The sequence below is a fragment of the Coregonus clupeaformis genome, chromosome 27 (genome assembly GCF_020615455.1).
Source record: "Coregonus clupeaformis isolate EN_2021a chromosome 27, ASM2061545v1, whole genome shotgun sequence".
Taxonomy (NCBI): domain Eukaryota; kingdom Metazoa; phylum Chordata; class Actinopteri; order Salmoniformes; family Salmonidae; genus Coregonus; species Coregonus clupeaformis.
This window is the reverse complement of record NC_059218.1, coordinates 23,318,734-23,390,822: the sequence shown is the minus strand read 5'-3', so window position 1 is coordinate 23,390,822 and position 72,089 is coordinate 23,318,734. Positions and strand designations below refer to the sequence as shown.

General features: G+C 44.4%; 1 protein-coding gene across 2 annotated transcripts; it reads left to right on the top strand.

Annotated features, from left to right (window-relative positions):
- The first annotated feature begins 17,649 nt into the window (after window positions 1-17,649).
- Window positions 17,650-68,323, top strand: LOC121541639 (ephrin-A5). 2 transcript variants are annotated; one of them, XM_041850803.2, is made up of 5 exons: window positions 17,650-18,694; window positions 61,731-62,023; window positions 65,853-65,918; window positions 66,054-66,134; window positions 66,414-68,323. In XM_041850803.2, exons 1-5 carry the CDS (start codon window positions 18,570-18,572, stop codon window positions 66,536-66,538), a joined length of 690 nt encoding a protein of 229 aa, XP_041706737.1. In that variant the 5' UTR covers window positions 17,650-18,569; the 3' UTR covers window positions 66,539-68,323. The 2 variants fall into 2 exon arrangements, with proteins under 2 accessions (XP_041706737.1, XP_041706736.1); XM_041850802.2 differs by having other exon boundaries at window positions 65,853-65,924.
- The last annotated feature ends 3,766 nt before the right edge of the window (window positions 68,324-72,089 follow it).

Below are 72,089 nucleotides of genomic sequence, written 5' to 3'. Positions count from 1 at the left end.
ACCGCAAGCGATGTGTTTTAACATTCAGAATGAGCATCGGGGCTCTTAACAAAACTCCCCGGGCCAGAAGATACTATCGTCAATAGGCACTAAAGGTAGTTAGCGTATATGAATGGGTTATCCACAGACATACACTGGATGAAATCAGTTGATGATAAGACTTAGAAAAGTTTTAAATACAACAAGTACTGATATTGTATCATATAAAAGCATTTACAGTTTTCCAAGAAAACAAAAATTGAGACATTTATGGTCTGTTTACATATATTTTAGAGGCTATTTATATAGAATATTTGTATAAAATCTGTATAAACTGTATTTATAATTATTTGACAATATTTTAGATTGACAAAAATTATATCACACAATTTCTGATACATCACATGGCTTACTTTTATTTTCCTACATAAGTAAAATCAGGATTATGCCTCAACTGCCATTAATTCCAATTAGACTGGTTTGGATTTCTCCCTGACCAATATGGCTGCCATTTTCGCTCCATTCTGGAACTCTGAGGGTTAATGACATAGCCCCTCTAGTAATTTAATAAGATCTCGATGGTCTCACCTAGCTATGTTAAGATCAATGCACTACTATCCTTTTCATACGAAGACATATTTCCACCAACTTTACCATACTGGCAACTTTTTTCCCGCCTTTTCTTTATATTTGAAAGGTATTGCCGGCATCAAAGCCGAAACGTTTATTTCAGCCAAACGACCTACTAATCATGGCCGTAAAGTTATATCTACAGCTTAGTATAAATGTAGCCATAATGCTGAGGCGGCATTTGCACGCACTACGCGCTGCATCCATTAAAAAATGTATTTAGGATATATCAATTTAGCAAGCCAACTAAAAACAACTTTCTAGACAACAATGTTTTGGTTTGTTGCTAACATTAGCTAGCTTGTTAGCTATCTAGCTGGCTAGCCAGCTCATATAATTTCTAAACATATCTGACAACGTTTTGAGTTGAACTGTAGCCAGCTTTTTATTGACCATAATAGGAAAATGAACACATTACAAGGTCATTATTTACAACTGATTTACAAGTATGGCAAGCGGCTCACGAGCTTGCTGTCACTCAGGTTATCATGACAACGATCACAACAACAGGGTCAAAGTTGAATGTCTCTAGCTCCTTCCCGGCAAAAGCAATGGCGATATAAAAGGCAAATGCTGACAAGAATGTGGTAAATATTTGGCTATTTGAAAGGGTTCATATATATATTTTTTCAAACAAATACATAACTGTCATTGAACAACCCCATGCGATTATTAGATAGTGAAAAAACACACCAATCTCTTTCATTAGTTCTTTAAACAATAAAAGCTAATTTCCCAACATTTCTGGAAATGAATACAGTGCCTTCAGAAAGTGTTACAGCCGGAATTTAAAATGGATTAAATGTTGATGTTTTGTCACTGACCTACAGACAATACCCCATAAGTGGAATTATGTTTTACGACATTTTTACAAATCAATTACAAATTAAAATCTGAAATGTCTTGAGACAATAAGTAATCAACCATTTTGTTATGGCAAGCCTATAAAAGTTCAGGAGTAAAAATGTGCTTAACAAGTCACATAATACGTTGCATGGACTCTGTGTGCAATAATAGTATTTAACATGATTTTTGAATGACTACCTCATCTCTGTACCCCACACATGCAATTATCTGTAAGGTCTCTCAGTCGAGCAGTGAATTTCAAACACAGATTAAACCACAAAAACCAGGGTGGTTTTCCAATGCCTCGCAAAGAAGGGCACCTATTGGTAAAAATAAAAAAGCAGACATTGACTATCCCTTTGAGCATGGTGAAGTTATTAATTGCACTTTGGATGGTGTATCAATACACACAGTCACTACAAAGATACAGTAATCCTTCCTAACTCAATTACCGGAGAGGAAGGAAACCGCTCAGGGATTTCACCATGAGGCCAATGGTGACTTTAAAACAGTTACAGAGTTTAATGGCTGTGATGGACTGAGGGATGGAATAACAACTCTGTAGTTACTCCACAATACTAACCTAACTGACAGAGTGAAAAGAAGGAAGCCTGTACATTTACATTATTTAGCAGACGCTCTTATCCAGAGCGACTTACAGTTAGTGAGTGCATACATTTTCCACACTGGCCCCCCATGGGAATCGAACCAACAACCCTGCCGTTGCAAGTACCATGCTCTACCAACTGAGCTACAGGAGGCCCACAAATATACAAATATTTCAAAACATGCATATTACAAAGAAAATTGGCAAAGCAATTAACTTTTTGTCCTGAATACAAAGTGTTATGTTTGGGGCAAATCCAATACAACACATTACTGAGTACCACTCTCCATATTTTCAAGCATAATGGTGGCTGCATCATGTTAGGGTATGCTTGTAATCGGACTGAGGAATTTTTCAGGATAAAAAAGAAACGGAATGGAGCTGTATACTGAGTATATCATGTACAATTATAATTAATATGCTTTGTTTAACTGATTGAACAAACTTTTTTTTGTACTTATATTTGTGGTGTGGTTTTCATATAAGCCCTTTTGCGATTCCAACCTCACTTGCACACCGTTTTTACCCATTTTTTTAAATCTGTACTGTTTAGTCTTTCATTTATTTTCTGTGGTGTGAATAAATAAAACCTAAGCAAAATCTTAGAGAAACATCTGGTTCAGTCTGCTTTCCACCAGACACTGGGAGATGAATTCACACTGGAGTTTCTTACCAAGAAGACAGTGAATGTTCCTGAGTTACAGTTTCAAATTTTTGTAATTTAGCAGACGCTCTTATCCAGAGCGACTTACAGTTAGCGAGTGCATACATTTTCATACTGGCCCCCCTGTAGGAAACAAACCCATAACCCTGGCATTGCAAGCGCCATGCTCTACCAACTGAGCTACAGGGGAACTAAATGCTGAGGAGTATTTCTAATAATCTGTAATAAAGCCCGTTTGTGGGGAAAAACTCATTCTGATTGGCTGGGCCTGGCTCCACACTGGGTAGGCCTGGCTGCCAAGTGGGTGGGCCTATGCCCTCCCAGGCCCACCCATGGCTGCACCCCTGCCCAGTCATGTGAAATAGATTAGGGCTTAATTTACTTAATTCAATTTACTGATTTCCTTATATGTACTGTAACTCAGTCAAATCTTTGAAATTGTTGCATGTTGCGTTAATACTTTTGTTCTGTATATATGTTTCTGTTTTCTGAACCAATTTCAATGTGTGTAGCATATCCACAAAGTATATAATATCATTTTCTATCATAATATAGAATATACAGTCGTGGCTAAAAATATTGGCATCCTTGCACTTTTTTCAAATAATGCACAATTTCTTCCAGAAAACTGTTGAAATTAAAACAGATTTTGGTATCCATATATGTAGGTCTTTGGTTTGCAGTTGAACAAAATACAAAAATCAGAATAATTTACTAAATGTTACTTTATTAGCGCAAAGAAATCCTAAAATGAATCCTAAAATGCAACTCACCTGTGATGAGTTGCAGGTGCCTGTAATATAAAAATCACTAATTCAACCAGTTTGAATAGAGTAAAGGACTCATTCTTCTGTTTTGTGTCACTGTGTGTACTGCAATGAGCATGGAGAAGAGAAAGACAACCAGAGAATTATCTGAGGAGGTCAGACACAAGATTGTAGCCAAGCATGGACAATCTCAAGGTTACAAGTCCATCTCCAGAGACCTTGATGTTCCTGTTTCCACCGTACGTAATGTTATCAAGAAGTTTAAGGCCCATGCCACTGTAGCCAACCTCCCTGGACGTGGCTGCAAGAGAAAACTTGATGGAAGATTGCAGCGAAGGATTGTTTGAATGGTGGAGAAAGCACCTTGATCAACTGCCACACAGATTCAAGCTGACCTTCAGACACAAGGTACGACAGTTTCAACTCACACCATCCGTCGCCAACTCAATGAAAGGGGGTTATATGGTAGGAAACCCAGGAGGACTTCACTGCTGAGAGAGAGAGACATAAGAAAGCCTGACTGCAATTTTCCAAAACACACCTGAACATGCTAAAATCCTTCTGGGAGAATGTCCTGTGGACAGATTAGACCAAATTAGAGCTTTTTGGTAAAGAAAACAAAATTAAGCCATCAAAGAAAATAACACCTTCCCTACAGTCAAACATGGAGGAGGTTCAGTGATGTTTTGGGGTTGCTTTGCTGCCTCTGTTACTGGGTGCCTTGAATGTTTGCATGGCATCATGAAATCAGGAGAATACCAAGGCATTTTGGAGCGCAATGTCAGACCCAGTGTCAGAAAGCTGGGTTTCCGTCGAAGGTCATGGGTCTTCCAGCAGGATAATGACCCCATGCACACTTCATCAAGTACCCAGGAATGGTTCAAGACAAAACGCTGGACTGTTCTGAAGTGGCCAGCAATGAGTCCAGATCTAAATCCCATTGAAAACTTGTGGAGAGATCTGAAAACAGCAGTTGGGAGAAGGCACCCTTAAAATCTGGGAGAAATGGAGCAGTTTGCACCAGAGGAGTGGGCCAAACTGCCAGTACAGAGGTGCAGGAAGCTCATCGATGGCTATAGGAAGCGCTTAATTGCAGTTATTTTGACCAAAGGCTGTGCTTCCAAATATTAAGTCTAGGGTGTCAATAATTTTGTCAATGCCATTTCAGTTTATGTTCTGATTTTAAATTGATTTATTAAGTTCTGAATCAAAAACAAAGGTTTTGTAATATTAACAGTGAAATAAATAATTGTGGAGACCAAATACTTTGGTCAATTTCAACTTATTTTTAGGGAAAATTGCAAGGGTGGCAATATTTTTGGCCACGACTGTCATTTAATATTATCATTAGCATATCTACATTTCTACCTACAGATGTACAAATGATGAACTGTAACACTGTGACCTCCAGGGTTAGAGCATTGTCAAATGGAAGTCAAATTTAGAACAGAAAATAACATAGTATGATTTCAGAGCTGTTATATGTATTTAACAGTGATGAAAGCTGCCGCCGAAACGCAGCCGTTTGTTCTGACCTCTGCTGCTAAAAAAATACATTAAAACTTAAAGAATATTTCAGTGACTGAAGGTTTTTCCTTTCTTCAAGTATATGTCTTTTGAATCCAGCACCCAAATACTTTTTGTTACTACAAACATTTAGGCTGAGCATGCCAATTTTCTATGATTTTTCTCAGTTCTCCCACCACAGAACTGAAATGGTTGTTGAGGAGGAACCGTGCCGAGCTGGGCCAGAGTGACTAGTCACTGTGACCCGGCTCTCACCCTACCCTCATTAAAGTCTCTCTCTAACCCAGGGGAGCAGGTTTCACAGTCTCCTGTGAAAGGAAAACACAGCCCTGTAAAAGCACCTTCTCCTGTGTGTGTGTGTGTGGAGGCCTGTGGGGAGCACAGCTGGAGGAGGAGAGGTGAACCACAGCTCCACTCAGACTGTTGCTGACCCACAGGTCATAAAATGTGTTTACAGTGACACAGTGAGGGTCATGTGTGTTCTGTGTCACTCTCTCACAATGTGTGTGTGTGTGTGTGTGTGTGTGTGTGTGTGTGTGTGTGTGTGTGTGTGTGTGTGTGTGAGTGAGTATATGAAAATGACTGTATGCATCTGCTGGAATTGTTCAAAGGATGGATATGTGCTCCATTGCCACAGTTGAACCCTTCTATTATTTCTCATCATAATGCCCAATGAACTCTCCATGCAACACTGCTATGCCAATGTATAGCAACCTAGTCTGACCCATTTACCTCACACACAGGCACACTGTTTTCTCTGAGATATGGGGGTGTAGGAGAGAAACCTGCACTATGTAACTAGCTAACGAAGCCCACTATGGGAATTCCTTCATAGCATGTTACACTCCCCAGGCCCTCCCTTTCCCCATGACTGGGGTCCTATTGCTGCCTACAGTCATGTGGTGAGTTTCCCCCTACTATGTAAAGCGCTTTGAGTACCTCAGTTGGTAGAAAAGTGCTATATAAATCCAATCTATTATTATTATTATTATTATTAACTTTGTGGGACACAAACCAGGGGTGAAATGGAATTTGTTCACTGTGCGTATGTTAAGTATGAGTTCTCCTCCCAAAAACTGCCCCTTGTGTATACTTTATGCAGCTCCTCTCGGATTGCCCCTTAATCCCCATTGACTGTTCACCATAGTGAGCGGCTTTAGGATTCCCTGGGAGATTAACTAAACAAATACACCATCTTTGGGGGACTAAAGCTGTGTTTAAAGAGAGTTAAAGACTCATAAAGGATGTACCTTTAAAGACATCCAATTCCAAACAACCATTCCCAATTATCGGATGTGCAAAACAAACTAAAACAAGCATGGGGTTGTACCTCGTTAGTGAATGGGAAAGTATGTCAGTTTTGTACCTTACAACGATCAAATAAGCTCATGAATAAGATAAATAAGATTAGTATTGACTTCCAAATGGCTAGTCTGACCTTTCCATATGGATTATTCAGTGTTTCATCTGGCAGGATGCTCCATCTCAAGGCTTTAATGAAACTATCCTAAGGCCATAGCAGAAAACTCAATCCACTCAGTCCTATGAGGTCTTTCTCAGTACTGCTGGACTGCCTAGACTAGAGCACATGATCCTACACTACCCAGTGCAGTTGTATCAACCATATGCCTCTACATAGTTCTAAGAACTTTGTAGCATACTTGTTCAACTCTTACACCAAACCATGTAACACATGTGCAGCAATGCTGTATCATATCCTTACATCAACATATCTTATGTTTTTGCAGTGTACCCTTATATAGGCATTCTTATTAGATGTTTCAATACCAATTTCAGGCTGTCACGGTTTCGGCCGAGGCTGCTCCTCCTCCTTGTTCGGGCAGGCTTCGGCGGTCGTCGTCCCCGGAGTACTAGCTGCCACCGTTGTATGTGTTCGATGTTTGCTTGGTTTTGTCTTATTGGTACACCTGTTTCCGTTTAGTGTTTATTATGTGTCCTATAAGTTCTCGTTGTTTTAGTCATGTGTTGTGTGTAATTGTTCACCGGTCAGCAGGTGCTGTGCTAGTTTCCTCCATTGTTTTGGAGAGAGTTTCCGCACTTGTGTGCGCGCTATTTTTGGTACTTTGTGTTTTACGCAGTGTGTGCGTAATTTCACTTGCCTCTGGGCTCTTTTTGAGGCCCGTTTGTTTTCGTGTATTTACTAAAGTCTGTTGGACGAAGCCTCTGTGTCCTGCGCCTGATTCCTGCACCACATCCACATTCAGCACTGACAGAATTACACACCACTACGATGGAATCAGCAGGAGCAGCAGCAGCACCCGAGTCGTTCGAGACGCGTCCGCAGGACAGGACGACAGGATCAACCAACTCGGGACCGCCCTGCGAGTGATAAATACTCTGCACCGATGGGAGACCAGTGGGTACCCACACCTCCACCTACTTCACCACCACCATCGGTCAGTCCGCCCGTCCCAAGCTCCGGAACCCAGTGGGATTCGGCTCTGCGCTCCCGAGGGTGTGTGATGGCACCGCTGCCGGGTGTCAGGGTTTCCTCCTGCAGGTAGAACTCTACCTAGCCACCGTACACCCGGCGCCCTCGGGACACGAGGCGTTTCCGCCCTCATCTCCTGTCTCACCGGCAAGGCGTTGGAGTGGGCCAACGCCGAATGGAGGAGGATAGACGCCGCTACGATCACCTACGCGGAGTTCTCCCGCCGCTTCAGGGCTGTGTTCGACCATCCACCTGAGGGGAAGCGGCGGGAGCGTCTATTCTACCTCCGGCAGGGGAAGAGGAGCGCCCAGGAGTTTGCCTTGAGTTCGGACTCTAGCGGCAGATGCAGGGTGGAATGAGCGGGCCCTCATCGACCACTTTCGGTGCAGCCTCGGGAGGGCGTCCGCCGAGAGCTGGCTTTCAGGGACACCAACCTCTCGTTCGACCAGTTGGTGGACACGGCCATCCGTCTCGACACCCTGCTAGCCACCCGCGGACGGTCCCGAGTGGGGGCCGTCCATTCCACCCTCCAGCACCTCCGAGCCGAGTCCTGTGGAGCTCGGGGTGCTGGCGCTAGAGAAAGGAGGAGAAGGAGTCCGAGGGGGGCCGTCCCTGCACCAACTGTGGCCGTGGAGGACACACTGCGGCTAGGTGCTGGGGAGGGTCTCCAGGGGAGGAGACAACAGGCCACGCACTGGGGAGTCCTTCCAGGTGAGTAGGCTCCCACTTACCCAGAGCTCTCTGTTGTGCACCTAACTATACCTGTCAGTTTTCCACAGGTTGCACCTCGTTCCCAGCATAAGGCGCTAGTAGATTCAGGCGCAGCTGGGAATTTTGTTGATCGAAAGTTTTGTGTAGAGTTAGGGATTCCTCTCCTTCCTGTCAATGCTCCCTTCCCTGTACATGCTCTAGATAGCCGCCCGTTGGGATCGGGGTTGATTAGGGAGGTCACAGCGCCACTTAGGATGAGGACGCAGAAGGGTCATGAGGAGAGTATTCAGCTATATCTGATCGACTCTCCTGCGTATCCGGTGGTGCTGGGGCTTCACTGGTTGACTACCCATAATCCCTCTATTTCGTGGCAACAGAGGGCTCTTAAGGAGTGGTCTGCCCAGTGTGTGGGGCGATGTCTGGGTGTTTCTGTGGGGGCGACCTCGGTGGAGAGTCCAAACCAAGTGCCCGCAATGCACGTTCCCAGTTGAGGATTTAGCACTCGTGTTTAGCAAGGCGAGGCGACGCGATTGCCACCTCATAGACAGGGGGATTGTGCGATAGACCTCCAGGCAGGAGCTGCGCTTTTCGCGGAGCCATGTGTATCCTTTGTCTCAAGAGGAGAAGGGGGCTATGGAGACATACATAGCTGAGTCTCTGAGACAGGGATACATACGCCCTCCACTTCCCCCTGCGTCCTCAAGCTTATTTTTGTGAAGAAAAAGGATGGAGGTTTGCGCCGTGTATTGATTACCGTAGTCTCAATCAGATTACTGTGAAATACAGTTATCCACTCCCTCTGATTGCGACTATGACGGAGTCATTACACGGAGCGCGGTTCTTCACAAAATTGGACCTCAGGAGCGCCTACAACTTGGTGCGCATTAGGGAGAGGCGATGAATGGAAGACAGCATTTAGTACCACCTCGGGTCATTACGAGTTTCTCGTCATGCCATACGGGTTAATGAATGCTCCTTCAGTCTTCCAATCCTTTGTGGATGAGATCTTCCGGGACATGCAGGGGCAAGGAGTGGTCGTGTACATAGACGACATTCTGGTGTACTCTTCTACCCGAGCCGAGCATGTAGCCCTGGTGCGCCGAGTGTTGAGGAGGCTGTTGGAGCACGACCTGTATCTCAAGGCAGAGAAATATCTGTTCTTCCAGGAGTCTATCTCCTTTTTGGGTTATCAGTTGTCCGCGTCAGGGGTGAAGATGGGGGTTGACCGTGTGTCAGCCGTGCGTAATTGGCAAACCCCAACCACAGTTAAAGAGGTGCAGCAGTTCTTGGGCTTTGCGAATTACTACCGGAGGTTTATCCGGGGTTTTGGACAGGTGGCAGCTCCCATAACGTCCCTTCTGAAGGGGGTCGGTGCGCTTGCAGTGGTCAGCTGAGGCGGACAGGGCTTTTCGGGAAACTGAAGGACCTGTTTACTTGGCTCCGGTGCTGGCGCATCCGGATCCCGCTTTACCATTCCAGGTAGAGGTGGACGCGTCAGAGGCCGGTATAGGGGCCGTTCTATCGCAACGGTCCGGCACGCCACCTAAACTCCGCCCCTGTGCTTTTTACTCTAAGAAGCTCAGCCCGGCGGAGCGGAAATTATGACGTAGGGGACAGGGAGCTGTTAGCCGTGGTACAGGCCCTAAAGGTGTGGAGGCATTGGCTTGAGGGGGCTCAACACCCTTTCCTCATCTTTTGACTGACCACCATAACCTGGAGTACATCCGGGCAGCTAGGAGACTGAACCCTCGCCAGGCTCGGTGGAACATGTTTCTAGCCCGGTTCGTATTTAAGATCACGTACATCCCTGGGTCCCAGAACGGTAAGGCAGACGCCCTGTCCCGGCGGTATGACACAGAGGAGAGGTCCGTTGAGCCCACTCCCATACTACCGAAGTCTTGTCTGGTGGCACCGGTGGTGTGGGAGGTCGATGCTGAAATCGAGCGGGCGTTGCGTACCGATCCTAGCCCTCCACAGTGTCCTGTGGGTCGGACGTACGTTCCGCTCAAGGTTCGGGATCGACTTATTTATTGGGCTCACACGTCACCCTCCTCTGTACATCCAGGTATTGGCCGGACAGTGCACTAAGTACTGGTGGCCAACGTTAGCCAGGGATGTGAGGGTTTATGTCTCCTCCTGCTCGGTGTGTGCCCAGTGTAAGGCGCACAGACACCTTCCCAGGGGGAAGTTACAACCCCTGCCCGTTCCACAACGACCCTGGTCTCACCTCTCGGTGGATTTTGTTACAGACCTTCCCCCCTCACAGGGGAATACCACCATCCTGGTCGTTGTGGATCGGTTCTCGAAGGCCTGTCGTCTCCTTCCCATGCCGGGTCTCCCTACTGCCCTACAGACCGCTGAGGCACTATTCACCCACGTCTTCCGGCATTACGGGGTACCCGAGGATATAGTGTCTGATCGAGGTCCCCAGTTTACCTCCCGAGTCTGGAGAGCGTTCATGGAGCGCTTGGGGGTCTCGGTGAGCCTTACCTCGGGGTACCACCCGGAGAGCAATGGGCAGGTCGAACGAGTGAACTAGGATGTGGGTAGGTTTCTGAGGTCGTATTGCCAGGGCCGGCCGGAGGAATGGGCGAGGTATGTCCCCTGGGCAGAGATGGCACAGAACTCTCTCCGCCACTCCTCCACCAACCTAACCCCTTTCCAATGTGTGTTAGGGTACCAGCCGTTTCTGGCACCATGGCATCAGAGCCAGATCGAGGCCCCTGCGGTGGATGAGTGGGTGCGGCGCTCGGAGGAGACGTGGAACGCTGCACGCGTCCATCTGCAGCGGACCATCCGTCGACACAAGGCGAGCGCCGATCTCCACCGCAGTGAGGGGCCTGTGTACGCACCTGGAGATCGAGTCTGGCTCTCGACCAGAAACGTACCCCTCCGCCTGCCCTGCCGGAAGCTGGGTTGGCGGTTTGTGGGGCCTTTTAAAGTCCTGAGGAGGTTGAACGAGGTGTGTTACAGGTTACAACTGCCTATTGATTATCATGTTAACCCCTCGTTCCATGTGTCTCTTCTCAGGCCGGTGGTAGCTGGTCCACTCCAGGACTGTGAGATAGGAGAGACTCCTCCGCCCCCACTGGACATCGAGGGGGCTCCGGCGTACACAGTTCGGTCCATCTTGGATTCGAGACGTCGGATGGGGGGTCTCCAATATCTCGTGGAGTGGGAGGGGTACGGTCCGGAGGAACGGTGCTGGGTGCCGAGGAGGGACATATTAGACCTGTCTCTTCTGACTGAGTTCCACCGTGGCTGGAGCCGCGCGTCAAGGGGGGTACTGTCACGGTTTCGGCCGAGGCTGCTCCTCCTCCTTGTTCGGGCAGGCTTCGGCGGTCGTCGTCCCCGGAGTACTAGCTGCCACCGTTATATGTTTTCGATGTTTGCTTGGTTTTGTCTTATTGGTACACCTGTTTCCGTGTTGTGTGTAATTGTTCACCGGTCAGCAGGTGCTGTGCTAGTTTCCTCCATTGTTTTGGAGAGAGTTTCCGCACTTGTGTGCACGCTATTTTTGGTACTTTGTGTGTGCGTAATTTCACTTGCCTCCGGGCTCTTTTTGAGGCCCGTTTGTTTTCGTGTATTTACTAAAGTCTGTTGGACGAAGCCTCTGTGTCCTGCGCCTGATTCCTGCACCACATCCACATTCAGCACTGACACAGGCCCCTTATACATGTGACCGTTTGACAAGGCATTTGTTTTCCGAATGTGTTTTATAGGCCACCTTTGGCTTCTCATCTTTATTGAAAAGGGCCTGTTTCATTCACACACAACCGATCGCCCATCCCCAAGGAGGATCAGGCGTCTGTCGGAAGTGAAGCCAGACATTTATTTTCCTCCATGTATTCCCTCCTGTTCTCCCATAGACCCTGTCACGCCTGGATCACGCCGGCTGATCCCCACTCCTTTCATTTGACGTGAACTGATGTCCCTTCAATACTAGTGGCCTCAGATAAATTTTACACTGCTTTGAGCTTTCTCATTATACACATCCAATTCACGACAACTCCCTTTAGTCCTGTTATGAACACGTACCTACTTCAACTTGAAACTCTTCAGATCAAAGGCCAATGAATAAAAGCAGGCAAAACTCATTTCCAGACCTTTTCATTAAGGGGGTTTAGATGTGTGTTTGAGTATATGATGCATAATTAATCAGCTATTAAAAAGATTAACAAACACAAAAGGTGCTTCTAAGGCTGGACCATTTTGTGCTTTGTTTGGGAACTGGATCAATCTCTATTCAGTCGTAAGAAGCAGACATAAAAACAACCAAAAGGCCAGACATAGTATACTAAACGAGATTGATATGGTTGTGGACCAGTAGCCTCCTAGTGCTTAAGGTGGCCATGTAATACCACTCAATAGAGCACAATTGTAGACTATTTCTTTATCTTAGAACCAAGCTGAGCTTATCTTGTGTCCTTGAACAAAGCTTATTTCACGTAAGAAACTATGTGACTGATGAGAGAACAATGTTATCAGTGGACTGAGAGGGCAATATGAACGGATGGATGAGCTGATGATGACTGGACATTTTCACATTTACATTTTAGTCATTTAGCAGACACTCTTATCCAGAGCGACGTATAAGAGCAATTAGGGTTAAGTGCCTTGCTCAAGGGCACATCCACAGACTTTTCACCTAGTCGGCTACTGACCCAACACTCTTAACTGCTAGGCTACCTGCCGCCCCATTGATTCTGCTATGTGACTGCCTGAGGCTGATTGGCTCTGACCCACTCTGTCTCTCCAACAGCGGACACCCACAGTTGTGACTCTTTTCTCCCCTGTGTCACGACAGTGACTCTGATCCTTGCCCTACGCCTCTGCAAGATACTTTATGTGGAAATGTAGAAATCTGGTGAGAACTTTCCCCACTGAAATAGCTGGCATTCCAATGTCAGGAGTCCTCACTTTCTTTACAATGACTTTAAACAGTGCAGCCTTCATGGGTCACAGACATGACTTACTTTGGACCAGGGAAACATCACTTATGAAAACATGCATGGAGGGAAGTTATTATTCTGGCCATAGATGTGTGTGTGTGTGTGTGTGTGTGTGTGTGCGTGTGTGCGTGCGTGTGTGTATGTTTGTATTCCAGAGGTCATGTATACTCCTCCTACAGCGTTGGTATTTGGTATTTATTAGGAGCCCCGTTAGGTATTGTGAAAGCAGCAGCTACTCTTCCGGGGGGCCATACAAAACATGACATAATACAGAACATTAATAGACAAGAACAGCTCAAGGACGGAACTTCAGCTTGCTGAATCTAAATCACCTTGCCTCCCTGCATCTCATATACTCTCTCTCTCTCTTTAGCTCTCTATCTCTCTATCTCACTCTGAACTTATGTTACTCTACCACTTTTCGGCATCTCTCTTTTATTAGGGGTTATCCGTCGCCTTTGCTCTGTTATAGTCTTGTATGAGCAGGGTGGCCAGCTGGAATGGGTCACAGTTGACTTTTAGACACAGGAGTGATGGGGAGAGACAGAGAAATAAACTGCTCCACCAGGGGAGAGATAAACATTTACTTTTCCATGAGGAGTTAGCATTAGCATGACAAGCAGTCAAAGAGGAGAGAGGGGAGAGAAAGGGGGGGAAGACAAAAAAGTATGAGAGAAGAGAGAGAGAAAGAAAGAAAGAAAGAAAGAAAGAAAGAAAGAAAGAAAGAAAGAAAGAAAGAAAGAAAGAAAGAAAGAAAGAAAGAAAGAAAGAAAGAAAGAAGGAAAGAAAGAAAGAAAGAACGAAAGAAAGAACGAAAGAAAGAAAGAAAAAAATACATTTCCATTCATCATTCAGTTTCTAGCATAGATCATAAGACTGTCCTTTCTAATGACTCTCCAGGTGTTAGCCAGGCAAAAACAACCAGAAGTAAACCAAACTCAGGATAAACCAGCCCTATGATGTGTCTTACACCTTCCATACCAACCAAATGGTGAACAGGGAGTTGACCCTCAGTGAATCCATAACCATTACAGTGGAGATTATCAGAGGATGTGAGATGTGTAGGGTGAATCTGGTTTCACACACAGCTACAATTTGATTTCTGCCTTATTATCCCTTGCTAATGGAATAGGACTCTGGGGACATTATGAGTATGTTACAACACAAACACATAGTGACGGTTTGATGACAACGGGTTATGATAAATATTAATAACCCATAGAAAAAAAGGTAAAAACAAGCAGTTTTCCCATCACTGCTCTTTGTGTGCAATTTCTCGTTCATTTGTGCAAGGCAGATCCAATTTCCTCCTTCTCCTTCTGTATGTGTGTGTGTGATATGTAGCTCATATGTGGAGGCAGATAGAGATTACATTTCTTTATGGCAGCCGCGCAAGGACATGAGAAAGAGAGCACATTAGAATGCGGCGCTGTGTATCGCGCCAACACACGCTGCGGCTCTACTGACCCTAATTCATAATGACTCCATTGTCTCTCGTGACATGGATGTATATGGTGCATGAATGAAGTAGACAGGCGCTTCAGCTGGGGAGATGATGAGGTGATTAAAGGCTCATGGATTAGTCTGCTTGGGTGAGAGACTGGGACTGTTGGTGACCAGCAAACACACATCACACATCACCCATAGCCAGACTGGCCACCCAAACAAACACAGTGTGAGACTGAGTTAAACACAACCAAAGGACCATATTACACTAATTGTCCTGTGTGATTATGCTAATGATTTTATTTTGTACATACAAAACTAGGTTCTCAAATTTCATCAATATTGTTGCCTTTTATATGTGTGTATTTGTGTACAAAGGCTATTTGTTCTGCGAAAATATAGTGTTTACTGTATTACTGAGCAACAGATGTCTTAGGCCCCGTGTAGCTCAGTTGGTAGAGCATGGTGCTTGCAACGCCATGGTTGTGGGTTCATTTCCCACGGGGGGCCAGTATAAAAAAATAAAAAATGTATGCACTAACTGTAAGTCGCTCTGGATAAGAGCGTCTGCTAAAAGACTAAAATGTAAAAATGTCTTTGGAAAGTGTGTGTCCCTATGCGAAGAGCAAAGTTATATTCCAAACCACTGGATGGTTCAACTTTATAAGGTACTCAAGAGTTAGCGACTGTTTTGAGCAAATGTTAGGGTTAGGAATGTTGAGATGTTCTGGATCTTGAATGATTCATGTTCTGGTTGAATATGCAGGCTTTAAGGTGAGGTTCCTCCGTGGTACTGTTTTACTAGGGATTATCTTTGACACACCAGACCCTCCTGTGTCTAGTACTGCCATGCTGTCTGCTGGATGGTATGTTAGCCTATATTTAAGGGATAATGCCCAAGAAGCCAGTGTTTGGAGGATATATCCTCCAAACATCGGCTTCGAGGGCATTATCGCTTTTATACAACGGGTTAATGATTGACATATTTTCATTATAAACTTTATTTTGATGAATTTATTCATACTATTTCATCCTTCCACAAGATATTGTCCCGACTAAAATTTAGGGTTGCTACCCAAGCCGGCTGGTCGTTCGTTCTATCGGTTCGGTTGCCAGAGACGCGACCCAGTCGTTCAGTCTTTTTGTTCTGTATCTGTGGACAGAACAAGTCGTTCGTTCTAAATGTTCCATTGCCATACTGGCTGGCAACATTCTTATCCCTTGCTTGCTGGCTAGCCAACTATGGCTAATTTACAGTAAAGTCAAACAGTGCAGCCAGAATAACAACAGTAGCTGCATTTGCTTAAGCTGTTTTCTAGTGACATTTATTTGGAAACATCCATTGAAAATGTGCTCTCTCGTCAGGACACTGTTGTTCAGAGAGCTAGCCAACAACACAGCTAACACAATCACTTCAAACTGAAGCTGTAAAGACTGCAAACTAGCTGCACTTCATTTCGTTGTACCTTTTTTCAATTGACATTTCTTTGTATATATCCATAAAAATGATGCCAGCTGATTCATGATTTTGACTGGCTGAGAAACGCTGCCTGTCTGTCTCGTCCCGACACGTTCATTACTATGAGACAGCTGGAGATCGAATTTGACTATTGAAACAATGTTGCAAATGTCGGAGAGACAGACAGCAAGGTTTATACAAATCTCCGCTGTTGAAAACTAAATGTTAGTCTAAAAGAAATGTGAGACAATGTCTAGATGCTTTTTTTGTGGAGATCAAGTTTATAAATTGCTTGGCTGTTTATATGATGAGACAGTGGATTACACAGTCAGATGGAACAGAGTAAATAGGCATTTTAAGGTCATAGATTTTGCCGGTGGTAATTTGTGGATTATAAACTGGGTATTCGAGCCCTGAATGCTGATTGGCTGAAAGCCGTGGTATATCAGACCGTATACCATTGGTAGGACAAAACATTTATTTTTCCTGCTATGATTACGTTGGTAACCAGTTTATAATAGCAATAAGGCACCTTGGGGGTTTGTGATATATGACCAATATACCATGGCTAAGGGCTGTGTCCTAGCACTCCGCGTTGCGTCGTGCATAAGAACAGCCCTTAGCTGTGGTATATTTGCCATATACCACATCCCCTCGGGCCTTATTGCTTAAATAGACACTTGTGGAATGTGGATTTAACCAATCAGCATTCAGGATTAGACCCACCCGTTGTATAAAACCACAATAAATACCTTAACAATTCGCCCTACTACAGGCCTATGATGTTATTCCTAAAATAATCATATTGATTAAAAATATAGAAAACATAACACATTACCTGATCTTTAATCAAATTACTTGATTTTAAAGCTTACATTTCTGCCTTCCAATAAGCGATTCTCCTTACCTCCACTGCAGGGCGCCAAGAAACATTGGAAGGCTACTGTGTAAAGCATGGTATGGGCACAAACCGATACCGCGCACCAGTCTCGGTAGCCAAGCCTACAAGTCAGCAAACCCTACAAGACAGGGAAGAACAGTAAGCAAATTCCCTTTGCCCAATGTTTGAATGTTGAATAGTATGCAAACATTAACAAAAACTAGGAAGTAATGCAGAGTGCCACATACATACGTCAGTTTTTCTACACACTGGCATATCTAAATGGAATTGAACACAGGAGCTAAAGTTGTAGTAAATTAACTATTTGAGCTCAATGGATGATAAAAAATACAGTCACGGGCAATACGACTCAGTGGTTAGTTGCAGCATAAGTTGCCACAATGCTGTATAATGCTAAACATGGTTCATTTCAAAATACTTTATGTGTGCGTAAAGACAGAATCGACCTGGGTGAAAATTGTAAACCTGTAACCGACCTGCCGAGCTGATATCAGCTCTTTATGATCTCGTTTAGGATATGGCCCTCATGCCCAGTAGGTCTACCTTGTGAAATACATTATCTGTCGCTTGAGGAAGCGCTGAAGACGATACACCTCCTCATGAGGAGGGAAGTTGTTTTTGTAAGCGAAACGCCCATCATTCAAAATTCAAACCAATGAGACTCACGCACAGTGAGCCTGAAACTGTACCCGCGCTGGCACAGTGGGGGATCGATCATGCATGGAAGTAGCCGAGCGAGCGCTGCCCTGACTTGGTTCATTTCTTCATGCTGAACTACACGACTTTCCACCGCTCCTGCTTATATTTGCCTCGTTTCAGGCGACACAGATACGTATTTGCGTCCATGCTAAGGATTTTAAGAACTCGTTTTTTGCAACGGCACATTTGAACGACTCCGGTTCAAGGAAAGAGCTACTCCTAGTTCTTCAGCCGTGACGATACAGCGACAGCGCGGAAGACACAGACACAGATCCGAGCGACAAGGAAGGCACGGCACTGTCTGTACGCTGGTTCTGTGGAGTTAATTATTATTCAAATGTTATAGAAACATTTCATACCAGATTTATGCATGGACACGCAGTTATTACCTTGAAAATCAACAATGCAATGCTGCGTAGGCCTATAGTTGCAGAAACTATTGGTGCGCAAAGAAGAGTTGATCCGAGAGAATAATTATTCATTTGGGTAGGCTGTGGTAGACCGACTACAGGAGAAAACTATTAGAAAGCTATAAATTCATGTTTATAATATCTGTGACATCCCACATCTTCTGCGGTTGAAGAGGATGCGCTTGTTGCTACGAATACATGATAAGAGCATTAACTGAAATAGTATTTATTTAAAACGGACCCTCAACTAATATTCAAGACATTTACCCACCAATTCCAATAATTTTTTATTGCACAAACTGGCAGTGCTTTTTTTTTTTACTGAATGAAAAAATAACTTTTTCCAAATGTTAATTCATGCCTCAGCACAATAACTGCCTCGTGGAATACTAAGATATAAGGCAATTATCATTTAAAAGCCTTTAGATGTGAATATAATTTCACTCTGTTCATTTGAAGAATTCTACCGCGCCAGAGGCTGCATCGAGAGGGACTTTGGGGTGTCCAAGTTCGGGAGCCATGCCGCAGGTGGAAATGATCCTGTGCGTTTCCCTGGTGTTATGGACGTGTGTCTACGGCCAAGAGCCGGCCTCCAAGGTGGTGTCCGACCGCTATGCCGTCTACTGGAACCGGACCAACCCCAGGTGAGTCTCGTGCGTAACCGCAAGGTGTGTCAGGAACGGGCCAGGGTCACAAACTTCATGCGTGATCAACTTCATTGATGACATTGGTTGGATGTGGATGGCCCGTGGACCATATGATATTTGTTACAATATGAATTTAGAATATTCTGCCCTACTATGCTGACCATGATTAATTGATCAATGGTCACTTGTTTATAGCCTAATTATACATTTTATTGATGCACATTGGAAATCATTTACAAAGACAAACGTGTATGTTGCGTGACATACATCTTATCTACAATAAAATCATCAATAAGTTTGTTATATCCTATACTGTAAATACACCCGAATGATTATTAATATTATCCTGGTTCTGCTGAATGCGTCCACAGATCTGTTGCCGCGAAAGGCTTTCATTATAGGCAGGCTTATAATTTAACTGATGGAAAATGATGTTGCTAATCTCTCGAATGAGGGAAATCGGGTGTTAGTTTGATCATTTAAAATATTATGTGTGTGAGTCGGATTCTTACCGCTTTCACTTTTACTGATTCCGCAGTAGGAAAATTATTCTGTAGCAGCAGTAGCTATTTATTTCTGTTAGAATTGGCTACGACTGTATCCAAGTGTCGGTTAAATACAACTAAAATGTTACCTTGAATAAGATTAAATATTATCTGCCAGTTTGATTTGGGAAAAGGATAAGGCGTTTGTATATGACGCACATCAAAAACCGCAAGCACTTGTGCCTGCTGATAACACGTTAAAGACTTTGCATGTGGTGATACAATAAAATAGGCCTACACGAAATATTCAGTTAGGTTGCCACCTGCCGTTTGTATTTTATTGTAATTTTTCAAAGTTGCCAATTAGTGTGGTTACAAGGGTAAAGTAAAGCAATGGCTGGAATTACCCACTGTAATGGAATGGTCAGATGTGATGCTATTTGACAGAGATGCTAATTGTGCATTTCTATTCTCAAGTAGCCTACAGCTTTGAGTGGACTCCCCAGGTGACTAACTGTTATTCACACTGGATGACTTGCATCTCAGAAAATAGTTTGTAGTATGAGAGTACCACTTTGTTTCGTGTCATGCATAACACATCACCGTTGTACCTTATCAGGTTTTTCCTGACATTTACAGTTTCGGCATGACACCTCAACATTTCTGCTTAGGGAGAAGAAACTGGTCCGTTGGGGTGATTCGCTTGCTGTACTTGTTTGTCTTTTTGTGGTAACCCCTAAGGCAAAGTGTGTGCAATGAGCTAGTTAGGAGAAGAAAGGGACCGGGTGTGATATTAACGCAAATATGGTGGCATCAAAGGCAGGGCTCGCTGCCTCTCTACCTCTATTCCTGGAACACATAACATATTTTATGCACTCCCACAGTGTCATCAGCTCATTCCAACAGCTCCTGCCTAAAAAAAATGCTGGGGCAGACAATGAGGGGAACACAGAGGGGTATTTCAACAGTGGCCCAGGCCCAGCGTGGTGCATGCTCCTGTGAGAGACACACACATGTTGACGTCACACACTCTGCGGTAACCAAGCAGGCCCTGGGTTAACCATCACAGAGCAGCACAGAGGGGACTGTAGTCAGGGTTAAGCCCGGGGCAGAGCCTGTCTCTCCTCTGAGGCTCTGGACGGCCATGCAATGGCACCCTGCCTGGGTTTTGTCTGAGGAGAATAAGGCTCCTCTGGTAAATAAACGACTAACTCTAAATCGACTCTCCTTTTCTCATTCAGGGGCCTAATCCAAACCCGACCCACTGTATAATGTAACCATGCACCATGCTAAGACTCAGGGGCCCCTGGCCCTGCTGTATAATGTAACCATGCTCTGTGTAAGACCTTGGGCCCCAGGCCCCTGCTGGGTAATGTAACTATACTCAGCCATCAGAGCCTCAGCCTGCTGGGGTATAGTCACAACTTCTAGATGAGGCTTTTTTTCTGACCACAGGAGAAAAACGGCACCCAACGCGGCAGTCCTGCAGTCCATACTCAGCCATTCATGAAATCCCCTACAGGGACTCTGAAATTGAAATGGGAAGTGACTCGTGAAAAATTTAAATGGTGAAGACATTTTATATTGTTTCAAACACATGTAGGTTGATGGTGTCATGTTTGTTGCAAGCTTAATAAACATTGCTCCTATTTCCCTCCCAATACCTCTCAAGAAAAACCTCTCAACATTCTGCCGCACTTTGTTGATACACTCAACTAGTGGAAATCAAAAGCACTGGAGCAGGAGTGTAACTATGATAATGATTCAGTCATGCTCGGAGGTACAAATGCCTCAATCAGTGACAGTGAGGCGCTCAAGTCATTATAATCTCCTTAATTAAAATAAAATGAAGTGATAGTTGAGGAGACATAAAACTACTGAGCCACAATGGATATAGGGTCGTTCCATTTGATTTCAATTCACTTTTGACCGCACCCCTTTTGATTTGAATGAAAATTTCCATACTTGCCCATGGTAAAAGTGGTAAGAAAGTGACTTTTTGGAGATACAGGTTCTCAAAGTTGACACATTTTGCATACCCCACCATACCATAAGACATCCATGTCTTCATCACTGGAAAAGATTGACGGTTGAGTTTAATATCATTTAACAGCTTACAAACAGGGTTGTCAAACAACATATAATCATTTATTGAATTAACAATAAATCAATAATAATAATGCCATTTTTTTACATTTAACGTCAGTTATCTTAAAACGTGTAAACTCAGATTATTTACATTTTCACATATGTTGTAGTTTAAAACCTAATATGGATAATATGAGGTGTATGCGTTATGCCTGCCATCAGTTGAGACACAGCATACTCTTGAATACAGGGTGGGTGTCATTTCATTCATAGAAATGGAATTCATAGAATAGACCTATCCCTTGAGACCACTGATGGCGGGCACAACACAAACACCTCAGATTAAGTAAAATAGGGTCTAAACTACAAAATATGCGAAAATGAAAAAAATCATTGTAACGATCCCGGCAGTCTGAGTCGGGTCCTGTCTGTGGACTAGTTTTTCTGTTCGTGATCTCCAGTTTCCCGAGGGTTCGGGAACGCTCCGGGGAGCTCTCTTGATTTCCGCACCTGCATCCCATCAGCAATCTGCACACCTGGTCCTGATCATCACCCTTCTTAGGCTCTGGCCTAACATCCATTCCCTGCCGGATCGTTAGCCATGAACAGTAGGTTTACCAGAGTATCAGTCTTAGAGCCTAGCGTTAGTTTTGTTGTTTTTGCACCTTGTTGGTTTGTTGCTTACTTACCCCCGTTTTGTTCCATCTGCAGTCACCCGTCCGGAACCTTCATCCAACCTCTGCCTGGTGGTCGGCGGCTGCCGACCCAGGATGGGATCAACCACTGCACCCCCAACAACTAATCAACGCCGCCCGCTCTGTTCCCTGGATTATTCAGCATCACTCTTGAATTTGTAATAAACACTCACCTTCGTTTCAACTTACCTTGTCCTGGTCTGCTTCTGGGTTCTGGCTTAGCAACTCGTGACAATCATAGTTGACACGTTTTCAGATAATTGACGTTAAAGGTTAAAAATGAATAGTTATATATATATATATATATATATATATATATATATATATATAATCACGAAATTATTGAATAGTTTGACGACCGTTTTTGTAAGCGTTTAAATGATATCAAACTCAACCGTTTATTTTTTTCAGTGATTAAGACATGGATGTCTCATGGTATTATTATTATTATTATTATGGTATGGTTGGGTATGCAAAATGGGTCAACTTTGGGCACCTACAGTGGGGAAAAAAGTATTTAGTCAGCCACCAATTGTGCAAGTTCTCCCACTTAAAAAGATGAGAGAGGCCTGTAATTTTCATCATAGGTACACGTCAACTATGACAGACAAAATGAGAATTTTTTTCTCCAGAAAATCACATTGTAGGATTTTTAATGAATTTATTTGCAAATTATGGTGGAAAATAAGTATTTGGTCAATAACAAAAGTTTCTCAATACTTTGTTATATACCCTTTGTTGGCAATGACACAGGTCAAACGTTTTCTGTAAGTCTTCACAAGGTTTTCACACACTGTTGCTGGTATTTTGGCCCATTCCTCCATGCAGATCTCCTCTAGAGCAGTGATGTTTTGGGGCTGTCGCTGGGCAACACAGACTTTCAACTCCCTCCAAAGATTTTCTATGGGGTTGAGATCTGGAGACTGGCTAAGCCACTCCAGGACCTTGAAATGCTTCTTACGAAGCCACTCCTTCGTTGCCCGGGCGGTGTGTTTGGGATCATTGTCATGCTGAAAGACCCAGCCACGTTTCATCTTCAATGCCCTTGCTGATGGAAGGAGGTTTTCACTCAAAATCTCACAATACATGGCCCCATTCATTCTTTCCTTTACACGGATCAGTCGTCCTGGTCCCTTTGCAGAAAAACAGCCCCAAAGCATGATGTTTCCACCCCCATGCTTCACAGTAGGTATGGTGTTCTTTGGATGCAACTCAGCATTATTTGTCCTCCAAACACGACGAGTTGAGTTTTTACCAAAAATTTTGGTTTCATCTGACCATATGACATTCTCCCAATCCTCTTCTGGATCATCCAAATGCACTCTAGCAAACTTCAGACGGGCCTGGACATGTACTGGCTTAAGCAGGGGGACACGTCTGGCACTGCAGGATTTGAGTCCCTGGCGGCGTAGTGTGTTACTGATGGTAGGCTTTGTTACTTTGGTCCCAGCTCTCTGCAGGTCATTCACTAGGTCCCCCCGTGTGGTTCTGGGATTTTTGCTCACCGTTCTTGTGATCATTTTGACCCCACGGGGTGAGATCTTGCGTGGCGCCCCAGATCGAGGGAGATTATCAGTGGTCTTGTATGTCTTCCATTTCCTAATAATTGCTCCCACAGTTGATTTCTTCAAACCAAGCTGCTTACCTATTGCAGATTCAGTCTTCCCAGCCTGGTGCAGGTCTACAATTTTGTTTCTGGTGTCCTTTGACAGCTCTTTGGTCTTGGCCATAGTGGAGTTTGGAGTGTGACTGTTTGAGGTTGTGGACAGGTGTCTTTTATACTGATAACAAGTTCAAACAGGTGCCATTAATACAGGTAATGAGTGGAGGACAGAGGAGCCTCTTAAAGAAGAAGTTACAGGTCTGTGAGAGCCAGAAATCTTGCTTGTTTGTAGGTGACCAAATACTTATTTTCCACCATAATTTGCAAATAAATTCATAAAAAATCCTACAATGTGATTTTCTGGATTCTTTTTCCTCAATTTGTCTGTCATAGTTGACGTGTACCTATGATGAAAATTACAGGCCTCTCTCATCTTTTTAAGTGGGAGAACTTGCACAATTGGTGGCTGACTAAATACTTTTTTTCCCCACTGTATATCTCCTGAATGTTTTGGAATTTAGGTCCAAAAAGTAACTTTCTGACCACTTCTACCTTTGGCAAATATGTATGGAAAGTTTCATTCAAATCAAAAGGTGATTGAAATACAATGGAATTACCCTATATGAGTCAGAGTGTTGTTTGACTTGTTATCGATAAATTCTGTGATTTTAAGAGAGCATAATTTTTAAATGCCCGTCTTATAAGAATGTGCTATATTGGTAGTAATTAGCTATAGAAATTGCTCGGCCACATAATAAAATGTATTGTAAGAATTGGAGGAGAAGGGCTGCGGTATATTTGGATGGCTGTTGGTTAACATACATGCGTGAATGTTGTGTAAACACGTAGAGGGGCTAGTCATGCATTTTCTTCAGTAATACTGTGTTAATACATGTGTAATTAAAAACACAATTTGTAAATAAAGTTAACAATTGGATTATTGCCCATTAATAAGTTAGCATTAGAGAAATACCCACCAGCCTGTATTTAGTTTGATAGTTGCTTAATTAAAACCGTCAGGCTCCATATTGGACACATGCAACCATTGCTGTGGCAAGGTGTTTATTTGTTGCTGATAGGTGGGTTCAGTGGAGAATCAGGGCTGAGTTCCGTCCCTAATCTTCATGCTGTTTGTGTCTCCGAAATCATGGAAACTGATACCCTTCCTCATCAAAGAGCCGCATTGGGTGGGACTAACGACCTGACAGCTGGGGAGAGGGATTCCAGCATTCTACAAGAGCACTGTCACCCCAGGGACTGCAGTTTAAGCTTCGTTAATGCCCCTCAAATCATTCTACAACAGATGTGACATATTTATCGAAGATAATCGAAGGACTTTTTCATCTGCCTTGCAGCCCGCTACTTTGGTATACTATGATTTGATTCTGCAGTCCTCGTGAGGACACCTAAGACATTTGAAAATGCCTCAGTGGCTTCTCTTTCCACCTCATAACGTCCTTGCCCTTACAGACACAGATAGTTCTCCACTGAGCGAAATGACCATGGCTGTTTGCTTTCTCTATTCTGGCTTGTTTTTTTTATCTCCACTTAAGAAACAATACACCATTTTCCAGTTTGTGACAAGTTGATGTTGTGATAGTTTCCCAGTGGCATTGTGAGTTGCTCCGTTTGCATTTCTCAGAGTGTTTACCTTTGTTTTCCTCCTCAGCCTTTTCCCGGCTCCCTGCTGCTGGGTTCCGCTTGGATACAAAACGGAAACAAAAAGCAGCCAGGTCCAAATATTGACTGGATCTCAGGACCGTAGCCCTCTCCTAGCCCCAGCCCAGACCGCGTGAAAGGACACTATTGTTCCGATCGTACTCAGCGGCCCCATAGCTGGCTTTTAACTATGCATGCTCTTAAAGAGAGACAGGCATATAGGGAGAGAGGGAGGAGATGGGAGTGGGAGAGAGAGAGGTAGTTGTGGCAGGCTCTTGTGAGGGTGAATACGTAAGGAGGCAAAGGGGAAGGGGCACACAACGGGAGCGAGACACAGTCACAGAGGTAACAGAAGCTTCCGGAGATGGGGCACAGGGTTACCCGGGGAAACAGTGGCCATGCCATGGGTCCCCTGCATGAGGTCAAAACCTGTATTTCCACCCCCGCCCTTACTTAGCCTGTGGATGGAGCCGCATGTTGCAGCCATCTTCTCAGGGAACTCTTGGCGTAAGAGAGTGAGGTGATCTGACCTGGCTCTCTCTGAAGGGGAAAATAGTCCTACTGTGGAGAAAGCAGCCTGTCCCACTGCTCTGTGACTCTGCACACAGAGAAAGGTGCCTTGGCTCTGTCACTCTCATTAAACTAACAAGGCTGCCACTGCTTGACTAACGGGGACTAAAGAGAGGAGGGTGTTTAAAGTGGGTGTCTTGTTAGTGAACATTTATTGTGTTAACTGTGTGTAAGTAGGGATTTCTCTGTCACCTTACAGCAATACTCAATATTCAGAGCACCACACAATTAATCCCTTTTTGGATAGAAAGTGTTTGCCATGCTTTTTCTGTTAAACTTTGTGTAGATGACATTCTCAGCAACTTCCGTAAACTTGTTTTCAGTCAATTTTCCGATCGGTGGTATAGCTCGGCAAGTCGGCGTCCCCCATTTAATATGCACGGGCCAGTCGCTGGATTAGAGCCAACCCTCCAGCCCCTAATCTCCAAGTCTCACTTCAGCGCTCCCAAGGTTCATTTTTCTGCTGTTTCTTAAGGTTTAAGTCTCAGCTGGGCTTTTTGTGTGCTGTTTAAATTTGAGTGGTGAAATGGCGTCCACTGTGTCTTTGTAGGCACCAGTGAGGGTATTAGCAGAGAGGCTCTAAGGGGCTTAAGAGGTCAGTCTCCCTTTGTGTGGAGACACAAAACACTTCCTGTAGGACCCTTCACCTTACTCTGTTCTTCCCCCAGAAAGCCAGGGCCTGCCTGACCATTCACATTAATCAGCCTCAGCCCCTAATGACTGCAGTAAAGCCTCTGGAGCTGCTGCCCTAAAAAGTCCCTAAGTTTCCTGACAGACAATATAGCGGTGTGCTGGGAAGGCTGCTGTATTGACAGCCTCTATGCAGTAGAGTGTGGTGTGGTGAGTGGCTATCTGAGCTTCCTTTTACAGTACACTTTAGCAGAACAAGCCCACAATGAAAGAGGACTATGTACAGTAGGCCAAGGCCAAGGTAATGAAAATGGACTCCACAAAGAAAGTGTAGGGTCTGAACATGTTCTACTGCAGTGAGCTGCAGTAACGTTGGATTATCTACTGCATGCCTCCTATTACAGAACGTTCTCTGAGAGAAAGGAAATGAAGGATGCATTTTGCACTGCAGACTTTTAATGGATAAAATAAATGGATAGAACAAATTGGCTCGATGCAATTCAGGGGAAAGATGGGGAGAGAGAGAGAAAAAGGCAGAAAGAGAATTGGAATGATCTCCTTTCCCTCTGTCGACCATAGCAGAGCTCTCTGCAGCTGGAGTGCCTAGAGCAGGGGAGTCAAGCTCATTTTGCCCAGGGCTGCGTTCGGTCTTCAACGAGGTCCGGAGGGCCGCACTGAAAATGTGTTATATTTCCTCGCCGTCAAAAATAGTCCTCTATTCATTGTTTTTGGAACTTTTGATGCTCCCTGACTGTCTTTCATTCTGGTGATTATTAGCAAGCTGGCAAGAACTGTATGAAACTGTATGAATGTAGGTCCATTATCATTTCTACACTGTTTTGATTTGGTTTTAGTCATTTTAAAGTATATTGAGTTTGTCCCCCCAATTAAAAAAAATATATAACATATATTTTTTAAACCACCCGCGGGCCAGATTGGACCCCCTCGTGGGCTGGATCTGGCCCGCGGGCCGTATGTTTGACACCCCTGGCCTAAAGCCTGGTTACTTAGAGACGACTGGCCCGTCCTCTGTCTTTAGTAATTAGTCATGATTGCTGTTAGTAGTGCTCAGTCTGAGATAGCTCCAGAAGGGTGTGGCAATGACGATTTGGCTGTTTTAGTGTTGCTAGCTGGAATTCCACCAGTGCTACTCTCTGGTCTATGGCACACAGACCTGGCACGCTAGTGGCACTCATCAGGCACATTGGCACAGGGAGCTGTGTTTTACAGACCTTAGTATATACTATTACAAATTAATCCAAATTGGCCGGAAAGTATGCACGATATAAAACAAATGTGATTACAGTAACGATACAGCCAAACATCTGTGTAATGCTTCTGGAACTTTATTTGGGTCAATGTGGCTTTTGAAATGAAAGACAAAGCAAATATCCCTCTCCAAGAGGCAAAGTTTCCCCGTTTCATTGGTGGCTGACTTTCATGGTCTTGTGCTGTTGTTGTTGTTTTTTTTTTTTTTTGGTGGGGGGGATAAGACATTTTTCTTCTACAGAATTTATTCTGTGATTGCATCAGACATTTTGAAAAACAGGGTAGATAAAGTGTGTAGTATAATTTTTTCACCCCATTGTATTTGCTGGTTAGATCAGATGGAATTACTGATACACTCTGAAGACAAAATAGGCCTAAAAATGTTTTATGGATGAATGTACTGTGCTCCTCTCTAATTAGTTTGGTTGAAGTGAAGTAAATATTACTTTTGTCTGATGAAAACTTTAGTTTACCTGATGAAAGCTCATTATTTTTCATAGCATGTTAAGACAAGTCTTATATGTTGGGTGAGCTTAGTGTATGAATGGTCTTTGGCATAGTTGTGGCATTTCAGGCACCCGTGGACAGATTAGGTATAGGGCATTGATAATGTGATTTCTGAGTCAATAAAAAAAGTGACATTTAGATGTGTGGGAAGAACAGTGTTATTTTCATGAACTTGATGTGACTTTGCAGGACCTTTAGTGTGGCTTACTGGCCCATGGAGACAGAGAGCATTTCCTCATGTTGGGTTTGAGCATGCTCGGTGCTTTGGGACCCATGAAATATTAAAAAGCTGTTTGCGATCTCACAGTAGAGCCTGGACAGCAAACCTTCACACGCAACCAGAAGAAATCCAGGTCAGGACCGCCATGACTTTAATGCAGGGATCGACATTTTGTCTCACTCCATCATACATACATGCTTCCTAACCCACTCCTTGTTTTTTTAATGTTAAGCGACTTTGATGAAATCATATGAGTTTATCATCACCACAAGTTTACCACTGTTGATTGAAATCTCAGACGGCTAGGATTTGTTCTGTCTTCATAGGTGTCTCTCTCTCCTCTTTGCCTGACTCCCAGCTGTGTCTTGTGACAGGGAGGGAAGCAGAGACCGCCATTTCCCTCCAAATTCGACTCCATTTTGTTTTCAAGAAATAAAGCCGGTTGAGAATCCTGGGACCCTTACTGAACAGGCTCCGCCCCTTGTTCAATTCAACATAAAGATACTTAGGAGACAACGAAGAGCTTTAGATATGATTAACCAACATTTTTTAATTGCGATTTTAATGCATTTCTCCAAAAACATTTACAACGTTACTTTAGAGTGAAAACAATGGTAGAAGCAACATAGTCACGGCTTGGCTGTGTTTGTGTCATAGATATGTTGTGTTTGTGCCCTAGCCTAGCCTAGCTTAGCCTAGCTGTATATGTGCCGTGGTTACCGGTGCCCTAGCTGAGCTGGTGGCCTGGCACCCGTATCACTCTTCGCGGCAACACAGTGGGAACACGCAGGCAGATGCTCGCAGGGCCCGGACTGATGATCTCCCTTTATGTCTTGGCTCCGCCAGGTCCCTCAGTTATTCTAGTGCATAATTGATGGAGGAGTTAGAATAGCAGAAGTAATGCGATGAGAGGGTGCAGCCAGGCGGAACGACGGATCGCGTGCATGGGGCTGCAAACATTGGAGGGGACGATGAGAGGACATCTGGAGTAACAGGTCCCCGTCCTCTGGCGCGCGGTGTCGACACAGAATGTCATCCTCCAGCCAATCACAGCTCAACATCTTCCCACCAATAAGATGTCTTCACTGAAGCAGAATACTACGTTCCCCATGAATCAGACAACCGAACGCAGTTAGTAGTCCGCAGTATGCAGATTATGTGCTAAGCTTTTGATAGGTTTTATTACCCCTTTCTCATATTAAATTAAACTGAGATAGAGAATGAGTAGCATTACGTTTTTATATTACATTTATTATAATTTAAGTAATTTAGCATTTTACTGGTCATTTGAATGAGCCTGGATTGTGGTGTTTGTGGGTACATTGCGTCACAAGGCATTCTCTCCAACATCTTTGTTCCTTTATCATGTATTAGATGTAGCAGAGATTGGCTGTGCTGGATCTCCAGCGACAGGGTGTATATCACACCTAGACAAGTCACTACAAAGAGACACTAATGAACAAACAACCCTCCATTGTCTATTAAACAAGATGCCAGGTCACAGATAACCCACTTCAAAGCAGGAACCTGGAATAAAAGCTGCAGGACTTCCCCTGAAACCCATCTGAAATACCTGTGTTCCTGGTTATGATGCTGCGGTCAGAGCTTGAATCCACTCAGTATCATTCCCGCTAGTATCACTGTACTATGGGACAGACAAGAGGGACCAGATGTACCGGATAGATGTGAGACAATTACAATTATGTTTGATAAAAAATAAAAAATAAGTAGTATTTCTTCAATGTAAGTCAGCCTAGTCTGCATTAAAATATATAAACGTAAATGCCTTAGTTTTCAATTGATAAATTAACATGTCTTTTACATTTTAAAAGTAATCCTTTAGTTGTTAGAAATAGATAGCAATTTAATTTCCATCAATATATCATTTGAATACGACCAATAGTAATCTAATAAAGTGATAATATTTTAGTTGTATTAATTAAAACCTAACATATATTTTATGGAATCAATCTATCAGACCTTCAAGCAATGCACTGTATATTTATTGCTATATATTTTAAGAATCAAGATTCTCAAGGGATTGTATATTATAGCAGCTTATTAGAGGAGAACATACTTTTTATATTTCAGTTATAAACTTCAGTAATATTTTAGTTATAGTATTCCATAATAACTCAATGGGCAGGTCCGTCTGGAGAAAGAAATATTACTGCTCTGCTATAAAGACTTCCGATGGAAACCTAAGCGGCGAGCACACTCAGGAAACAAATAAAACATCTTTATGAGCAGGACTTTATGATCTTAATGACCAAAGCCCAGGCCATTTAAGTGCACTTCTGGGCAGAGATGTTTTAGAGCTAGACATGGAACAACCCAGGCAGTGCTCATATACAGGCACTACTAGTAATATTTACCAGAATGTATTGTTTTCATATGTTGGTTTTCATATGTTGGTCCTCAGATGGTGACGAAACAGTAGTAAATTGTCACATAAAATATGCTACTGCAATATTGGGGTTTGCACTCGCTAGGGCATTTGTTTGTAGCCTATGTTTAAGAGCATAAACTAAATCAAGGCAAAAAAAAGAAACAAAGAAGTATTGGACTGTGCTAGCTATATTTCAACAATTACATTCCTCCAAAATTGAAGTACAAAATGTTATTATAAAATAACGGATTTAGAAAAAGATAAAGACAACTTTTAAGTAAAAAAAATATATATATAGTCAACTCTTTTTTAGATATAAAAATGTATTTGAATTACAGAATATTAACTAAGAAAGATAGATGTGTAATTTTATAAACATCAGTATTTTCTTCAAAAAAAATGTAACTTTTGTTGGTAACATACATTTTCACAAGAATCTTGTGGTGGATATAAATCAAATAAAATGTACAATGAACTTCAGACAAAATCGATCAAAAGTGGAAAATACAAAAATAATTACATTTGAATTGTTCGAAATACAATTAATGATTTAATTTTGATCCTCGTGCTAAGTTAGTTATTTGTTAAGTTGATAAATTATGTAAAGGAGGCCCTAACCATATTTTGTAGAATGAGTAAATAACACAGTCATGTGGTGCTTTCTAGATATAATGGTTAGTTATCTCTCAGTCTAAGAGAAAAGTGCCGTTTATTTAGGAAGCTGGCATTTCAGTGCTTGGATGGACCTTTGATCCAACCACGGGTGTTTCGTGACGGCTTCCAAATCTGTCACTACTCCTCTGTTTCGCCTATTGGAGCATATCGAATGATTAAAGACGGGGGGGGGGGAAAGAGAATTGATTGAAAAAAAGCCTCTGGTCTGTTAGGTGCTGAAGTCCTGTGATTGCTACTTTGGGCAACGCAGAAGTTCTGTTAGTGAGGTTAGACACGCGATACACAGGGGGCCAAAGAAGTGCACCGGCTAACACATCACACACGTTTAACAACCACCAACCAAACTACCAAAGTATGATGGAGGCAGGCTCATTCTAAATTTTGCCCAGCAACTCAGCGACATGATAGGAAATATGGTAGGCCGACCTAATATTGCTGGTTACAATTCTCCTTTGCTATTGGTTAAAGATTGACCATGTGCAACTGGATTTTGTCCCAATTGTTTTGGGAAAACATGGAAATAACTGATAATTCTGATAAAACCTTTAGGTAAACTCAAGGCTTTATATATAATAGATCTAAATAATTTTGTTAATCATTTTGGTGTTCAGTTTCAGCTGGCAGTGTGGCTTGCAGTGCTTGCCTGTGCTGGTCTAATGGTCTCCTCCATTTGGTAACTTTGTTCCTGTTATTTGAATCCCGAGTATTTGGAATTACAAATCCTCTAGGCTAGTGTAAGGGATAGGAATTATGCAAATTGAAGCCAAGACAATGGAAGCGGGAGGTGTGATCAGTCAGAAACTCACCAATAAGGATTAAGCCAGAACCTGTGGCAACCAATGAGGCGTTGAGCTGTGTTTTCATTGGGAGATCAGCACTGATAACCAAAACTGTGGCAGATACACCGGGTGGAAATCGTACTCCATCTGTACCCATGCCTAAATGGAGGCAGGCCATTAATACACTGTTGGATTTATGCTGCGTGGCAGTACTAGTTTATTTGGGGGCATATAACCACTGAAAAGCACAGAGCAATCATTTTAAATCAGAATCCACAGCATGGTGTCTATGCCACATAGTAACCACACACACACACACACACACACTTTTTACATTTGAGCAGATGCTCTTATCCAGAGCAACTTACAGGAGCAATTAGGGTTAAGTGCCTTACTCAAGGGCATATCGACAGATGTTTCACCTAGTCATCTCAGGGATTCAAACCAACAACCTTTCGGTTATTGGTACAACGCTCTTAACCGCTAGGCTGCACGCACGCACACACACACACACACACACACACACACACACACACACACACACACACACACACACACACACACACACACACACACACACACACACACACACACACACACACACACACACACACACACACACACACACACACACACACACACACACACAAACAAACAAACAAACACACACAGGTGCCTTCCCTTAGCCCTAGAAATCTGGAGTAAATGTGACAAGGTTATAACCACCCCTGCTCTTTTTCTTGATCATTATTTCTCTGTATCCCTGTCTCTCCACATCTCTCTCCCCGCTCTCCTTTTTCTGTCTCTTCCTCTCTACCCCCTCACCCTCCTCTCCCTCGCTCCCTTCCCTGGTGTCCAGACTTCTGTCACATATGCTGACTCCCACTCCTGGGCTGATATCAGATATGAGGAGAGGGATATGGCGTCACAGACTTCACAGCCTTCCACTCCCCTCCTTCCCCCACCCCTCAACCCTCCAACCCCGACCCAGCTGACTCCCCCATACTGTAACGGCTAGAGTTCACCTCTGATGTCATTTCCTCCCGCTCGGCGTGACCCCACCGGACTGATACTATGCATCGTATGGATGTCTCAAATAGGAGTTTTCTCAACTTGTATACCCGTACTCTTTCCTCTGCGTCTTTTAATGGATGTGAATGTGTGATTGGATATGACTGGATATAGCAGATGCTTGTTTTTATCAGAATCCAGGCTGTGTGTACAGCTTGATGTGTGATGCCACAGTGAGCAGCAGGGTGTGATATTCAGTGTTTGTGGGCCTCGTATTGTGCTCAGTGCTCATGGCTGCTACAGATGCTCTTCAGATGATTGTGTGGCACTGCATGATTTTAATTTGAAACCACACTCTGGCCCAGACAGACACTCTCATCTAATCTGGTGTGGAAATGAGTCTGCAGGCTGTGTGGAGACAGAGGTCTTAAAACACACACACACACACACACACACACACACACAGAACCGCCAAACACATCATTCCATACATGACTTTATCCCCCTGTAAATCAGTGTTTTGTGATTAATGAACGTTGATAGCCGTGAATGAAGTGCAGTTTAAATGGTAACAGTGGCCTCATCTGTTTGTATTGCCCCACATGTATTACAGTTCTCAGATCTGCAGTAGCCACATAATCTCCCACCATCACTCACGTTTGAGAAGGAGAAATGAGCTTTAGCGTACCCCGACTCCCGGTCCCTCCCCACCAATGTTTTCCTGCAGCCTTTTGTTACGGTTCAGAATGGAGTTGACACGTGTGAAAGCGAACGTGATATCCCCAGCCCAAAGGTTCATTATCCGCTGCTGTTCTCACGGGGAGAGTGAAAAATCACTTCTTTGTGAAGAGGAAGAAAGAGCTTCCCTCTGACCTCATGGTTGTGGTGTAATGTCAGGGGGCTGAGGTTGGCTGCTGGGGTGTAGCCACACCCACTGGGCTGTAGAACTGTGGAACCCTCCCTGAGCCTGTCTTTCCCACTAGGGGAGAATCTCAATTGCATACTCCTCCGTTGGGTTTTGAGAAGGAGGCGAGGAGAGAGGACGCGAGAAGCATGCAATTGAGATTCTCCCCAGGACTACAGACGATAGCCAGGGCCCCTGCTGGAGAGACTTGGCTATGGAAACTTAGAAAACTGATTATGTGCAAGTGCTGCTTTTCACACTGTATCATTTATCATCCCTCTGCGACTTATGTGTCACAGACTAAGTCTCTGAATACATCCCTTTCCTCTGCAAACTGATCTCAGATCAACCCAGCTCATTATGAGATAACTGCTCGTACCACCAGTACAGCAGAGGACTGTACTGCAGCAGCATGGCTAGCAGAACAGGCATCAGCGAGGCCGTCCGTGCTGAACAGAGGGGGCCTTCCTTCCACAGCGCTCCAATTAGAGAGCTCACAAACAGATGACATAATGGCCCAGAGGAGCCTGCTGTCTTTCAGGTGCAAATTGAAACAGTGTGTGTTTGCCAGAGAGCTCATCCCAACAACGAACGCTAACACTCTCTCTCTCTGGCCACATTCCTTCCTCCCGCCAAGCCCAGGGGCGTCACTCACATCTCACAGCACCGTAATGGTGTTTTAAGAGTAAATATGCTAACTGTGTGATAGACAATAGGCTATCAGATGTAATTATGACACCAGTCTGCTGAAGCAGCACTCCCCTGGGGCTGGTCGGAGCACTGAGCAGTAGTCACCCCCCCATGACAGCCATGTCTCGTTAGCAAGAAATGTGGAAATAGCAGCACTTTACTAAACTAAACCTCCATGGGAAAAGCTGGTTCTGTGGGGAGAGAACTGTTAATGGATTAAGTGGCTGCTCCTTTTCCCAGTGAGGGGCTGTTTTCCCAGTGTAGGCCCATACTGTTCATTCACATAAGGCCCTCCGTACTGGGGACGCTAATAGGCATGGCTAGCGTAGCCACTCAGCTTTAGACCCAGTTCCCTGGCCCTAACATCCAGCTTTCCCCCTCGTTCTATTCATCTCCGCGGCCCGGCATTCTTGTAAAAAAAAAGTGTGTTCACTTTGGCGGCAGATGAAAGGAACCGGAGAACACGGGACTTAAATCACTTAATGAGGGGAGACAAGCAGCGCTTTTGTCCAAGTTGTACTTGAGCTGCATCCAGCCTAAGGCCTCTAACGGGGTCTGACACCTTTTCTCAGTGGCACGGCCTGTATGTTTCAGTACATCGCCAAGGGGCTACAACCCCACTCCACTCCAATGTAAGTACGTTTACACTGTAAAACATCACAGCATTTATTTGGATTTCAAAGTCATATCTGTTTATTTAGCTGGGACATTCCTTAGTTTTAGGAGCAGCAGCAGGAGTGCATTTCTCGGCAGGAAGGAACCCACAGGAAGTCTGCACCACTGTAAGGGCAGGGCAGGGTCGCTCCCTGTGGGCTTGTGGCCTTGCTGGGGATTATGACTGATTGGGATCGGATGCCAGAAAGGGACGTAGCAGAGCCACAACCGCTCCGCCCCAGCCCTGTGTGATCCCCAGTCAGTCCCAATTGTTTCACACACTGAAGAAACCCACTCTCACTCTCTTTTTTCCTCACTTCCTCCTTTTATCACAACTGTCCTGTCCTCTCTTCCTCTTACCCTCATTCCCTAGATTCTCCATCCTCGCCTCTCTCTCTCTCTCTCTCTCTCTCTCTCTCTCTCTCTCTCTCTCTCTCTCTCTCTCTCTCTCTCTCTCTCTCTCTCTCTCTCTCTCTCTCTCTCTCTCTCTCTCTCTCTCTCTCTCTCTCTCTCTCTCTCTCTCTCTCTCTCTCATTCAGTAGTGCTTTCTATCTCTCTTAATCCTCCTCATTCCTCCTTTTATCTTTCTAGTTCAATATTTCACTCCTCTCCATCTCAACCCAATCCCCATCACACTCCTTTCTTCACTCTGAAAGCCCGTCATCCTGCTCTGTTAGTTTGTCTGTATCAGAACTAGGACCGATGCTCACAGATTACATTTGTGCAGAGCTTCAGTCACACACACACACAGGCAAGTGTAAATATCTTCAGCAGGGGGTGTGTAATTGGCAGGGTTCACTTTAATTATGGAATGTCATTCAGGTTTTCACCTGCTGGCCAAATCTGGGCCCAAAGTGTAAATTCATTTCCTGATGAGCAAGGGTTTTTAAAAGGCCAGTTCTGGCACTGGGGGATGGAAGAGCCGGAATGGCATTACACAAACCATTAACATATCAGCTGTAAACAGCGTGTCTGTGTGTGTGTGTCCTGTGTGAACTGTTGACTTTGGCCCCTAAAAAGCCTTCACTAACAGGACACTCTCAACATAACCTCATCCTAGTCATGGTGCTCAGTAAATCCCACATGATGCTGTTTTTACCAGCCCTGGTTTCTTTTGCTTCCTTTTGAAATAACACAAATAGCCACATATTGACAACCAAAACAGGTCAAAAAACCTATTAGGATGCAGAACACCTCCTTAGGTAAATATGGATTTGTCTTTGTGCAAATGTAGAATGAATGAACATTGTGTAGTTTGCTTTGCGACCCTGCTTTGTATGGGTTTGAATGGCCTGCGACATGGCCCAGTAAACCCTGAGAAACCCACAACATGAAAGGCTTCGTCTTTACACCAAGGAAATTCTCGTGACACCTAATCGCAAAAAGAGTGAGGGAAAAAATCCCCCAGGAGCCCACAGCAATCTCCCCGGGTTATCTTGAGGGAGCGTGACCTTTGTGACATTGATAGGATTTCACACACACACACACACACACACACACACACACACACACACACACACACACACACACACACACACACACACACACACACACACACACACACACACACACACACACACACACACACACACACACACACACACACACACACACACACACCCTTTCATTAGCCCTCTCTGTGGTGTGTATCTCTTGTGCTAGGCTTTGAAGAGGTGGGGGAGATGGATCACCGTTTCATCCTTCTCTCAGCCTTCTCTCTCTGTTGTCCTCAGTCCTCCGTAATGGTCCTTTAAGAGAGAAAAACGGATGGGAAACTGACCCTAGATCTGTAGCTAACATAAAGCCATCTCCTTGAGCCAAACTTCTCTTTATTATCACCCAGTATTTTATACACCCAATAAAAAACATATAAAATGTATTTCAAATATTTGCAGACTGGTCAAATTCAGCAAAGCAGCCATTTGAAAAGAGGCATGCCTGTCTGCAGTTGGCTGGATCTGCACTCCTCCACTCTCTCGCTCTGTGTCTCTTTCTCTCCCAGTCTCTCCATTCCTCTTGACAGGCCTTTCTCATGTCAGGCCAAACATGTGCTTTTCCTTAATACTGGCGCACTGATAACCCAGGGTACCTAGCGCTGGAGGCTCACAGACAGCTATTTTCCATGAGCAGTAAATAAAATAAACAGTTGTCTATTTTTATTTTTTTTGGGGGGGGGGGTTAAGGCCAGATGGATGAGGTGTTTTAAATCAGCGGAGCTTCGAGGCTGAGCAGGGCCCCGCTGGATGTTCTCTGCACCCCTAGTGGACTGACGTTACCTCAGGTGGGAGAGGAGGAGAGGAGAGCGGGATAGGAACACAACCCATATTTCTATCTATGCGTATGTGTCTCTTTCTTTCTTTTTCCCAAGATCTTTTCATCTCGATTTTGTCTGCAGAAACAAACACATTCATTATTAGCTGCCTGAATCATCCACAGTGGAAAGAGTCTGAGCTCTCCAAATCCAGACCCCATCCTTTATCAACGTGTCTCTCCATCCAAGCTGTTCACTGTGTGAGTTTCTGATCTAAGATTATCTAAAACTGATGTGTAATCCCAGCCACCTGGGTGTGTGATGGAACAGTATGAGCTTATCACAACCATCAGCCTCGTCTGGTTAACAGATACAGAAATACAGCTGGGAGGGTGTCACTCAACACACACAGTCTTGTATACACAGATGAGCATGATTATCTGTGTGTGTGTGTGTTGGTGTGTGCATGTTTGCTGTACTAGTAGAGCATCAGTTGGAAATGTGTGTCAGAGTGTATCAGTGCCATATTTGTAGGTTAGCAGTGATGCCATCAGGCCGTGATCTGCTGACCTCTCCCCTTTGGCAGTGGGCCAGGTCCTGAACGTCACTCATGTCATTGGACACGGACAACAAAGGCCCCTCTGGCCCCTCTCTTTGAATGAATGTCACTCGCCGAACAAAACCAGCAACGCCTGTTCATAACACGCCTGTCAACCCCCAAACAAAACCCAGCATCAGCCTTTCACACTGTGACAGTCAACTCCTCAAACAAGTCCAGCCACCTCTCTCTTCCCCGTCTCTCTGTAGTGTAGTATTTAGGGGGCAGAGTACCACTCACATTAGATCCAAGGAGTTATCAGATACATGGCAGCGGTCCATGTGTACGAGGTGGCTATGAAAAGCCCATTGTGCCCCTGCAAGCTTGGCGTGGAGGTAATTAGTGTGTACACCACTATGTCAATCCTGGTGTGATCTCCCTGCTTGTCTCTTTGCGCCCAGCCTTTTGTGAGTCGTGTGAGAACTGGAAGAGTCGGGGACTCTGTGTAGTTGTGCTAACAGAGACTGAGATCAGCGTTCCTGTCTGACTCGTCTTCGTCTCATGGCCAGATCAGCGTCTCACAGCCCTCCTGATTTACAGTCTGGTGGGCCGGTGGCTCCAGGATCGGATGGCACTGCCCCTGTGTGTGCCAGTGAATCCTTAGGTGTTAGGTTCACTAATGTTGTTGCTTTATGCCCTTATGCCAGGTTTATTGTTGAACCTCAGCATGGAGGTTGGGGCTGGTAGAGGCAAAGCTGATGTGAGATCAGTTGTTAAGGGCAGGATGTGAGTGTGTGGAGTTTGTCCAACCTCATCTCTTAGAGACAACCGCAAATCTGTAACAGGATCGGAATGGCTTGGGTTGGGTGATACTGTGAGAAGTGGTCTGGCAAAGCATACTGTATCTCAGTGTAGTACCATGAGGAAGAACATTACAATCAGATCATAGAACTGTAATAGCATAAATACAGTGCCTTCAGAAAGTATTCACACCTTTTGACTTTTTCCACATTTTGTTGTGTTACAGCCCAACAAAAAAAAAAGAAGAGATTTTTTGTCACCTACACACAATACTCCATAATGTTAAAGTGGAATTATGTTTTTAAATTTATTTTTACAAATTTATTCAAATGAAAAGCTGAAATGTCTTGAGTGAATAAGTATTCAACAACTTTGCTATGGCAAGCCTAAATATGTTCAGGAGTAAAAATGTGCTTAACAAGTCACATAATAAGTTGCAAGGACTAACTCTGGGTGCAATAATATTGTTTAACATGATTTTTGAATGACTACCTCAACTCTGTACCCCACACATATAATTATCTGTGAGGTCCCTCAGTCAAGCAGTGAATTTCAAACACAGATTCAACCACAAAGGCCAGAGAGGTTTTCCAATGCCTCGCAAAGATTGGTAAGCAGACATTGAATATCCCTTTGAGTATGGTGAAGTATGGTGTATCAATATGCCCAGTCACTACGCCCAGTCACTACAAAGATACAGGCGTCCTTCCTAACTCAGTTGCTGTTGGAGAGGAAGGGCATTTTTTCAGGGATTTCACCTTGAGGCCAATAGTGACTTTAAAACAGTTACAGGTTTTAATGACTGTGATAGGAGAAAACTGAGGATGGACCAACAACATTGTAGTTACTCCACAATACTAACCTAATTGACAGAGTGAAAAGAAGGAAGCCTGTACAGAATACAAATATTCCAAAACATGCATCCTGTTTGCAAGGCACTAAAGTAATGCTGCAAAAAATGTGGATAAGCAATTAACTTTTCTTTCCTGAATACAAAGTGTTATGTTTGGGGCAAATCCAATACAACACATTACTGAGTATCACTCTCCATATTTTCAAGCATAGTGGTGGCTGCATCATGTTAGGGTATGCTTGTAATCGTTAAGGACTGGGGAGTTTTCAGGATAAAAAAGAAACGGTATGGAGCTAAGCACAGGCAAAATCCTAGAGGAAAACCTGGTTCAGTCTGCTTTCCACCAGACACTGCGAGATCAATTCATCTTTCAACAGGACAATAACCTAAAACACAAGGCCAAGTCTACACTGGAGTTGCTTACCAAGAAGACAGTGAATGTTCCTGAGTGGCCGAGTTACAGTTTTGACTTAAATATACTTGAAAATCTATGGCAAGACTTGGAAATGGTTGTCTAGGAATGATCAACAACCAATTTGATAGAGCTTGAAGAATTTTGAAAATAATAATGGGCAAATGTTGCACAATCCAAGTGTGGAAAGCTCCTTGAGACTTACCCAGATAGACTTAAAGCTGTAATCGCTGCCAAAGGTGCTTCTACAAAGTATTGACTCAGGGGTGTGAATACTTACATAAATTAGATATTTCTGTATTTCATTTTTAATAACATGTTTTCAATTTGTCATTATGGGGAATTGTGTGTAGATGAGTGAGATTTGTGATTTTTTAAAAATCCATTATGAATTCAGGCTATAACATAATTTTTTTTCTAATAAGTCAAGGGTTTGAATACTTTCTGAAGGCACTGTATATACTGTATATAGGCCTTAGTTTGTACAAGCCCAGACCAGGGTCCCTTTCCTGCAGTCAAATGACCAAATCGCCCTCCAGTGGCCTCATGGGTGGAATGTTATTAATATATTTAATTAATAAACAACTTTTGTATTTGAAATGCCGAAAAATCCGGTGATTCTATGTCAAACAGTTTTGTTATATTTCAGTCTTCTGTGATGTATATAAAGTGTAATATTGGGATGCAAACTCAAAATGGAATACATTTCAACTCTATAACTGACATAACCATTATGTGAGGTTTATACTTTTGTTTCAAAGTAGATTTATTTAAGACTACCAAGAAACACTGTGTGAACCTGATTTAGCCCACTGCAGTAAAAGGTTAACAGATGAACTTTGACAGATACTGTGCTTTGTTCCTTCAGAATTGTGTTTACCTCAGTTTGGGCTGGATTAGACCAGATTGTCTCCTCATGTAATGAGCTGATTTGAAACGCCTTTCTCGTTTCAAGACACAATTTATTTTGTATTGTATTGTGGTCTTGGACAAAACCACAGGGAGATATATGAGGTGTCTTATCATTGCTTTGATGCCTGGCATGGCTGTGTAGACAGTGTGTGTGGGGGTGTGTGTATTCCCTTTATCAGCACACTGAGATGAGAGGGCTTGACCTTATCATAGGAAGTAACTTTGCCTCCTCCACACACACACACACACACACACACACACACACACACACACACACACACACACACACACAAACTGGGCGGCTCATGTGCCTCTTTTGTTACCTTAGATCATAGGCAACATTCCCAAACAGGTCAATACATCATAGAGTGACGCTCTTTGAGAACACACGATACCTGGCAGTGTGTGGGAAACCAGCCAGACAGCTGATATCGATAACAGCTGGACTTCAATACAATGTGGCCAGAGCAGTGGCTTGATTGTTCTAGGCATTGACCTGTGGGTTCTAAGATTGTGCTGGTGGTGGGTTGTGTTGTGAGGCAGTTAGAGCACTGAATATTAGACCTCTGTCTTTGGTATTCTAGTGCTCTGACGAGAGTTATAGGGCCCTGAGTTTTTCTCATTCAGTTGTTGTGGTCAGGAAAAACTTAGGACCCTATTCTTGGTAAGAACACTGGCTCATCAAACAGAGGTGTGTGCTATTCTGTGCATGTACATCCTGTCTCTAACATGTGAGGCCATGTTTTAACATGTGACCCGTTTAGCAACATCTTCTCCACTATCAAACCTACCTACCTTATATGATTGAGACAGTGCCCAGCAGTCCACTGTCTTCAATCGACACTGAGAACAATGGCCCACGTGAGTCATTGACCACTCTACTCTACTAATCACATTTGGTCACCAGAAGTCCTTGGCATACCTCACAGTGTGTGACATCATGTCATTGCTAGGACGTTCCTTGGTGTTACCTCAGTTTGATCACCCTGAGATTTACTGTGGCCTGACCTGCTGGGGTTATTATGGGCTGTGTGGAATTAATCCGGGTCGATTCTTCAGAGTGCTGTGGTTAGGGTCAGGGTCAGGGCTACTGGTCATTTAGGGCTACTGCTATGTGCATATTATCCATTTAGCTAATGGACCTCCTGCCATAACTACACTCAAACAGTCAGAGAAGAGCTATAGCTCCCATTGTCTTAGTGTATTTTTAAGGGGTGCTATTCAGGTCCTTAAGAGTTGCAGTGTATGCAGGCTTTTGTTTTATCCCAGCACTAAATCACCTGATTCAGCTAATTGTGATTAGGCATGGTCTTCAATCTTGAAAACAATTAGTGTTACTATAAATCTGGGTGTAAAAGCTTTGCACACAGTGTGTCTCCTCAGAACTGAAATTGGACACCCCTGACTTAGTGGCATTTCTTTTTAGCATGCATATTACTCTTCTATCATTTTGCCCATCGAATACAGGCCAACTGTACATCATCAGTCTCACAGGTTTAGGCTAACATCTGTGGTGCATTCCGCTCCCATTCACACACGTGGAGGTTCCTGTTGTTAGTACAGCAGCAGCTCCATAGCCGCTAGCTAACCCTTAACGGTATGGATTAGCAACGCCACGCTGGCTCACACATGAATACGATGTGTTGAGAGGAGCTAACAGGCTGGGTACTGGTGTGTGTGGCAGGTGTGGTTTGAAGCCGCCTGACACACACTCCCATTCACACACATGGTTTTATACACACACACACTCACTCACATGCACGTAGGCATGCACACACCGCACACACACATGTGCTCGTGCACCCACACACACACACACGCACAATGGTTTCGATCTGCCAGATGGTTGGTTATGGATGGACAGGGTCCATGTGCCGGCAAGCGGCACAGTTATTAGAGGAATGGACAAAGGAGAGAGAGAGAGAGAGAGAGAGAGAGAGAGAGAGAGAGAGAGAGAGAGAGAGAGAGAGAGAGAGAGAGAGAGAGAGAGAGAGAGAGAGAGAGAGAGAGAGAGAGAGAGAGAGAGAGAGAGAGAGAGAGAGAGAGAGAGAGAGAGAGAGAGAGAGAGAGAGAGAGAGAGAGAGAGAGAGAGACAGAGAGACAGAGAGACAGACAGACAGAGACAGACAAGGAAAAGTAGCCCTCTCGGGAGCCATTCATCACAACAAGACCTGTTTACTCCATTGGAATAGGAGAAATACGGCCCAGCCTGTACAAAAACACACAGTCCTGCCGCTCTATAAGCTCTGAGATAGGATCTTTAGGATTGCTTTGAGCACACCTGTGTGTGTGTGTATGGGAATAAGTTTCCATGTACAGTACCAGTCAAAAGTTTGGACACATCTACTCATTCAAGGGGTTTTCTTTATTTTTTTACTATTTTCTACATTGTATAATAATAGTGAAGACATCAAAACTATGAAATAACACATATGGAATCATGTAGTAACCAAAAAAGTGTTAAACAAATCAAAATATATTTTATATTTGAGATTCTTCAAAGTAGCCACCCTTTGCCTTGATGACAGCTTTGCACACTCTTGGCATTCTCTCAACCAGCTTCTTGAGGAATGCTTTTCCAACAGTCTTGAGCACTTGTTGGCTGCTTTTCCTTCACTCTGCGGTCCGACTCATCCCAAACCATCTCAATTGGGTTGAGGTCGGGGGATTGTGGAGGCCAGGTCATCTGATGCAGCACTCCATCACTCTCCTTCTTGGTCAAATAGCCCTTGCACAGCCTGAAGGTGTGTTTTGGGTCATTGTCCTGTTGAAAAACAAATGATAGTCCCACTAAGCCCAAACCAGATGGGATGGCGTATCGCTGCAGAATGCTGTGGTAGCCATGCTGGATAAGTGTGCCTTGAATTCTAAATAAATCACTGACAGTGTCACCAGCAAAGAACCCCCACACCACAACACCTCCTCCTCCATGCTTCACGGTGGGAACCACACATTCGGAGATCGTCAGTTCAGCTACTCTGTGTCTCACAAAGAGACGGCGGTTGGAACCAGATAGCTAAAATTTGGACTCATCAGACCAAAGGACAGATTTCCACCGGTCTAATGTCCATTGCTCGTGTTTCTTGGCCCAAGCAGGTCTCTTCTTCTTATTGGTGTCCTTTAGTAGGGGTTTCTTTGCAGCAATTCGACCATGAAGGCCTGATTTACGCAGTCTCCTCTGAACAGTTGATGTTGAGATGTTTCTGTTACTTGAACTCTGTGAAGCATTTATTTAGGCTGCAATCTGAGGTGCAGTTAACTTTAATGAACTTATCCTCTGCAGAAGAGGTAACTCTGGGTCTTCCTTTCCTGTGGCGGTCCTCATGAGAGCCAGTTTCATCATAGCACTTGATGGTTTTTGCGACTGCACTTGAAGAAACTTTCAAATGTTCCAGATTGACTTTCCTTCATGTCTTAAAGTAATGATGGATTGTCGTTTCTCTTTGCTTATTTGAGCTGTTCTTGCCATAATATGGACTTTTTCCAAATAGGTCTATCTTCTGTATACCACCCCTACCTTGTCACAATACAACTGATTGGCTCAAACGCATTAAGAAGGAAAGAAATTCCACAAGTTAACTTTTAACAAGGCACACCTCTTAATTGAAATGCATTCCAGGTGACTACCTCATGAAGTGAATGCCAAGAGTGTGAAAAGCTGTCATCAAGACAAAGTGTGGCTACTTTGAAGAATCTCAAATATAAAATATATTTTGATTTGTTTAACCCTTTTTTGGTTACTACATGATTCCATATGTGTTATTTCATCCTTTTTATTCTACAATGTAGAAAATAGTAAAAATAAAGAAAAGATCTTGAATGAGTAGGTGTGTCCAAACTTTTGACTGGTACTGTATGTGGGGAAGGGCCCATCTGTGTGTGTCCACATGTGAATGTGTGAGTGTGTGAGTGTTTGCATACTACAAGTGTGTATCTGTGTGTGCGGGAAGTGTGTGTCGGGCTAGTCCGTCCATTCTATCTCTTGGCTATTGTTTAGGAAGTGAATCCCAGGCAGACAGGGCAGAGACAGACGATGTGGCTGTGTGTCAATACTTACACGTCGCTGTTTGGATAAAGGATTATGAGGGATGAGAGGCAGAGATCGACTGAAATTGAACGAGTGCGGAGAGAGGGAGAGAGGGGAGGGAGTGCTCACTGCTCACTCACACGTAAACCAGTATAGAGGCTCGCTCTCTCTCGTTCTCGCTCTCGCTCTCTCTCTCTCTCTAGCTTTCATCCTCTACTCTATCTGTTAATAGTTGGTTTTCCAAGCTGAGGGTTATGATAGCATTTGGTCTTCTTGAAACAGCTGCCCTCTGTCTCGGGCATATGAAGAGGGGGAGGTAGGGCTGTGTGTAGGGAGAGTGAGGGGTGAGGGCTCTGGCCTGGCTCTTAACCAGGCCTCTAATCCGCCCGGGCATTCCGCTCAGGGGAAGGTGTCCATTTGGAGAGGGGGGCTGTCAACATATAGAAGTCTTCCATCCACCCCCGATCCCTCTCTACCAGTAAGCCCTCTCTCCTATCCCTCTATTCCAAGCCTCCACAGACCACATTCCCACATTCCTCAGATAAAGCGGTTGGGAGCTGCTCTTCCTCCGGGCTTAGGGCTGATGGACCGGGGCTATGGGCTGGGGAAGCGTGTGAGTGGAGGTGCGTCCCTAAATCCCCCACTAAAGCTAAGATAAGGCGTATTTCCCACCCTCATGAGTGCCAGACAAAAGCCATTTGTTTCTGATCTGTTCCCTGGATTTGGCCCTGACAGCTCAGGGTGAGCTACCAAGAACCACTAAGAGACTGAGAATGAGAAGAGAGAGAAAAGAGAGCGAGAGAACACTTTCTTTTGTGGGATATGATGACATGGGTGATGGAATGGCTGTATCATATGGAATAGCATAGCTCGCTTTAAAATACACTGAACAAAAATATAAACCCATCCTGTAAAGTGTTGGTCCCATGTTTCATGAGCTGAAATAAAATATCCCAGAAATGTTCCATACGCAAAAACAGCTTATTTCTCAAAAATGTTGTGCACAAATTTGTTTACATCCCTGTTAGTGGCATTTCTCCTTTGCCAAGATAATTCATCCACCTGACAGGTGTGGCATATCAAGAAGCTGATTAAACAGCATGATCATTACACAGGTGCACCTTGTGCTGGGGACAATAAAAGGCCACTCACACAACACAATGCCAAAGATGTCTCAAGTTTTGAGGGAGCGTGCAATTGGCTTGCTGACTGCAGGAATGTTTAACAGAGCTGTTGCCAGAAAATGTAATGTTAATTTCTCTACCATAAGCCACCTCCAACGTCGCTTTAGATAATTTTGCAGACAACCGCAGACAACGTGTAACCATGTCCTCACCAGGGACTTGACCTGACTGAAGTTGGGCGTCATAACCAACTTCAGTGGGCAAATGCTCACCTTCGATGGCCACTGGCACGCTGGAGAAGTGTGCGCTTCACGGATAAATCCGGTTTCAACTGTACCGGGCAGATGGCAGTGGGCGAGCAGTTTGCTGATGTCAACATTGTGAAGAGAGGCATGGTGGTGGTGGGGTTATGGTATGGGCAGGCATAAGCTACGGACAACAAACACAATTGCATTTGATCAATGGCAATTTCAAGCAGAGATACGTGGGATGAGGCCACATGTTTCAGCATGATAATGCACGGCCCCATGTCGCAAGGATCTGTTCACAATTCCTGTAAACTGAAAATGTCCCAGTTCTTCCATGGCCTGCATACTCACCAGACATGTCACCCATTTAGCATGTTTGGGATACTCTGGATTGATGTGTACGACAGCGTGTTCCCGCCAAAATCCAGCAACTTCGCACAGTCATTGAAGAGGAGTGGGACAACATTCCACAGGCCACAATCAACAGCCTGATCAACTCTAAGCAAAGGAGATGTGGGCAAGTGGTGGTCTCACCAGATACTGAATGGTTTTCTGATCCACGCCCCTACCTTTTTTTTAAAGGTATCTGTGACCAACAGATGCATATCTGTATTCCCAGTCATGTGAAATCCATAGATTAGGGCCTATTTGAATTAGGGCCCAATTTAATTCATTCCAATTGACTGATTTCCTTATATGAACTGTAACTCAGTAAAATCTTTGAAATTGTTGCATGTTGCGTTTATATTTTTGTTCAGTGCTGTACATATCATTCTTAGTATATATTTTCGGTGTAGATATGCATTTGGATTACTGATACAGTGTTATTTGAGTTGTTAATTGGATTCGTTCTGACATTTCTTGCATTTAGGTTTTTATTATTTGTGTACTTGTTTCACATTTTACTGTTAGGAACTAGTAATAGAAAGCTTTTCGCTCACCCGCTTTATAACATCTGTTCAACTGTGCGACCAATAAACTTTGATTTGATTTGGAAGCCATCAATTCCATTGCTCTCACTTGTTTATCCATCTCTCCATTCCTTCATTCCTTTATTCCTCTGACCTCTGACCTCTGACCTCTGACCACACCATGTGTGCCCTTAACAGTGTCCATCCGCAGGGTCATGGCGACCTGAGCCTAAACAGTGACTCCCTGTTTGTTTCAGAAACCACTCGGGGGCATTTAAGATCTCATTGAATGTAATATCATCCCGGAGTATACTGTAATCTGTCAACACCATCCACTCACCACAGCCAAGCACTTCCCCATAATGTAGCCTCAGCCCCCGCGGGTGGGCAGCCACAAGTTTGTTTGGGAAATATTCACACCTAGATCTGTTACAGTGAGGCTTTGTTCTTTCTCTTTCCTCTGTCTTCCATCCCTCGGGGGGTTGGTGATGAAGCCAGAGCCGTGGATAAACCCAGGGTAGAGCAGGCTTGCTTAAACCTGGGCAGAGTATCCACAGCCTCCAGGCCTAATCTACTCTGTGTTATGACAACACACACATATCTAATCCTCATTCCTACAGTAACACTGACCAGCAGCCCCACCCTGAATTTGTTCAGGTAAACTGTCAGTGACAGTATAGTCATGGTATCTCTGGTCTCTGCTAGGGTGTACAGTCACACTTGGATTGCAGTGGGTGTGGCTGTGGGTGTGGCTGTGCATGTGTACGTACCTTTGTGCATGTGTGTGTGTGTGTATGTGGATGTGGTAGCGTTTCACCAGTGTGTTAATGAGATGTGGTGCCAGCCTAAAGGTGTCTCTGATTTCTCATCTCCGGTGTCAGATCCTGCAGGAGAGAGAGAGAGAAATAGGAGAGGAAGATGATGGTGAAGTAACACTCGCACGTTACTTTTTCCCAGCTAGCTCTGACTCTGCTGATAGCTACTGTACTTTATTGAGGAAAAGGGTACTTAATATGACAGTGATATGTGGTTGTCCCACCTAGCTATCTTAAGATGAATGCACTAACTGTAAGACACTCTGGATAAGAGCGTCTGCTAAATGTAAAAATGTAAACAGACAGCTGCATGTTTACTCCAAACAAGGCTCTCATTTACAGGGACATCCCCTTCCTTCATAAAGAGGAATCTGGGATGAAACACAACTCAACGTCTAAATTACAGATGCAACTAGGACACAAATATTAATCAGCATAGCTCAGGGATACAGTAGATATACTGTACATCAGGGTTCCCCAACTGGTGGCCCGCGGGACGAATTTGGCCTGCAGTGGTTTTATTTGGCCCCCCAAGTTTTTTAGTACAAAACATTTATGTAAAATGTTTGTAAAAGCACCAGGAAATCAGCTCCACGTGATTTAAATTTAGGAAATCTGCTCCCAAGTATTCCCATGCATAATAGAGAGACGTGATCGTGTAAAGGCTTATATCGGATCAGTCTCGCTCTCTTTTTCTTTCTTGTTTTCCATCTCTTTGCCTCTGCAATCGCATCTGCAATATTTCAAACTTGCTTGAAGCAAGTCCCTTGCCACATTTTTGGGATGATTAGTTGTTTTTGGTAAGATCTCTGCATTTTGCAACGCCAGTCAACGTTTCCCTCCCAACCTCTACCTCCCTATCAGTCTCTCTCTTTCTCCACTCCCTCGCGCTTTCCCTCTCTTCCAGAGTGATATTGGGCAGAGTGGACACAGCTGTTTTGTAACCCTTCACCAGGGTCTCTCTTTGCTCCTGGAATCCCCTAAACCCCTCTCCATTCCGCCTCTATTTGTACCCAGCTCTGCTGAGAAAACAAGCCCATCCATAGAATCCCTACACACACACACACACACACACACACACACACACACACACACACACACACACACACACACACACACACACACACACACACACACACACACACACACACACACACACACACACACACAGGATTCAATAAGGACTGCCTCAATCAATGAGACACAGAATGGCTTCAGAGAGTGACAGAGACAAAGAAAGCAAAAAGAAGGAAGGAGGTAAAAGGAATTGAGAGGAATGTAAATGTAAAAAAAAACAGGCTGTGTGAGACAGGGAAAATGATGTAGGTAGAAGAAAGGGCTAGTAAAAAGAGAAGGAAGAAAAGTTGAGGGAATGTTACAAGAGAGAAGAGACAGAGAAGAGACAGGATACTAGACACAGAGACAGATGTTCATGTGTTTTAGAAGGTGAGAAAGGGGTGAGGAGGGATAGGTAAAATCCCACTACTGTGGTCATTTGCACTCTCTCCACGTCCTGCCTGCCTGCCTGAGTAGAGGGCCTTACTCCACATCTGTTAAGAGTTGAAAAGGGCACTGTTATTCTTCCAATTAAGCCCCAAACCAAACACGCCGTCTCAGTTTTTTCAGCGCCTGCGTCCGTCTCTGTCCCCCCATCCAGCCGTCTGTCTTAATTCTTACAGCTCCGGCCCTGGACAGGAAGACGCATGTACGTATGAAGATGCACCAGAGGCCTGTATGCTGTATACACACTGCCAGATGGGCCCGAATCAGGATTCAATAGGTGTAGGATTCACAGAACTGTGTAGATAGCTAAAGAGTCCGCCTGTCTTTGCCTGTAGGGTGTGTGTGCATGTGTGTGTATCCGACCAGTGTGTATAGGTAACTGCCCAAATAAAGTAAACACCAACATAAAATGTTTTAATAGGGTGTTGGGCCACCACGAGCTGCCAAAACAGCTTCAATGCACCTTGGCATAGATTCTATAAGTGTGTGGAACTCTATTGGAGGGATGTGACACCATTCTTCCACGATAAATTCCATAATTTGGTGTTTTGTTGATGGTGGTGGAACACTGTCTCAGGAGCCACTCCAGAATCAATTGAGTTGAGATCTGGTGACTGAGACACACACACACACACACACACACACACACACACACACACACAAACACACACACCCTTTAAACCCCCTTTGCTCCTTTGAGACCCCTCTTTCAACGTCACTAAGATCTCTTCGTCTAGCCATGGTAGCCAACATATTGGGCAACTTGGCATTTGTATACATAACTCTAAGCATGATGGGATGTTAATTGTTTAATTAACTCAGAAAACCACACCTGTGTGGAAGCACCTGCTTTCAATATACTTGGTATTCTTCATTTACTCAAGTGTTTCCTTCATTTGGGCAGTTACCTGTATGTGTGTGTGAGTGTACTGGGAGGGACCGAGGCAGCTATAGGGTCCCCTCCTGTGTGTCCTCAAGGCAAGAGTTCTCAGCCAACGCCCCCCGCATGCTAACAGTCCTGTGAGAGGCTCTTCAGACGACTCCAACACACTCGAGGGCCAGAATCGCCCGGTGACAAGTGTGGAGGGACAAGAGCCAGCAGGCACAGAGGAATGCAGCGCAGACACCACTTTGTGTGTGGTTGTGTGTATGTGTGTTTGTCTCTTTCTGAGTGTGGTTTTTAAATGGAATTGTACTGACTGATTGTTTGGTTTGCAATACTGCTTGTTTGCCTTTAGCAGACTGGTCCCTCATCATTTACTGTGTACGAAAAATTCTCTATTCCTCATTGTAGTGTGTGTGTGTGTTTGTGTGCGTGTGTGTGTGCGTGCCTGTGTGCCTGTGTGTGTGTGGTATCACTCCTGACCTGGGTGGAATCACTGAGAAGATTATGGGGATTAGAGTCTTTACCTGTGGTGAGAAAAGGCAACATCATCAGTCTACCTGTGACAGCCCTGACATAGTCCCAGGGTATGGTCTGCTGTCGTTGTAAAGGTATAACCGAAATTGGCCCGCTAGTGATTTTATTTAGCCCCTGAGAAAAATAATAAATAAAATAAAAGACTGTAAAAACATTTTAGTTTTGGAAATCTGTTCCAAAGTATTCCCACACATAATTTTTATTTTTTATTTTTTATTTTTTTATTTAACCTTTATTTAACCAGGTAAGACCCATTGAGGTTAAAAACCTATTTTGTGAGGGCGATCTGGCAAGAAGGCAAAACAGGGAAATAGCAGTGTGTACATAAAACATTACAGAAAAATACAAAATACACACAAAAGACAAAGTGTCACAAGTTCCAGATACAACTGAAGATTAGAACCAACTGCAGCTATCACAAACTGTGTTGTCGATCAGAGTCTTAAAAACAGGCAAGGACACTAACTCCCCTAACTTTAATATCTTTTGAAGCATGTTCCAGGATGAAGGGGCATTATGGGAAAAAGATTGTTTCCCCATCTCAGTTCTAGCCTTAGGAACAGACAAGGACAGCAGCGACTGTGAACGAAGACTGTATTGAGTGACTGATCTGGTCAGTAAGGAACAGAGATACAAAGGGAGTTGTCCTATTAATGCTTTGTACACAAAAGTGTACCAGTGCTATAGCCTCCTGGTGGAGAGAGAGGTCCATTGCACCATAGCGTACAAATCACAGTGATGGGTGAGTGATCTAGCGTTTGTAATAAATCTTAAAGCACCATGATACACTGTCTCCAGAGTTCTGAAGGTAATTGCTGAGGCCTGCATATAGACAATATCACCATAATCCAGCACTGATTAAAAAAAAAGTGCTTTGAACGATCCTTTCTAACATCGAAAAGCAAGATTTGTTCCTAAAATAGAAACTCAATTTCAACTTCAGTTTCTTGGTCAAGTTATCACGGTGCTGATTAAAAATCAGCTTTTCATCTAACCAAATCCCAAGATATTTATAGGAGGTGACCCTATCAATTTGCTGGCCTTTTATAGTTAAAATCTACAAGTGACATCTGTTTACTTTCAGGGAATAGAAAACCATACATTTTGTTTTCCTTGCATTAAGCACAAGTTTCAATTCAAACAGCTGCCTTTAAATAACATCAAACGTCAACTGTGAGTCCTGAAAAGCCTTCTCAATATTAGATGCGCTAGAATAAATAATTGTGTCATCAGCATACAGATGGAGATTTGCAGAGTCAACAGTCTTCCCTATATCATTTATATACAGTGTAAAAAGAATTGGACCTAAAATTGAGCCCTGGGGATCTGTGATTGTACACAATATACACTGAGCAAGGTTTGCAATTATTATGTTTTAGTCAAATGTTATATCTGTTTTGGCTTCTTGCAGTCAATTTGCAGTCTACAAACTATCTGCAATTATTTCCGGCCCCCTGACCATCCGCTCAAGAATAAATCGGCCCGCGGCTGAATCCAGTTGATGAACCCTGCCATACCTCATCCCGCTACTAACCAACTTACACACAAATGGACGTGCACAACAGGACGTGCACACACAGATCATACACAATCCATTAAAATAATACACACAACACAGCCACCCCTTACACATACAAACCATAACTCTTCAACACACAGCCACCATCCAACCCCTTACACATACAAACCATAACTCTTCAACACACAGTCACAGATCATGTACAACCCCATTATACACACATTAGACTTACTCCTCCCACCTGCCCCCATTTTGTTTTCTCCCAGTAACACACCTTGGTCAGTAATCCCTCCTGTGTATAGACTGGACCAGCTGAGTGTATTCTACCTGACGGATCATCACTTACTGCTGTCTGAGAGAGAGGAGCTTTGTGAGGGAGGATTATGCTGGGTTAGGGTTACTAACAGGGTTAGACTGGATTAGACCTTAATGATGACCTCTTGACCTGTGGCTGTAGAGTCCATTCTTCTTCTGGGGTATCAAATGTATAACACTGTTATAGCTTTGAGCTAGAGCCAGAGATCTTCATGGTCAGGTCACATGATCAGGAAAAACTCATAGGCCTTTAAATGAGATATTGGGGTCTATTGATTGATCTTCCTTCTTTTGAAACAATCATTATAGATGACACAGTAGCCAGCCTTTCACACACCCTATGCATCAGTATAACATAACAGTACAGATGCCAGCAGGGCTGGTGAAAAGCCTCCATGTTTTTGTAATTGGTTGTTGTTACAAGGATAAACACTATCTACGAAGTGTTGAGCACGTCAAGTGTGCACTGTGTGTTCCTGTGTGTATGATGAGTGCCGTGTGTGTTCAGTCGTGTGTTTTTAATGTGTATGTTGACTGACGTGGGTTCACAGTGTTTTTAAACCCTGCCCACACCCCCTTCCACACACACACGCATGTGGGCACACACACTCTATTTCACTGGTGGTCATGGATACGTTGGTCTTCGAGACCTTTGTTCTGAAGCGTTCTGCTACAGTACTTAACGCATGTGACTACCTACCTTGTGCCCCTGAAAGGAAAGACAGATGTGTACGCTAATCAAGTGACAGCTTTACACGGAAACACGCAAACCTAAAATAAGCCCCTCCACCCTCTCTGACTCATAGAAAAATCCAAGGGACACTCAACACAAGGCCCTTCCTCCTAGATGAAACATGTCTCTTTTCAAACCACAAATCGATGTAAGAGTTTCAAGGCTTGTTTTATTTTCAGTCAAATTTACCTCAACCAAAATTCGATGATCCAACGTATTTGTCCAGTGGGATTCCATGATTTTACCTGTGTTAGTCTATAGTCCATTATGTGAAGAACGTATAGAAGGCACAAATGGTTATGTGTAGAGATGATGACATACAGGCTTTATGCACTTACTGTTTCAGTATCACTATGGTTACTTGGCAGTTAGGGTTTTAAGACGGGGGTAGAGGTTAGCCAATAGCCATAACAGTGAGCGCCTGCAGCAGAGTGTTTTGTACTGTAGGGCCGTAAAGTGAGCTGACAGTAAGGGTTAAGACGGCTGCAGCCTCCCTGCTCCCCTCTCCACATGGGGTAGATGAGGGACTAGCATGCCTGTCATTCACAAGGGGGGTGCATTTATGTACACAGCACTGGGCTCCAGGCCTGCTGGAACTGCACTTCATGCTTTTCAACAGACAGCTCTCTTTCCTCTTCTGTCTCTCTCTCGCTTGCCCCTCTCTTTCGCTCTCTTACTCTGTCTCCCTCTCTCTCTCTTTCTTTCTCTCTCCTGTCTCTCTCCCTCTCGCTCCCTCTTTTGTTCCCCTCTCCTTTCTTCTTCCTCTATCTCTCTCTGCCTCACGCTTTATCGCTCACTCGCCTATCTCTCTCTCTCTCTCTCTCTCTCTCTCTCTCTCTCTCTCTCTCTCTCTCTCTCTCTCTCTCTCTCTCTCGTTTTCCCTCCCTCTCTCTCTGAGGCAAGGACACTCAGTGACTGTGCGGGAGTGAGAGGAGAAGTGGCATTAGGGTAGTATCTCCACTCCAATAACAATCACATCAAGTGGTGTGGTAAATGAGGTGGCCCATGGTTCAGTGTATGTGGCTAATCACTACAGTCTGCTCATTAAAACACAGTGATAATGATTCAGCACACAGCCCTCCTTCTGCACTGGCAGCAGCAGATAGACAAAAAGCCTGCCCCCCCACACACAAATAAACGCACGCACACATTCACATTCACACGTACACATAGCCTACACGTATTCACACAGCTTTTTGTGTGGATGGGATGCGAGTTAACCATCACTGGTCGGTATCATCACTACTACCACATATCTCTGTTACAGAGTTACTCTCTCTCTCTCTTTAACCTGAACATGTGCTCAGCTCTGCCGTCCATGACGATACTGAGATGAGATCCAAACTGCTAGGCCAGGCTTAATAACACACATACACTGATCCAAAACTGAGTGGATGGATGGTCTGAGGGCGACAGAGCATCTGTCTTACTGTACATCTCTATTCCTCTGGCATCGTACCTCAGACAGAGAAGTGTCTGACTCAATGTTCTTTGGGACGGAAACTGGCCTGTCATGAGGTGATCTATCAAAAGAAGCTATCTTGCTCTGTTATTACCTACTCTATCATCAGAAAGACACTGTAAATCCCTGGACAAATATATAAGCAGCCAGTGACATGTGATTTGTATTAGCCCTTAGACAGCTGGCCCAGGATCAGATTTGTTTCTCTTCTTTTAATGGTTAGTGTTAGGGCTGGGATTGGGAGAGCAGATCTGGAATCAGTTTTGAAGGACAGGATGAGTCAGTGTTGGCTTCAGCGAGGCCTGATCAGGTGCTGTAGGGCCATGTGACCAGCTGGTAAAGGGAATGTCTGGGCTGGTCCATCCATGATATCGGGGGTGGGGCTGCTTTTGTCTGCTGGATCTTGGCCTGTGGTTCTGGACCAGCTTTTTTTCCTGCTGTCCTTTGGCCTTGATCTCAGAACAATATGAGCTGCATCGCTAAACTCTCTGTGTGTGAGAGTTAGGCTATGAAACTCTTTAATGGGCCCACTGTGTGAATATTAGCCGTGGGTTGCCATTTTAAATCAATTTTAAATGTGGATATCAAACTTGCCAATGAAAAGTCACAATGGCTGAGTTTGAGATATGTCCTCCTGGAGGGTTATATTATATGTGAATGTGAAATACTGCCTCTTAAGGTGGTGTGTGTGGACGTGGATGTGGATGGATGTGTGGAGCTCTGGTTGTGGACTGATGGAGGAGGCTTTGACAGACACTCCGTGCTGAGGAGAGGGGGTAGGGTGGGGGGCGGGGGTGAAAGGTGGGTTATGGGGCTTAGAGGGGTGAGATTGAGGGGGGCAGGTGTTGTGACTTGGCACTGGCATGCCTGGCACTCTGAGGGCGCTCTATGTTTAGCCCTTACATGATTTTACATGTGCTGTTTTTTCTGGGCCTGCTGTTGTTTGTTGAGAGAACAGAATGGTTCCCCCTCAGTGGCGGCCGGACCACCCCCTCTTACACCCTAACAGGCATCTACCGACCCCTCTCTGGTTCTACGGTACCCATGTTACATCTGACATGAGCACATCCCTCTTTCCTTCCCTCTCCTATTCCCACTTTGCTCCTTCTTCCCCCTCTTCTCATCCCTCCTTCTTCCCCCTTTTCTCATCCCTCCTTCTTCCCCCTTTTCTCATTCCTCCTTCTTCCCCCTCTTCTCATCCCTCCTTCCCCCCCTTCTCATTCCTCCTTCTTCCCCCTCTTCTCATCCCTCCTTCCCCCTCTTCTCATCCCTCCTTCTTCCCCCTCTTCTCATTCCTCCTTCTTCCCCCTCTTCTCATCCCTCCTTCCCCCCCTTCTCATTCCTCCTTCTTCCCCCTCTTCTCATCCCTCCTTCCCCCTCTTCTCATCCCTCCTTCTTCCCCCTCTTCTCATCCCTCCTTCTTCCCCCTCTTCTCATCCCTCCTTCTTCCCCCTCTTCTCATCCCTCCTTTTCTCCCTCTTTTCACCTTGCTTCCCTTCCCTCTTTTCTTTTCTCCTCTCAAGCTCATCTCTCGTCTTTCTGACTTTTCCCAACCTTGAACACAACAAATATCCAACAGCATCGTTTCGTTTTTTACCATCTTCCCACACAACACTATTACTCACCTTAGTCAATTTTACCCCACTTTGATATGGGTGAGACCTCACTAGTGGATGACTGGTGGTGTGTGTGAATGCTGTGGTGCCTTGTCATGGGTGGTTGATTGAGTCCAGACGTTGTGGTTTTTTCTCTCACCACTATACAGGGTTGGTTTGGCCCAGGGCAGGGCGGGTTGGAGTTCCCTTGGGTGCAGTAAAGTGATAGGGCGGCACGGGGGTTCAAATCGCCCCTGGAGTGACGGGTCAAATGTCAAAACTCCAGCCCGGTGAGGGAGATCAGGGTCATGTTAGTCAAACACGGTCATGTTAGTCAAACACGAACTGAGGTAGACCCTTCCTGTATAGTTCACGGCTGCTTATACCATTACCTTGTGTCTGTGTATGTATGTATTCATTTGTGTGTGCACGCGCGTGAATGTTGTCTGTGTGTGAGTTTGTGTTTAATGAGGGGGCTGGGCCGCTCTGTTTGCTCTAAGCCTCATCGATCCACCATTTTAAACTTCCCCTTCCGTCCCTTAGCAGCCCCGCCACCTACACAGCAGCTCCTAAGATGGACGACCCTGGGGTCATCCCCGTCAACTGGCTCAGACATTGGCCAAATACAGAGGCCCTAGCTGAATAATGGTCTGTCAGTGACCTCTCACCCCTGGTCAGGCTCTTATGTGTCAGATTGATATCCTCCTGTCCTATGGGAGTGGAATGTCTGATAGTGATAGGGAGCATCTAGCCACCTAGACAGGCAATCTATTTGCGATCCAAGCTCACGTTCCATCATTGATGTTTCTGTTTTCTGTAGATCTAGGCGTCTGTTTCTATGATCTAGGGCTATGTGCTACACTTGCTAGTTCTGTCCAAGGTGCTGAGTGTGCCATATTTAGTAGGGTTATTTTAACAAGGCTTGGGGCTTCTCGAGTTATGTGGCTTCTGAGCTAGACGGAGAACACCCTGAGATCTGTGTGTGTGTGTGTGTGTGTGTGTGTGTGTGTGTGTGTGTGTGTGTGTGTGTGTGTGTGTGTTGTATCCTTGGGCTTGAGCACCCTGTGCATGTAAAAAGAGGTAGAGCACAGTTCTGCCATAAGTCAGTGTGATGGCAACCTGTGTGATGGTCTGCCTTGAGACTAGGGGTTTAAGGTATTGGCTGTCAGCCCCTGGGGTTAAGCACTGAGTGAGTGACGGAGCCCTGCTGTGTCTGTGTGTGTGTGTGTGTGTGTGTGTGTGTGTGTGTGTGTGTGTGTGTGTGTGTGTGTGTGTGTGTGTGTGTGTGTGTGTGTGTGCGTGCGTGCGTGTGTGTGCTGCGTGAGTGCGTGTTGTGTGTGTGTGTTGAGTGACACTCACTCCATGCTGCCTATTTGACCCTTTGACCACCAGACTAGCATCACCTTTCATTAACCTGTCCTGTACTGTGACTTATCTTCTTATGTCATTCATGGAAAACAGCTGAGAATTACTGTGAACTTCTCTTTCTCTCTTTGTTTCTCCCCTTAGCACTCTGGTTCTCACTCGTCTATATTCTGTCTATATTCTCTCTCTGCTGCTCTCATTGTAATATTCCTGCCATGTAGGACCTACCTCCCACGAACAGCAATGGGTTTACAATCTAAAACTCTTGCCCTTGTCTGACAAGCTCAGACAAAACCTTTTGTTCCCACGGAAATTTACCACAAAAAAAAGATAAAATATTATTATTTTATAGTTTCTCTTTTCTTATCTTTTTTTGCTGTCAACACCCAGTCTGACTCTGAACCCTGGCAGACAGCTCTCTGTGTGTGTGTGTGTGTGTGTGTGTGTGTGTGTGTGCATTTGTCTGCACAGATGTGTGTGATCACTAATCAGTGGAGGTAATGATGTCTGAACCATGGCTGATGGTGCTGGTGGTGTTAGTGGCACAGGTTCCCAGTGCTATGAATGATGGGCCGGGTGGATGGGGGTCAGGTCCTCCTGCCCCGAGGGAGAAGGGGAAACACCAGGCAGAGGGAAAGATAGACTCCATATGGTGACATCAGCGCCCAGGGTCAAATGACCAGATGTATTAGCCTCTACCCTGTGGGGCCACAGTGGTGAAATTACCTACCTAAAGAGCTCCCCCTAGAGGTCAAGGAAATGAACTCTGGGGGGGGGGGGCACAGCAAATGTCAGGAGAATAGATACCAAGGGAATATTTTACAACCCAAGCACAGAGACTGCTTTTAGCTATGATTGTTGACTCATAGGTTTTCAATGGAAAACAATGTAATTATGTGAGAGAGTGCAGTTGAACCTTGTAATGTTTGCTCCGATGACCATTTAGTTCGTATTTAGTCATTTGTTATAGTCCCATTGTGTGGCTCGGGACAGGTCAGCAGTTTCATGTGGTCTGGGCAGGGAAAGTGTCTCCTTTTTTTTCCCCATTGTTATAAAACCATTGGAATCTGACCTTGCTCTGACCCCACTGTAATCATGTGTTATAGAAAACACCAGGAAGGCTTTCTGCCTCTCTCCCTCTTCCCCTCCTCCTCTCCTCCTCTGAACCAGGGTGCAAACCATTCATTACCCGTGTTTGGTCACCAGAGAGAAAGAGAGGGGGAGAAAGAGGAGCAAAGATAGGATGAGAGGAGTAAAAAGAAAGATTATCGTAATGGGAGTGCTTTGTTAAGAGTGCTTGGCCCTGAATCATACATGAGCCTGTCTAAGTGGCTGTGAGTAATTCAGCCAATCAAGCGTCATTAATCCCAAAGACGAATAGAGATAGGATTTGGGTGTCTTCATTTTTAAACTTTATTGGCTCATCGCGTCACATGAACAAATGAACACAAGAACAACTGAATTAACAAATGAAGGTGTTGATTTCTTAATGATGCTGTCATCAGTTTTACAGCTAGATTATGTTAATTATCTTGTCGTCAGTTTTAAAGCTAGAGTTATTTATTTCCTTGTCTGCCACATTTATGTTCATTGTAAGAGACTTTGAACGTATCCTCATTCGTCATTGTTTTTGTGCAAACTCACAAAAGAACTCTGAGAAAACGCTGATTTCCCAGTTGAGCTCCGTCTGTGAGTTGTCAAGCATTACTCTAGCCTGAAGACATTCACAAAAATATTGAAAACTCACACTTGAGGTGCTAATGAGCTTCAGACTGAGACATATGTCTAGGCATTATGGTTCAAGATTATGGCTCAATGTGGATCGATATGAGGTACTATCACTCTCAGTGTATCTGTGGTGAACATACTCTCTAGGAGGGCCAGAGTAATCCTCTCTGCTGTCCCTGTTAGCTCATCTGACATAAATCCTCCGCTCGTCATGTTCAGAAAGGTGACCACTCCTCACCTCTCGGTCAGACGAAAATCTAGTCGAACTCTCTTCTCTAATGGACAGACCAAGCTGGCTATCCCAGAGTGCCGCTGGCTGAGGAAGTGATACTTACTGGTGGCTCCTGGGGTTTGGTCGCCCTCTGTCAGTTATGGTATAATAATAATATAATATGCCATTTAGCAGATGCTTTTATCCAAAGCGACTTACAGTCATGTGTGCATACATTTTTACGTATGGGTGGTCCCGGGGATCGAACCCACTACCCTGGCATTACAAGCGCCATGCCCTACCAATTGAGCTACAGAAACTGAAACTGTGGCTGATGGAAGCCCTGCTGTGTCTGCCTGGAGCCACAGCACTCAGCTGGAGCATGAGAAAAGTGGGCCTTTGAGAGAGAAAACAAGGCTTCAGTTTCATGTTTGACCAGGCTATAACTAGGGAGAAAAAGATGAGAATATAGCTGACGAATCACACAGGTTGACACACTCTCACACACAATATAGGACACACATGGAATGCACAACACACAGACACACACACAGCCACACACCCACACACACTCCTCTGTGGCCCTCCAAACCCAGTAGTACAGTCACTAATCCTGCAGCACATTTGCAATCCGTATAATGACAACCTGATACCCCCAGCAGGACCCAGCCAACACACACCACCCTTTATACGCCTCTTAAAGCCTGGAAATGTACGTGTCAGTGGGAACAGCTGCACTGCCGTCCAACGCAGGCTCCTCTCTCACCTGACCCTGAATCAGTTCTGAGTGCTCCTCTACCCCTGGAAAGGTTGTTAGGTGGGTGTAACATCTGCTTCTTGGCCTGTGAGTCTCAGTCCTTACTTGAGAAACCTCCCACAGAGCCAGAGTGAGTTCACCCGTATCGGATCATCAGTGCTCAGCATGCACAGACACGGTCCCCTGCCTGTTCCCCCGGCCCCAGTGTGTCAATGAACAGAGGTGGAGTATTGAAGACATCCGCAGTATGTCAGTGATACTGAGCCCGGGCCATTAGCGACTCTGAGACGCGCTGGCCAACCTAACCTAATCTGTCTCCACTAAAAGCATCAGAAATGCAACCGTGTATGGTGCTTTTGGGAATGTGTGTTTCCCATCACTCCCCAGGAATGAATACCAGGCATACCTGGCAATCTGAAGTGTCTCTGTCTTTCAGAACACATCTAGTTGCATTTTCTCTAGTGTAGGACTCTAGTTCACATACTTTTAGTGTGTCTTATGTTATTCCCCTTTTTGAAGTGATCACTGACCTGACATGATACAGCAGGTGAGCGTTACACAATGAAGCCCTTGCGAATACCTATCCAATAGTATTAGATCAGTGATGACATCAAGACCGGTAGAATCATGGAAATGCATGTTTGTATCAATACTATTAGACCTCCTGAAGAATATTACTCCATAACCTTTCTGCTTTCCTTCCAGGTTCTACCGGGGTGACTACCACATCGACGTGTGTATAAACGACTACCTGGATGTTTTCTGTCCCCACTACCTGGTCTCTGTCCCCGAGGAGCGGACAGAGCACTACGTCCTCTACATGGTCAACTATGACGGCTACAGCTCCTGTGACCACACTGCCAAGGGCTTCAAACGCTGGGAGTGTAACAGGCCCCACTCCCCCAACGGACCCTTGAAGTTCTCAGAGAAGTTCCAGCTCTTCACCCCCTTCTCTCTGGGTTTTGAGTTCCGCCCCGGCAGAGAGTACTACTACATCTGTGAGTAATAGTAATCTTTATGGTAATTTAGCACATGCTTATATTCAAATAAACGTAATGTTAACAAAAGCATTCAGTATAAAGTATGGCCCATGCGGGAATCAAACCCACAACTCTGCTGGTGCAAGCACCATGCTGCAACACATTGCGTTATCAGGGCCATGTATGCATGAATACCACTCATTTACATATCATACAAAAACACTGTTGGTACCACAGTACAATGAAATGTGATACAGGAATGCTTTGCTTAAAGGCAGAGAGAGTGCTACCCCAGTTTTCCTGCATGGCATGGACATTTATGATATCAGTGAAGAGTTATTATGTTGTGAGCTCAGGCTACTAGGGCAAAATGCAACATACTTAGATGATTCAAGGGTATGATGTGAGTCCAAGCATGGAACTGACTGCGGCGGGAAAAACAATAGCAAAGTAGAACTTTGTTTTGCAAGTCCTGGCAAAGAGGTTCCAAACCAAACATTTGCCTGAGGGAAAACATCTCCATTCTTGTGGTCTCAGTCTGAAGAGTCTTTGTTACAAACTCACCAGGCTCAACTTTCTACTGCTCGTGAGAAGGCCTCTGGAACACAAGCATCTGAAGCTCTGTTTTTACAAGTGGAGTCGGAGCCCTACAGGGCAGAGATCTGAGACTAAAGAAGAGACAGCACCGGGCGGCCTGCTAGGCTACAGTATGTCTGATTCCCCTTACAGAGATGGCTTCAGTTAGTCCTACTCCACAGTAGCCTCGGCCTCAGCCGCACGCCTCACACCGACGTCGTGTGATTTAGGAGAAAGCTTCCTGACGAATCGGCAGTCCTTAAAGGCACATGATATGCTGACCTGCCCAATCTCCTAGGATGTTATTCTACTGGATTGGATGGATTGGATAAAGGATGGTGTGGGGCAGGTAATGGACTTCAGGCTCTCAGGCTCTGTTTAATGTGCAAATAGGAGAGCCAAGATGGAGTCAAAACAGCCATAAGTATATATTGCCACACTGGCTTTTACAGTGAAATTGGGGTAGAGAGAAAGAGAAAAAGAGACAGGCCACATGGCCTAAAGGCCTTTCCCTCCTTGTGGTTGTTTTTCACCCAGAACACGTCACCAGTGAGGAGGATAAATCTAACGAAGAGGCGGATACGTAATCACACCCCGGGGAACATACCGAGGTGTACACTAACCTGCTCCAACATCCTCTCAACTCTTGTCCCTCTATGTAGTTCCAGAAAAGCTGGATATCTCACAGTAAACCATGTGATATCAGTTTCAGTATCACATTGCATGTGTCTGATCTGTCAAGTATAACTAAAGAGTTACATTGTTAGATGATACTAGCACATGTTGTAACACTACTGGACAATAGAGCTGTGAACTTACAGCAAGTAAGTCAAATGTTTGGGGGTTGACATGTGCTGGTGTCAACGACTCAGTGCAGAGGACAGACAGACACCCCTTTGTCCCCCCCTGTGGACAGTTAACCCCCCAGGCGACGAGAGGAGAGGAATGGGTGCGCTGGGACGTGGGGTGGGTTAAATCAAATGGATGACACCTGCGGTTGGCCCTGGGTCTGTCCGTCCGTCTGGCAGACAGATGCCTGCAGGAAGCCATCAGGGGGATCAGAGGGGGCGGCCTGGGGGGGTCAAAGTTCAGCATGTCCTGATGGCTGGATGTGAACCCGGGATTCTCCCAGGCTAAGGCTGCATGTTTTTCTAAAAGAGCCTATAGGGAAGTGTGATCCAAATCTCAGGGGATAGAAATCCAATTTTCTGGGGAGACAGTTGAGAGTCTGTCTCTCCCTGTGTGACTGGGGCTGACTGTCTGCTGTAAAGCTTCAAAAGCCCAGGTCCTGCTCCGTACACAGTCTGAAGATCTACATAGATAATGAGATGAACCCTGTTCAATAGTGTGTTTGTTCCACTGGGTTTTGCTTTGTTCTGACAGATAAAAACTGATCACAAGGGAATCATCTGATTCCATCGTATTCATATCAGATCTCCAATTCATCTCGGGTCTATACCCAGAGTTAAGTTACACGGCATCTGAGCACCTAGCTTGTGTCTGGTCATGTGTGTGTCTGGTGGTGTGTGTTTGTTCGGGAGTGTCTGCATGTGTATAGTGTGCGTGCATGTGTGAGACGTTTATGGGACGGTGTGTGTTCATGAGAGGACGTTTTCTGGGTTCGTACTTTATGTTTATACTCTATGAGTGTCTGCATGAGGTTTACTGCCTTCCAGTCTGTCTACTCTGCCCTGCTAGTCTCCTCCACTGGGATGCATGGCATGACTAACCAGGGATCCAGTGTCGCAGTGCGTGAGACATGGTCGTAGAAAACCAGCTCACGGCTGTGTGGTGTATTGTGGAGCCCAGGCTCTGTCTGTCTGTCTGACTGACTGGGAATAGAAAGGGAGCTAGTGCAGTCTGGTCTGAGTGCCTGCCACTGTAGGGGTGTGAGGTAAGTTACACGATACTCGCTGACACAGACAGAAGAGCCATGATTGACACCACACTGCCAATATAACTCTCTTCATCAAGTTCTAAAGGCAATTTTTATCATGTTTCATAGCCATGCTAAGTGTTTTAAAATGGGAACCCCAGTCTACAGTCATGGAAATACTGACAATGCTCGTTTTTATCGGGAATCGACTGCCAGTATCGGGGAAGAAGAGTATATCAAGATAGATGATAGGCTATAGGACACTCTATAGACAAACTGTCTCTCTCTCTCTCTCTCTCTCTCTCTCTCTCTCTCTCTCTCTCTCTCTCTCTCTCTCTCTCTCTCTCTCTCTCTCTCTCTCTCTCTATCTCTCTATCTCAAACACACACACACACACAGAGAGCATGATAGTGCCCTGAGGGGTGGGTGGGGGTTTATGTCTAGATTAAGAGCAGCTTGAGACCCCAGGCAGGCCAGGAAATGACGGGGTCAGAACATAGTACTCTCTGGGAAGGGGGGGAGAAGAGAGGCATTCTATAGAGGGGATGAATACAAGCACGGGTCAGGGTCTGTCAAACTAGCAACAAGAACAAGATCTCAGTCACAACCTACTTTCAGTATAGAAGTGTGATAGGGCTTCAGAACTATTGCTTCTCAAGACATCACACAATATAAAACACCTGCAGTCTAGTTTGTCACTTTGGTGACTATGTCCTAGGTGACATTGTCTTGTTGTTGACAGGTCAGAAGATGGAGCGGCCTGAATTGAAGTGACTTGCCACCATAGGGATTTTGTGAAGCAGCTGTCATATTCCAGTTAGCCAGGGTAGACGTCTGTGTAGCAGGGTTGTGCTACTTTACTGCTAATAGAACCCAGTGGCAGGTGTTGACAGCCTCTGCAGCCAATCAAATCATTCATAGCAGATGGTGATGTTACTCTGAGCCAATCAAATTCTGTGTTGCAGATGTGGACAAAATTTGGAGCCAATAGAAGTTTGAGTAGCAGGTGCAGACAGTTATTTGAGCCAATGGAAGTTTGAGTAGCAGATGCGAATGTTTCTCGAGAGCCAATCAAAATTGAAGGGGGCAGGTGTTTGTGTTATTTAAAGCTAATGGAAGTCTAAGTCGCAGATGTTGCCCTCACTCAATAGCCAATAGGAAGATGTGTTTCAGGTGTTGATTGACATTGCTAATTCGTACATGTGGGCTACAGTATGCTAAATTTATCACAAGTTGTATCCTTTGAGATCCTATAAATAAATTGAATTTTCACCTTGTTTGGGGTGTGATAGCGCTCTGTTTGACGTGTGTCTGTACAGAATAGCTCTCAGTTCTTTGCTGTTAGCATTGAAGTATGTAAGCATTGTTCCTAACATATCTGAAATATTTTCACAGCTTCCACCATTGCTGACAATGGAAGGAGAAGTTGCCTACGACTGAAGGTGTTCGTCAGACCAGCAAGTAAATGTATTTCTGAAAGAACATGCGATTCTCTATTCTTTCAATCTGTGGACTTTTATTGCATTATGTGAAAGTTTTAAATCAATCTTGGGCTCGCTGTGAATGTTCACGTCCCACTCTCTCCTTTTGTTGCAGACAATTGTGTGAAAACTGTCAGTGTTCACGATCGGGTCTTTGACGTCAATGAGAAAGTGGACAATTCCCTAGAACCAAGAGGTTTGTATGACTCTATAAAGTGTGTGTGTGTGTGAGTGTGTGTGAGTGTGTCTTTGGGTATGTGCCTGCCTGCCTGCGCTTGTGTGTGTACCCAGGTATGAAAAATGATATTTCCTGATACAGAATTCCGAAGGGGCTCTTATTCTCCCATTCTACCAACGGAATGGACAAAGCCACTACTCCATTTCACACGTTCATGTTTCAGTCGTTGCGCGTGAATGATGTCTCTTCTCCAGTGATTCTTATCTCCTTCTCCTCTTTCCTCTCCCCTCCATCTAGATGACACCAGCCACGAGTCAGCCGAGCCATCCCGAGGTGACGTCAACTCCGTTGGCCGGGTTCAGACCGCCGGCCTGCTGGTGACCTCCTCCCTGCTTTTCTTGGCGGCCATCTTGTCTTCATAGCGCCCAGCCTGAAGGTTTTAGACAGAGCGGAGTGGACCGCCCTGACTGGACCACAGGCCCCCCACAACCCCCAAGGAGCACTTTTTAACAGACAGTCTCTCTCAGTGCAAGGGAGAGGAGAGACTTTTAAGTGGAAGTCCTTTTTATAAACGTTGCTTTGGGGAGTTAAGATGCCAAAAGCCTTTTTGACTCTCATTTTGTCATTTTACTTTCCTGTGAATTTTGATATTTGAAGGCCATGGTATGCCATTGAATTTGCCCTCCACCCCCTCTCACACACTAACACACACACACACACATGCTCTCTCTCTCTCCCTCCTCTGTAGCCACACCAAACATTTTGCAAGATTAAACAACGGAACAAAAACATTTTCCAAACCCCCAAATGACTTTGATTGAGAATATGATGAAGTCTTACAGCAAATTACAATTGATAATTTGAAGAAGGCTTGTGACTGATCAGATCAGCCAATGGCAATGAGGCCAAGGCATACTGGCAAATCAAATGAGGACAAGGCATGCTGGCCAATCAACGGTGAAACAAGGATCCAAAGCCATGGTTGTTGCTCGGTGAAATCCTGTTGTCAAGCGGAGGGGGCTCAGTTATTTCCTTGCCTTTGAAGAGTCCATTAGAAGTTCCTCTCAGGTGATGGGGGTTGGATTCAATGACTCAGAGACTGGGGGAGGACGTTTGAGATTAACCGGAAAAATGTTTAGTACTTCGTGTCCTTGTAGGGGAATTAGTGATCGATTAATGTATTTTTGAAATGAATCAGATAATTCAAGTTTAGCAGCCAACATGGGTGTATATTTGCGAGGAGCGTGGGAGTTGATATGGTATTTTATCAGGCAAATGTATTTTCCTATTTATTGTTGAGTCCATGAGCTCTTTCCCTTTTCTGATGCCTGTCCTGGTTCAGTCACTGTAACTACAGCAGAGAGAAGCCCAGAACATCCCACCACTAAAAAGCATCACTCTCTCTTTTTGTTTAGGACAGATATACTAATATTTCATTACTCATACACATTAAATATCTGGGCTTGGACTCAAAATATAATTGGATTGTTTTTATCAAGCAGAGTTCAGGGAAGAGGACAGAAAGTCGGATGTTGTATCAGGGTGTAGGAATGTGAGTTATAACTGTGATCTTCTCTGTAACAGTAAACACTAACTATATGCTAACAACTCAGCCCATATTACGATCCACTACTTCTTTTGCAAACATTGTCATAACCTTTACCAAACTACAATTATGTACATAAACACAAAGTACAGGGATGACAGCATTCTGTAACTAATACGATTCGTTTCAATTATGTTTTTAGTAATATTCTTGGGTTCTTCCCCAAGCAAACAGCACACACTTTCATTGATATTGATAGGTTAGCGACCATGCAGTGATGATCAACCCACACGTCCCCACAGTTCTCCTAAGGTTGTGGTAACGTTGTGGACATAAGGTTCCTCTATAGCAGCTGCAGCTCTGGTATGATTTAGCCGTGTCTTTGATGTTGTGTAGAGCGGCGCCCATGCAGACCACATGCTGGGGGGCCATGCGCTGGTTATTTCTGGAATGAAAAAAAAATGACCACCAAAGAGAGAGAGAGAGAGAGAGAGAGAGAGAGAGAGAGAGAGAGAGAGAGAGAGAGAGAGAGAGAGGGAGAGAGGTGTCCTGTTCAGCCCAGAGGTAACTTTACCACCAGAGGACCGGAGTGAGTGATGAGGTGAGAGAGAGGCCCAGCTGAGATCAATAGAAATTGGCTTCTCAAACACAGCAACACAAGGTAAATATTTCCCTCAGTCCCTTCACTCTCTTATACACAGTCTATTTAGTGTACTGACACTCACTCACCTCCTTTGTAAAGGTCGAATGGACTATCAGTGAGAAATACATTTAGCCTCTGCAGGCTGTCATTGTGGGATTCAGTTTGACCAAATCTGTAGATACGAAAAGTAAAAATTCATTGTCACTGACATTCACTTCAGTCAACATTGGGAAATAAGGATCAGCTTGTCTCATGGATACTGTGTATCCAGCCGGAGTCTAATATAAAGTACAGTGTTAGAGCAGTGGTTCTCACACTTTTTTGAAGGACAACCAGAGTTAAGGGAGACATTGTTGTTAGTGAGAAAAAAGGAAATGTTTGATATAAAAAAAACTGTTGATTTAATTCTTAAATGTCTTTTTGTATGAGAAACATGATCAATGTTACAGTCTGTATCTGTAAATTCTAAATCCACGTGCAGTTAGCATTTTGTGTAAGCTTCTCAAACATGAACTCTGCAGTATGTGTGTGTGTATGTGGAGGTTGAATTGCCCAAGTTAAGGGCTCTGCTATTGGAAGTGCACTATATCCATCCATGCCCATCCCAAGAACCAGACCACGCTCCTATCGCCCTCCTCTTTTGACCAGACCTTTACTTAGTAGTATTTTCATCTTGAATGTGGTTTAGGTGCCCAATGTTTCGAGTTCTTGTACATGCCTAGTTTGTCTGTGGTCTCTCCTAATCTTCACTCCAATGGTTTCAGAGGAAGCTTCAGTAGTCAGTAGCACCATGTTGTTGTATCTGAATTCAGGAGATGGAATGTCAATTTTTTTGTAACGCTTGTTGAGTGCTGATTTTCTGTGCATTTCACAATGTCCGAATCAGTTAACTGTAATTTTATATTCAAACGTTGATGTACAGTATTAGATGCAGTTTTGTTACAGGGTGAACAGTGAGTCTGATAGGAGGAGCTCTTCACCTGAATTTGGTACCTGTTACTGTAGCCATTTAGCCTGAACCCGATGTCACTGTGCCCTCCTATGTACCCTGTCCTCTGTATCTGTCTCTGTCCCCTGGCCTCTGTCCCTGTCTTCTGTCCTCTGGCCTCTGTCCCTGTCTTCTGTCCTCTGTCCTCTGTCCCTGTCTTCTGTCCTCTGGCCTCTGTCCCTGTCTTCTGTCCTCTGGCCTCTGTCCCTGTCTTCTGTCCCCCGGCCTCTTGTCTCTGGCCTCTGTCCATGTCCTCTGTCCCCTGGCCTTTATCCCTGTCCTCTGCCCCCTGTCTCTTGGCCTCTGTCCCTGTCCATGTACTCTGTCCCTGGCTTCTGTCCTTGTCCTCTTGTCCCAGCCCTATTGTCCTCACTTCCCCAGACTGTTGTAACTCCTTTCTTGCTTCCTGGTCCTTATCGCTTCACCAGAATTTTCTGCAAATGTATTTCATACGAAGGCCATTATTTGTAAATACACATGTTGGAGCAGCTATGACTAACAAAAAAAAAAAAGATTTAATAAAAGTTATTTGTCATTGTCTCTCAAATTTGTAATGTCTTTTCATTTTTATGTAAATTGAATCACAGCTGCTTTGTCTAATGGATGGAAAATTAAATAGAGCCAAGCTTTTGTTCATTGCTCTTTGACAAAAATTGAAGAGAACTGTCAATAAGCAGTACGTGTTAGGCATCCAAAGTTGTTTAATTACACGCCCTACTACTGAACAGCTGTCATTCTATTATCTGAAGTTAAGTCACAACTTCAAACAATCATACTTGAACCTGCAATGTGTTGAGTGATTTCTTAGGATCTCTGCCAAAAACTGCTAGGCTTCTCTCTCATGATCCTTGTTTTCTCTGTGTGTCTATCCCTTTCTCTCTCTCTCTCTCTCTCTCTCTCTCTCTCTCTCTCTCTCTCTCTCCCCCCTCTCTTTCTAATGAGAGTAGACAGTGATTTTGACACTGAAGCCCTTTGCCAAACAGCAGTGTTGTTCATATGCTGATATATCTGCCAATTACAATGTAAGCGAGAGCTTTAGAGGCCTTATCAGACATTTAGGTTACAATCTCACAGAGACTCTGGGAACCAAACACAACTAAAGGTCAAGAACAGAGTTCTCAACCAAGAGAGAATCATTATAACGATCATGTGTTTTATCTTCAACAACAAGACAGAATTGGTGGAGAAAAAGCACTGGTCTCATTCAAGGCAGATGACCTGTGAATCTGCTTGCATTCTTTGACCTTCCTTCCTCTCCTTATCCAGTGACACCTAAACCCACCGCCACTCTACATCACAGTCCTGAGGGGGCCACACACACTGCTATTCTCAGCCAGCACTATGGTCTGGTATGCTAACTGAAAGACAGACAGATTATCATTGACTTTTAGTAAACCATGAATGAGGGTTATCCTCTCTCAGGAATGTGTGTACAGTGCGTACAGTAACCCGGACTCGGAATACCCCAGTATTGTGTCGCGGGGGGTTTACCTTGAAAGAGAATCAGGTGAAGTACCTTCCATATCCATACTGCCTTATGTTGAGAGGATTAAACTGGTTAAATCCACAGTCTTGTTCTCTTTAATGGGATTACGCAGAGAGATTTATGTCTGACTGTTCTGTGGATCAACTTTTGACAATGAAGAACCAGTGATTAATACGAGGGATATGTTTCCACCCCTGGGAGTGTGTGGTACATGCTTCATTTGACATGATCTGTGTTAGATTGGATTACTATGAATGTGTTATTAAATATGAACCACCTCAAAGACAGACAGGGAGAGATAAATAGAGGGGGGGGGGGTTAAAAAGATGAGAGGAGGTATAGCTGGATCATCATCCTTTGAAATGTAAGCCTAGAAGCTGTTTTCTGTCTGTTTCTTCATCTGTGATGAGTCTCACCCAGCAGATGCCTTAGCGGAAAACCTGCCACCTTGAGAAATGTCAACAACAGGAAGCGAATGGTGTGTTTAGTCTGGCAGATAACCATGGGACACCATGACATTATAGCCTTGTTGGGTCTACAGACCCAGAAATGGAAGGTCAGCTGCTGAAGACTAGAGATCTGCATCCAGCATAGATGAAGGAGATAATTATGGAAAGTAGTCATAAGCATTCATATAGGAGCATGTTCTCAATGGTTAGGAGCTGGATGTTCTGACTGAAGTATGTCGCCTGAGGGATCCACACACAGATACACTGTATCCTGAGGGCAAAATGGGATTTGATGATCAAATTCAAACTTTGTTTGTGAAACATAATTAACGGAGTGGTATGATTTACATTTGTCTTCTAATTCCTCATCCTGTTTTTCTCCCTCATATCACTGTCACACCTCACGCGGCGACTTAATTTGATCTCCCCGGGGAAGCTTTTAATATCTACTTTAATTCAAACTTTATTTCTGTCCTCTTCATTTGGCTGATGGTTTGAGCAGATGGGATTCTCACTCTGACTGACACAGGAAAAAGAATGGTTCAGGAATGAGATGGAATATTAGCACCCAAAAGACAGTATCATCTCTTTTGAAGAGGCGGCCTTTGCCCCATATGGCTGAGTGATAGGAAATTCTTATGACGAGAAAGCCTCTTTTAAAATCATCATAAGAAATCCTACCGCCGTACTGTATTGAACTTGGCTAGGGACAGCTTACTGGTCGTCAGATAATAGACCTCACAATGGCTCAGTGGCCAATTTTAGGCCCTATTACTGAAATGAAGCCCTATTCAGTTTTATATAGGCCATCTGTAACTCTACTCAAAACTCTATAAGATGGAGTGGAGTTGAGAGTATTCA

What these genes read in the sequence shown, in the direction of transcription:
- LOC121541639 (XM_041850802.2), top strand. Translation starts at nt 18,570, where the DNA reads ATGCCGCAGGTGGAAATGATCCTGTGCGTTTCCCTGGTGTTATGGACG. An exon ending in TGGAACCGGACCAACCCCAG is followed by an intron (nt 18,695 to 61,730) that starts GTGAGTCTCGTG and finishes CTTTCCTTCCAG; the next exon opens with GTTCTACCGGGGTGACTACC. An exon ending in CAGAGAGTACTACTACATCT is followed by an intron (nt 62,024 to 65,852) that starts GTGAGTAATAGT and finishes ATATTTTCACAG; the next exon opens with CTTCCACCATTGCTGACAAT.